General features: G+C 44.7%; 2 protein-coding genes across 3 annotated transcripts; both read left to right on the top strand.

Moving 5' to 3' along the window:
* Positions 1–3,054: 3,054 nt before the first annotated feature.
* Positions 3,055–4,020, top strand: LOC137143689 (olfactory receptor class A-like protein 4). The gene has a single exon (XM_067533606.1). It carries the CDS (start codon positions 3,055–3,057, stop codon positions 4,018–4,020), a length of 966 nt encoding a protein of 321 aa, XP_067389707.1.
* A 10,316-nt stretch (positions 4,021–14,336) lies between these two features.
* Positions 14,337–68,538, top strand: DDRGK1 (DDRGK domain containing 1). 2 transcript variants are annotated; one of them, XM_067533539.1, is made up of 9 exons: positions 14,341–14,569; positions 28,730–28,885; positions 46,754–46,860; positions 49,238–49,339; positions 56,092–56,214; positions 58,689–58,727; positions 64,845–64,901; positions 66,215–66,263; positions 68,286–68,538. In XM_067533539.1, the coding sequence occupies exons 1-9, from the start codon at positions 14,479–14,481 to the stop codon at positions 68,456–68,458; spliced, it is 897 nt and encodes a 298-aa protein (XP_067389640.1). In that variant the 5' UTR covers positions 14,341–14,478; the 3' UTR covers positions 68,459–68,538. The 2 variants fall into 2 exon arrangements, with proteins under 2 accessions (XP_067389641.1, XP_067389640.1); XM_067533540.1 differs by lacking the exon at positions 58,689–58,727 and having other exon boundaries at positions 14,337–14,569.
* Positions 68,539–71,497: the final 2,959 nt, after the last annotated feature.

Below are 71,497 nucleotides of genomic sequence, written 5' to 3'. Positions count from 1 at the left end.
TTCATCTGACTTCTTTTCGTCTTATTAAGTGAAGACTACAGGGTACAACTCAGTACAATCATCATGGTGTATATGGCGTACCTAGCACATAGTCGCTCTTATAATGTCAATTACATTATTTCAAAAATATATGATTAAGATGTAGTTATCTTTACTATCCTATGGGTGTCCCTGGGGATATTATTCTGTTGCACTGAAGAATTTTGACCTCCTTTATTAACTAAATAGTCATTTTCTCTAACTGGTGCTCAGTTTATCCAATGACTTCTGCCAAAAGCCATCAGATGTTGATCAAATTAGACCGAGATCTTTGTTAAACAGTGATTTAGTAAAGTAGAAGTTACTGGAATTTGTACATCCACTGCTTTGCATTCTGTACACAGCCAAGATGAAATCCTGGCTCTATGGAAGTCCGTGACAAATCTCCCATTAATGTCATTGGGACCAGAATTTCACCTAGGGATGTAAATATCAGTTACAAAAGGTAACCAATATAATTTAAATAGTTTAAATGGTAAACTGTTTAACCAATATAATTTGTGTCCCCACTCCATACCTCGCCCCCTCCCCTCAGCCCTTGGGCAACGCACTCAGCATGGCTCTGTGCGGGACCCCCATCTCAGACCCGTGGTCCCCGGTGTTCTGCAGTGGGGAACTCCGCAATGCCTGCATCAGGGCCCCTGTGCCGCTGTTGCACTGGGGGATTCTCTCCCAGGCCCTGGTGGCTCTTTTGTGGCATGTCCCCATCAGCTGAGCCCTATTGACCTATAGGGCTGGGAAAATTGTTCCCAGTATTTTGCATTTTATTTTTAGTTCTTTGCCACGTTGTTTCATACAAGGCTTTTTTTTTTTTTTTTTTTTGCACCCTTGAAAGAAAATTTTCACATAAAAATTCAAACTTTTCTGCAGCTCAGCTTGCAAAATTCACTTCCAGTTTGAAATGTTGGGCGTGGTCTCCTACATTCCTTGGCCTATGCCAAGAAGTCATGGAAGGATAAACCACCGCACATGTCTGTAGTGTGGGATCTAGCCAGACACACACAGCAAACGTTTTGTTTCAAAAATGTCCCCCAAAATGACCTTTTTTGTCCCAGTTGAAACAATTTAGCAAATTCAACACCAGTTATTGAACTGTCTCAGTCAACCCACATCTGTATATTTGATCAAAAAAGAGTTTTGCCAGAAAAATGTTGCCTGGCTGTAGGAAGGACATCAGCATTTTGTTCCACTGATGTCTGGTAGCTCTTTAAAAAAGGATTTATGAGCCACCTCAATACTCCCACTGTTGTTAGCTGAATGCCAGATACAGAAGTGAGAAACACCCCACAATGTTCTGACACCTTCTTTCTCCTAAATCCATCTGCTTTTGTTGACTGGGAAAAGATATTTCCTCCTTTCTCTGCTTCACTGCCACGGCAGCTGGTTATTGTGGGAAGGCTGGCGCCAAGAGCCGGAGTCCTGCGCTAGGTAGATTTGGAGTCAAGCTGATTTTTGTGGTCGAAATTCTTCAAATGGATGGTGGTTCTTCCTCAGTGCTAGCTGGAGTTCTGCCTCTCTCGCCATACTTACCCATCCACTTCCCTATGGTATCCATCACTGCATTATCTTGCTGCAAGAGAGGTGGGCAAATTCCTCAGCCATCAGAGTTCATGCTACTTTGATGCTTGATTTAACAGTAACAAGGATAGAACTGGCTACTAAGATCCACCCCAAAAACAAACCAGCAGGAGGTAGGGCTGTGGCACAAGCACTTCCTCAACAGATCACCCAGAAGCATCATTCCAGCTTGTATCTGGAAGCTGCAGGGGACCCCATGCTCCTCCCCCCAGTCTGACAGTGCAGCTGTTATTATTCATTTATTTATTGTATTACTGTAGCATCTAGCGGCTCTTGGTCCTGTTTTGAACAGGGGGTTGGACTAGGTGACCTCCTGAGATCCCTTCCAACCCTAATCTCCTATGATTCTCTGAACCAAGATCAAGGCCCCATTATGCTAGGTGCTGTACACAATGAGAGAGTCTCTTCCCCAAAGAGTTCATGCTCTAAATAGAGAAGGGAGGCAAAACGGGATAACGGAGCCACTAGAGAGGGGAAGCGACTTGTAAAAGATCACACGGCCAGCTAGTGGCTGAGCAGGGGCTAGAACCCAGATCTCCAGACGGCTAGTCCACTGCCTTAACCACTAGACATACTGCCTCCGTTCCACTGAAGCTGAATTGTCAGGACTTCCCAGGAGATGGGTGGCACCTGGAGTCCCTCTGTAAGTGGAGTTTTCAAGTGAAGAGGGGGCTCATACTAGCTCCTGAATGCCTGTTCTGCAGGGCTAAGAACGGGGATGAGCGAGTTTCCCCCATCTGCTCTGACACCTCTGTGTCTCCGGGGAATAGCCTTTTTGCCCTCTACACCCTTCATAAAGGCCAGGCAAACATAATATAGCCCTTAATTAACATTGGACCACGTCTGAAAGTCAAGCCCCCTCCACACACACATACACACCCGCATCCCCATGCAGCTTCCAGTATAATTCTCCTTAACCGTTCAGTAATGATGGCCTCCCCTCGGTAAGCAGTCACAGCTGGTCTCTTAGCTGGACACATAAAGCAGGTTTCATTCAAACACAATGCGAGCAATTTGGCTGTTCGTATCCGATCACACCCTGAAGTAGCCTTTTCATCTGCAAGCCTCTCTAATTATACATGCAGCACTTTCTATCACAGCACATTTTCTATTAGTCACTGCCTAATCTATATCACACACCTACCCTTTCTTAGCAGAGCGAGATAACGGCGGTGACACAAATAGGCGAGTAATCACGCCCCGGAGCGTTTTGTGAGAGGGACTATAAACCAGCTCGTCCATCGCCCGGGATGGGGGGAAAAATAGCCCTGCTGAAAAAATAGAGGGTCGGTAGAATTGCTGTATTGTGAACACGCTGTGGAGGGCAAGACACAGGTGATCTGTTAAAGCAGCCTAGACAAGAAGGGGAAAGGAAACAGGAAGAAATTAAGAAACAAGCTGGGAAACTCAAAGCGAACTCGTCCCTCCATTGGTATCATGATGTGTGCCCTTACGTATGTTGCTTCCATCCTCATTTATCTATCAGCCTTTATTGGTATGATCGGCAACCTCGTTGTTGTCTTTGCCTTCGTCAGTAATGCTGTCCGGCACAGAGCCCTTCTGCCCTTGGACAGAATCATCGTCAACATGGCCTTGGTGAACCTCTTACTCTGCTGCTACCAGGTAATCCCTGGGCTCATTTACCTTACCAGCGCCACGGTTTTCGGAAAGCTGGGCTGCAGGATCCTCCTCTATACTTCCCACATGCTGAGGCTGATCAGCATCTGGTCAGTGGAGAATTTAAGCTTCCTTCACCTGATCAAGATCCGAAGACCTAACCACCGCTGGTCAAAATTCATCTACAGGCACCAGGGGCAGTATGTAAATAGCATCCTTGTGGGCTGTTGGATCTTTAGCATAGTTTTCCAGATCCCTTACCTTCAATACGACAGAACGGTGGAGTCGACGACTAACAAGACCATAGCATATCTGGCCATTACCACCTGTTTAAGATACACAGGGACGTTCAATATGAAGTTCACCACCTACGCGTCAGTCAGTTTGGACCTCATCTTCATCATCCTCGTGATCATCTTAAATGGTTTCACTATCGACCTGCTCTGCAAGCACCGGAGGAAAGTGAGGGCCACGTCAACCATGGACAGCAGCTGGAACAAGCACACGGCCCAAGCCACAAAAATCTTGCTCTCATTGCTGTCCATCTACGTGGTTTGCTGGATCTCCAACGACATGGTCTGGATTGCCATTATTTCAGGGCTGATCGAAAGCGATTTTGAAAACAGTGTCCTCAACGTGCTCTATGGAATTCTGTCCTCCATTTATTATTCCGCCAGCTCCTACATTGTGGTGTTTGGCTACAGAAAAGTCAGAGAATTCCTGGCTGAAGCCTGCTGGTGCCTGAAATGTGAGAGGCCCACCGTCATTCAGAGCATGGAGCTGTAGCCTGGATGTTGTCTGAACCTGCTGCTGGGTCCTCCATCCTCCAGGACATAAACATAGTTCTGCAACCATGACTTTCTTTGGATGTTTACAGTATCCCTCCGACCAGCCTTTTGAAATCCTACCTTGGATATTGCTTGAAATTCAGAAGGTTCCCGTTTGCTTTCCCTGCACCCAGCCTTCATGGCAATATTCACACTGAAGCAGTGTCAAGCAGTGTGGGGGACTATTGAAATAGCAGGCCTATTAGACACCAAACAATAGATACCGCAAGGAGATCTGCTGCAGAAAGCACCCAGCAGAAAGTGTATTTCAAAAGGCCAGCGGCAGGTAAACATTTGCCTTCAGTCAGATGAAAGCAAATGGAAATACTCCAATCTTTACCAACCCGCAGGAGCACAGATTTTAAACAAAAGACTGAGCGCGCACATGACCCTGAGCATTCAGGGGTTTAATGTTCATTATCTTTTAAAGCTGCAAGGGTAGCAGGGGGAGAAATTATTGGTTTTTAATATTGTCACTGTCACCCAAGCAGGCTTTTCCGCAATAGATCTTTAAACCACAAATGCTGGCTGACGTTCCAGGCAGTCTCCATGTACATATTCAGCAAATGAAATTTCTCTTCTGTACAGGTTCTTATACTGCACTCAGCACTGGAGTATCTTGAGCACCTTCGAGTACTGTATTAAGCAACGTGACTAACATCTGTTATGTGTTTGTTCTCTCACTCTCTCCCCAAGTGGAGAAGCATGTTCAGTGGAGTGTCTTGTTTTGGTAGGGGTTTCTTTTTGGATGGCTGGAGAGTTTGGGTAGATTTTTAAGTGGGGAGGGGTCTTTTTACAAATGTACCTGTTGCAATGTATTTATGTTAGAGAAGGCAGGTCAAAGCAATGAGCCTGGCACTTGGCGGGGATGGTGCTGAGGTTTGTGATGGTCCTTAGTTTCTGGGGAAATTCATTCCACAATCTCAGAGCGACCCCCAGGAAAGTTGTGTCTCCTGTGCGGAGGAGCTTTACTTCTATTGTACAGAACTTCATTGTGTCAGAGTGGTGGAGTTGTCAACCATGGTCTTCATCCCAGAGTTTTAGGGTACCTCTACACTACAATTACACACCCATGGCTGGCCTGTGTTAGCTGATTCGGGCTTGTGCAGTCTAGACGTCCAGGTTCAGGCTACAGCCCAGGCTCTGGGAACCTCCCCCCTCGTGGGGTCCCAGAGCCCGGAGAGTCAGCGACATGGACCAGCGCAGATGTGTAATTGTAGTGTAGTCATACCCCGGGTGCAGGCCTTGGATAAGTGCAGGCCTTGAAGATAAGTGAACCTGGTATCAGGTGATGCTTTACACTTGAGAAAGCTAATGGCCAAACTAATCCCATTTTTTAGAGTAGAGAATGTGAAATGGCAGCAAGTGTATTTTGTGCTTTTCTTCATTTCATGATCACTACATATGGACCAGAACCTCACTCCCTTTCACCCTCCAGATCTAATCCTGGCCCTACAGTTTTATATCTGAGACGGATCCCAAATTAGACGGGGCCTGTTTTCTGAATGTGTTTGGTCATGGTTTAAAATGGCTAAAACCTCCTGAGAAGAGCTGAATTTGTGGAGTTTCCTGCATTCAAATCCTTTCTAAAGACTCACTTCTCCAATGGGGTACCCAAGTAGAGAGTCATTATACAACCCCAAAATAAAAATCCACATCTGAGCGATGGTCTTACCCCTGGGATTTGTGGAACATCCTGTCTGCCCAGTGTCTGTCTAGTTCATATGAGACAACCCATGTATTTTTGTGCGAACAGTTGTCGGCTCTTCATAAATAATCAAGGCATAATGATAATCCGCTGATCTCTCAAGATCTCTGCCCATTTGAGGCCAAAGTCAAGAACCGCTCACAAGCGCTCAGCACCATCAAATCCAAACCTGTCTTGTAACCCTGATTGGTTCTCAAACGCAGAACTCACCCTGCGTCTCGATCTGGATAAAGTCCTGACACCAAACGCTGCTGCCCCCACGACCTCTCTCCGATTCTACCCCCGTGAGGCAAAGTGCCCAAAATTACGCTCGTTGGTGGTTAAAAATCTGTTTGTGCCCATGTAAACGTACGCACACAGTGGTAATTAGCGGTGTGCTGTCACCGTCTAGCCTTTGAACAGAGAAGCTTCTCTCCAAACGCCAATGTGCTTATTTCTGTAGATCAACACTTCCCAACCTGGGGGGGTGGGACCCTCTTGGGGGAGGGGGGGGGCACCAAAGATTCCAGGTCATTCCCGATTGAGGTCATTTAGCCCTCCAAGCTCCGTGCCAGGTGCAGCAGCCCCGAGCTCCATTCCGGACAGAGCACAGGAGCAGCCTCCCCCCCATAGCCCTGCATCGGCTGGGCGCCCGGCCGGAGAGGAGCAGCCCTGGCCAACCCACCAGGCCCTGCCTCTAGTACCCTCAGTCCATGAGGCAGAGCCACACGGGGCGTGCAGTGGCGGCTGCGCCGGGGAAGGCTTAGCTTCTTACTCAGGTAAGAGTCATTTATTATTAATTATTGTTATTTATGTAATGTAGGGTTGTTATGATCTTTATAGGGATTATTCGTCTTTATGGCCAGTGAGGGGGCAGGGCGGAGGGGCGTGTGTTTTACCTAGTGTTAACTAGTGGGGCTTTCACTCAAAAAGGGTGGGAAGCACTGCTGTAGATGACAGTGGTTCGTCCTGGGTGAACGAGATGCAGAGTCTAAATTCATCCCTGTGCAGAAGGCGAGCATGGGCCCACTTAATTCCTCATGCTATTTAAGGAAGCTTTTACAAAAAGGTGGGGGAGGGAGGGTTGGAGGGTTAAACCGTCTTTAGGACTTTTTTCTCCAGTGGGAGCTTTGCCCTAACCCAGCCCAGGATCTGGCCCCAGATGTTCCTTTCCCTCAGACGGCTTGATTCTGGCCTGCGGGCTCAATACAGCATCAGCGTTCTGTCCTCCTGCCATGCGATTTCATCTCCGCTAATCTTCTCATCTAGGTCAGCCCCTCCTCTTTTTAAAGGAGCAGCATCTTGGAGTGGACTGCAGTTGTGAGTGCCTTGATCACTGCTAGAAGCTCTTTTGTGTCAGCTTTTGTAGGCAGGAGGATACTTTCCTTGCTTTGGAAAGGTGGGTTCCATGTTTTCTCCGGTAGGGAGCTGAGACAGAACTTCTTGAACTGTCCAACTGCCAGAATAGCTCTGGACTTGGGTTGTTTGGTCACTGGATTCCTCTGCGCTGATTTTTGAGGGTCACAAATTCTGCAGGTCCAGCCCCCCTCCGCCATGTCCCCCAGTTGGCCTTGTTCCTACTTTTTAATGAGCTGCTCCACCATTGAAATTGACAGTAAATATCACAATCATCTGGTTTCAATATTCCACATGCTGTTTTAATCTCTCCTAGAAGATGGCTTGAAAAGATTCCCTGTTGCATAGGAAAGAGACCAGATTGACAGCACTGGAAATGGAAGGAGAGCAGGAGGGCAGTTACACTGGGAAACAGTATATCCACATCTGCCTACTGTAGTGTTCTTAGACTGTCCTTGGAAGCATCAGGTGCTGACCTCTGTTAGACAGGATATAGGGCTAGATGGACCTTGGGTCTGAGCCAGTTAGGCAATTCCTACGCTCCTATGTGCCTTCAGTTATCCACAGATCAAGTAACGCACAGGCAGCTGCTGCGTAAAATTCTCCACAATGTCCGGTTCATATACCTCACTTTAGGAGTCAGAAGGCAATTCCGTCTCAATAGCCAATTCAATGGACTTTCTCAAAGGAACTGGTAAAGCATTGGCAAATGCCATATTTTAATTCCGAGTCCTTCTAGAGCTCAACCCAAGCAAACTTTTCATTATTGTTACCATCTTTTAACAAACCTCCCCCCGGCCACACACACACACACACACACAAGAGCAGGCTGCCCTCACTCCCCTCTTAAAACCAAGATAACCGCTTTGGGTTGCGTCCAGCCAAATGAAAGCAGCCTTCCTGCTCTCAAAGCTATTTGCAAACCCTGTGCAGTTCAAGTTGAAATGCAAACACGCCTAGTCGCTAATGCAGTTTGCTTAGCTGTGGGTAAGTTTAGCCTTCTCAGTGGCAACTGTGCACGCAATAGGCAATGAGGCGCTCGCTAGAAATGGATTGATTGTTTTCTAAAGCCAGTCTGATCTGTGGATTCAGCTCTGATTCCAGTTTGATCTATCCATAACATGCGCAGTGCTTCATGTTCCATCTTTGCTGACAGTAGGGCATAACCTGTAAGCAGGGGCTGAATGAGCTCCCCCCTGCCAAGCAAACCGGGGGGAGGCTTCAGGACCCAACTGTATTTACATGAGCACACCCCCTCTGCACAGGTATCCAAATGACAAAGCTGTGTTGTCAAAGTGATCGACTTTGGCTGGTGCTGGGTTACAAATCACTTTACAGATTCACTTCACTTGAATGCAGGGGTAATGAAATGTTGTCATCCCTACTGTGTGAGCGAAGGGCAGCGGAACTGTGCTCAGCCTGTCTTATTAGAGCGGGTCACCGTCAGCTGAACTGAACTCGATAAGCAAGGGGATCGGACACCAGACCATCCCCTGTGAAAGACAGAGGGGATAGGACAGGTGTCCCTGCTGAGAGCTGGGGTTCTGCTCCAGGCATGGTTTACCCCCACTGTTCAAAGACAGAGCTAATTAAGACTCCATTAGGAGTCTTTTGTTAAGTGATCCTTCGTGCTGAAATCACAGCTTGAAATCACACCTGGGACAGTGTTCCCGCCCAGCTTCAGCACTGAAGTTCACATGCTAAGAACTGACAATCCCGGAGAGCTGGGAAGAACCTCAAGACAACAATCAGCGGAGGTCACAGTAGAAAAGCAGGTGTCCGAGGAGCGGCTGGCAGGGCAGCTGGTGGAGCAGCTGGACAGTGGGAAGTGCCTTCTTTCCCTCTCCCCCAACCAGGGTGGGAGGTGAACTCTGCAGCTGCATTTCTGAACTCTGGATCTGCACTGACTCAGGACAACACGTGTGAGTGGGGTGCTGCCAAGGGAAGGGCACATCAGAGGAACTTCTGGTTGCTGGACTTAAGAACCTGAGGCAGAAGGACACTGCCCAATGTACTCTGGGGTGGGTGTTTTGCTCATGGGTTTATGCTTATGAATCCTTCTTGCTCTGGTTGCTGGCGGCGCTTATTTCTATTCTGCCTCCTCTCATTTATAGATTAAAAAGGACATTTTATGATCATCTAGGCTGACCTGCCCTATATCAGGCCATAAAACCTCACCCAGTAATTCCTGTATCAAGACCATAACTTAGGTTCTAGTTCAACCACATCTTAGTCTTAATAACTATATCTAATTCTTATAATCAGTAGTGCTCAAAGAGCTTTTCAAAGGAGGTCTGTCTCATTTTATAGATGGGGACACTAAGGCACAGTGCTGAAGAGATTTACACAAGGTTGCCAGCATGCACAGAGGCAGGAATAGAACCCAAGTCTCCAATCCAGTGCTGCATCCTTAGGCCATACTACCTCCTCAGGGCCACATTGTTTGATTTAAAAACTTCAAGCGATGGAGAACCTACCACTTCCCTTGTTAATCTGTTCAGAAGGTTAGTTGTCCTCACCTTTTGCACCTTATTTCCAGTCTGAACTTGTCTAGTTTTGGTTCCCAGCAACAGGGGCTTGTTCTGCCATTGTGAGAACTTCTTTCTCCCCAATTTGTGGGAGTAATGGAACTTCAAATAGTGTCATTTCAAAAGGATTCGTGGTTCGATACAAATATTTCAAACATCTCTTTTGAATTTTCTTAGCAGGGTAAGAATTTGTCCAGGACTAATGCCTCTATTCACATACATGTGGTGTGAGGTGTGCAGTGACAGGAAGTGGTTGGTTAGAACCTCTTTTATGTCTCCTACAAAAAGTAGCACTTCCAGGTGAACTGTTTCCCGTACCCCACTAGGGTATTGGGTCAGTGCTGACTGAGGCAAAAGAGTCATCTCTCGAATCACCAAAACCTCCTCCTGTAGCCCCTTGGATTTTTCTCAGACATATCACTTCCAAGTATTGATCCCCTACTGATCTTGCTTAACTGGAAGTAGCATAGAATGGGGGGAAATAAGGATGATCAAGGGCTTCAGGGGTTATGAGTGAGCAGAGGCTAGGAAGATTTGGCTTGTGTCTGTTAGAAGGCAGTGGGGGCTAAGAAATGAGGTAATTGCAGCGCGGTGACCATTCTGTGGAGTTTAAAGAAAGTAGATGCCAAAAACTTTCTGTGAAGGTACCAGGTGCAAAATCTAGAGAGTATGCATGAAAGCCAAGAAAACACTGGGGAGGTGAGGAAGTTTAGGAGAACTTGGTCTACAAAGAGAGTAATTTATGTAGGGAAAATAAGAGCACTCTGGGCCAGATTTTCAAAAGGATTTAGACACCTAAAGATGCAGATAGGTGCCTTGTGGGATTTTCTAAAGTGCCTAAACAGATTAGGCATCTAACTCCCATGGAGTTTGAAAATCCCACTAGGCTTCTATCACAATCCTTAGGCACTTGAATACCTTGGTGTAGATGTGGCCCTGTGTGCTTATCCAGCACCTTCTGCCTGTGGATTTCCTCCTGAGAGGACCAATCCTGAGCGATTCCTGGAAGATGCTGAAAGCCCCAACATCTATTGACTCTCATGGTGTTGAGAGCACTCAGCTCTTCTAGGATAGGGTCCATGTGCACCTCTGGACATCAACAGATGTTTTTAGCAAGACAAATACTTGGCAGGAAAGAACATGACCAGATGTGAGTGCTAGGGAGACAGATGGACAGCACCAGAGAGTCTGCATGTCCTCCTTTCACCCTGAAATATCACTTTGTTACATTCAGTGATGCTGATTGGACTCTAACTGGTGTGTGATCAGTAAGCTATGGTGATTGTTTTGCAGTTAGATGGAGGTGCGCTAAGTGGCAAACTGTCAGAGATGGAGTATTGTAAATTTACAATATTGATGGGTGGGGGTCGGAGAGTCATTCTCCAACAGAGCCACCGTGGGATTGCAGGTAATTCTATGACATTGAGGATTATCAGAGTGAATCCCCCACTTACCCAAAAATCCATCAACACCCTCCATCCCCCATTAAAGTCCTCCCAAAACTCCACCAGCAGCCACAAAACATGCTTGGTTCCTTACTGTGAGCTCAACCCCTGAATCCTTTGAAATGTTGTTGGTTATAAACCACAGCTAGTTTGGGGGGAAGGGTCCAAATTAGGAAAAGGTTGAGCACCACTGGAATACAGTCCAATGGGTCTTAAAATATCAGGAGACTTACATCATGTTTCCAGATAAGAAGAATTGTGATAACTAAACTGAACTGAGGCAGCCAATGCACCTTTATTATTTCATGTAAATCTCTTTTTCATTTGTGTTAATGTGGAACAAGAGCGACACCTAGCTGTAAGACTAGTCTTTCAGGAGTGTAACCTAGAGAGGGCCTGATCTAGGAAATGAATACACACTTGAGTAGTCCCTTCACAGACGGCTGCAGGGACCACTCAGATGAATGCGGATTGCTCACGTGGGTACGGCTTGCAGGATCATGCTGTAATGGGACTTCCAGGGTACAACCTGGAAATGTGGGACCGCTGTGTCCCCTTAACTCTCCAGCCTGGGCTGTCTGTCACAATGCTTTGCCGGTGACAAGCAGCAAACCCCTCCAGATGCTATCATCACTCAGCCACCAGCATCCAGATGCACACCCAGCTAAATTGTATGAAGGCTCCCCAAACCATTCATGAGCCATACACAGGGAAACACCAGCAAATCTCCCAAGCCCCCAGCCTTGCATCCCAGAAATACACCATCTTAAACTGCTCAAAACCTCCTCTTGAGCAGTGCAAGCTTATTAATTAGTTCGCCGCTTCATCAAAGGAAAGTGGACATGCATGGGCCTTTGCAACCTGAGCAAATTTCCCAAGCACATTAGACAAACTCAATGGTAAGAATAAAATATTAAAATAAGTTTATTAACTACAGAAAAATAGATGTGAAGTAAGATTATAAGTGATTGGCATAAAGATCAGGGATAGTTACCTTAAGAAAATAAAAAGTAAACACATTCTAAATCCTAAACTTTGCATGAGTTGAATCAAACAGCTTTTCTCACCCCATTGGATGTGGCAGCTAGGTTACAGTTCTTAATACACAAGCTGACTTTCCTTCTCAGCCTGGGACCAATCGCCTCAGTTCCAGTCTTTGTCTTCCCAGCATTCTTGTTGCTTTCAGTGTAGGTGGGGGAGGAGGCAGGTGGTCTCATAATGCCACTGTCCCTTGTTTTATACTCTTAGTGGTAGTCTACACTTAAAAATTACAGCGGCACAGCTGTGTCAGTACAGCTGTGCTGCTGTAAGAGCGCTTGTGTAGCCACATTATGTCGGTGGGAGAGACATCATAAAACCCCTAAAAAAGCAGTGGTAGCTATGTCGGTGGGACCAATGTAGTGCTGTTCACACAAATGCTTATGCTGGAAAATTTATTTCGGTCAGGGATGTGTTTTTTAACACCCTTCAACAACAGACATTTTGCCAGCATAAATGCTAGTGTAGACAATGCCTTAGTCTGCGTCTCTGGAAAGAAACAGGTCCAGGCATGTCCTGATGGGCCTTGCTGAGTCACCAAGTAGAGCAATCCTCATCACATGGCGCTTGCGCAAATGTCTCTTACTGAATTGTAAATCATTTAACAGCCACCTGGGTGTGGGCCACCTTCTGTGATGTCACTGGAGACCTTGCAGTGGGCAATTCTCAAACTCACAACATATCTCAATAAGAACCATATAGCAAAATCCCGTAACTTCATACATACTAACGATACACACATTCTGACAGAACAATGAGTTTCAGCAGATCATGGCTACGGCTAAGATTTAGTCAGAAGTATTTTTTAGTAAAAGCCATGGACAGGACATGGGCAATAAACAAAAATTCACGGCCCGTGACCTGTCCATGACTTTTACTATCAATACCCCTGACTAAATCATAGCTGTTCCCAGGCCGCTGCTAGCCAGGATGTTGTGGCAGCAGCAGCCAGTGCAGCTGGCCCTGAGGTCAGCTGTACCAGCCGCTGCAGCTGCATAAAGGCACGGAGGTTGCCGAAATCACTGAATCTGTGACTTTCGCATCCTCCGTGACAGATTCACAGCCTTAATCATGACCTTTCACATGGTATCTTACATGGCATGCCTGCTATGAAATATCACAACCATATAGCCATGATGAATATAGGGGTTACAGGGTGCTACTTTGAGATCCAGTGCGTCACACAGGCCCAGAACCTGGGCTATCCAAGGGTATTTGTCGTTTCCTGATGGTAAAAGCGAATTTGAGTTTGATTGTGGTGTCTGCTACTGTACTGTGCCTTCATTGCAAAGTACAATCTAAATGGCCACAGGAAAGTAAAAATGATAAATAATAGGCAAATACAGGATCATAAAAACAATAACAAGTTCTATAAATCTCCTGCCAAACTAAAATTTTTATTTTGATAAAATACTTAGGGAGGTAGATTTAAAAAAAAAAAATGTGGCGGTCCCCGAGTATTTCCCTCTCCTCTTTAACGTCTCGTATTTTATCTCCAGAGCAAACATAATTGCCTAGCAGCATCTGATGGGTGTAGGGCCTGGGAAAGAAAGCCAGGCATTCGCGAGGGGACTGCCAAGGGTTCCAAGAGGGCACTGCGGGAGGGATGGCTCCACGGAGCAGAAGGGGAAACTCTCCGACAGGAGGAGCGCTTCATGGTGGCGCGTTCTCCGGCGGGGTGGGGCGGGCGCGGTGCCGCATTCGACGCCTTCGCAGGAGGCCCGGGCAGCCGGTGGAACGAGGGGTTGCCAGGGAGCGCTGGGCGGGCCGCAGGTTCGCCGACGAAGGGGCGACGGGTCCATCGATGGCGACGAGCCGCTCAGCTCGGGTCATGGGCGGCCGGGGCGCAGGGCGGCGCCCCCGGCCCAACGCGGACAGGGCATCGCCCAGGGCCAAGGCGCAGGCAGGGCTTGGCCCGCCAGGCCCTACCCGGGCAGCTGGGGCTGGGCTCAGCCTGCCACTGCCCAGTCCCCTCCTGCTTGGGGCCCTGGTGCCCCTGCTAGAGCCATGGCTGCGGCCTAGGCCCCTCTCTGCCCAGAACAGCTGCCCCCTTGAGGCGGGAGGGCTCCATTGCAGGCAGCGCCTTAGCCACCTCTGCCCTGCGCCAGCCAGCCAGCCAGCCAGCCCGGCACGCTATTGGAACAGGCACCGCAAGGGCCACCCCTAAGTCGGGGGCCTCCGCCTCCCGGCCCCTGCTCGCTTCCGGGATTGGAGGAGGAACGTACCAAGAGACTCACGCACGCAAGCACGCACCCCTAGGCGCTCGGGTCGCTTTGGAAGCGGCCGCGGCGGCGTTCGGCAAAGCCTGAGGGGGCGTGGCCAGGCCGGTGGGGGCGGGGCGGTCAGGCAGTCACGTGGGGGCGATGATGGACCCGGTGCTGTACGTGTTGGCCGCGGCGCTGCTGGCCGCCCTCCTCGTCTTCGCCAGCCGGCTTCGGGGCCAGGCGCGGGCAGGTAACCGGGGGCGGCGGCGGCGGCGGTTCTCCTCTCGGTCCGCACCTTCCCTTCCCCCCCCCCTCCCCTCGCCTCTGTTCGGAGGGCCTGTCCTCACCTCGGTCCGACTCTCAGCCCGGGGGGGGGCGGGGCAAGCTTTTTGCCTGGTGAGGGAGGGGGTCTGAAAGGAGCCAGGAGCGGGCCCCCCCCGGCTGCACCCCCCCCGAGGGCCCCGCCCCTTGGCTGGGGGCAGCCGAGCCCCTGAGGGGCACAGGTGCCCGGGGGTGAGGAAGAGGACCGCCCCCCCCCCGTGGGCAGGCTGGCCCCTGGCTCCCTTGGGGTGGGGGGAGCTCGGGGCGCTGAGGGGCAGTGGGGGGTATCTGGGGGCAGCTCGGGGCGCTGAGGGCTAGTAGAGGGTGGGGGTGGGGGGACACCTGGGGGCAGTCAGGGCAGGCCAATGGTTGGTTCCCCAGGCAGAAGATGTAACGTGGCCTTTCCCCAGCCTGCTCCTCGGTGACACAGCCGTGGAGCTGCCCTGCCCGGCGCCCGCTTTATATCCATCGCCGTGATCAGTGAAACGGGACAACATCCGTGCCTCACTTTCCCCCTCTCTCTGTTTGATTAGCATCATTGGCATTGCACTAACGGCTGCAGGCCACGCTCGGGGATCAGGGCCCCGTTGTGCGGTTCGCACGCACCAAAAGAAGCCAGTTCCTGCCTTGGAGAAGTTACAGTCAGAGTAACTGCTGGCTGTTTTCCGCAGGAACGTGCAAAGGAGAAAATCCTGGCTGGGCTCCTGGTGTCAGGCTGGATGTATTGATTGAAGTTGTCTCTTCAAAGCCTTTATGCTGCTGCCCTCTCTTAGGAACACAACATTTCTCACACCAGACACAATTATTCATACTGAGTGCTCCAGGTCCTGAAGAAAGCAGAATCTGTTTCCCCAGTGAAGCACTTGGCTCCAGTGGTGAAATGCTCCTTGTGGGTTGTGTGTATTCCTTAAGCCCTGGACCATGAGATTTGTTTATGTACGGAGTAGGGCGATTCCTCACACTGCGTTAGAGAACACTTTCCACACCAGGTCCTGCCCTAGGAGATCCTGCGCACAATTTACAAAGCCTATGAAGTGGACAGAGTTCAAAGCCGTAGGCCTGGTCTATGCTACAAAATTGACCCAGGTGTATCAGTCAGGTGTGAAAAATCTGTCTCCGAGTACTGTTGTTAAGCCAACCCAACTGCAAGTGTAGACAGCATGAGATCAACAGAATTCTTCTGTTGACTTAGCTACTGCCTCTCAGGTAGGTGGATTACCTACTCCAATGGCAGAAACCCTCCTGTCAGCGTAGTTAGTGTCTATACTGAAGTGCTGTAGCATTTCAAGTGTAGATAAGCCCTTAGGGTTTAACTTCCCACAGACACAAGAGGCAGACTGGCCCCTGCCCCTGCTTCTGGCCTTGTCTCTAGCAGGAAGTTTTCACAAAAATTTCCCACTGTTCCTACCACGAGGTCAGATGGATTGGTGGTAACATTGGGGAAGATGAGATGTTGGTAGCTAGCAATGTTTTAAGCACCATATTGTGCTGCTCTGAGAAGGGTTAGGTGACAGTGCTTAAAATTGTGTTGGCTGCCTGTGGTTGCAATAGTGTAAAACTTCTGCTGCAATTTCCTTGAAGCCCAAATGACTTTAGTGGAAGCCTAATGTAGCCATAAACTTTCCAGATCAGTGTGTTTTAAAAGTGAAGAGAGAGGCTTCTTAGCTCTGAAGATCCGAGTTCAGGTCTATGCTAGAAACTTTTGCTGGTATAGTAATGTTGGTTAGGGTGTGTAAGTGACATTTTTCTACAAAAGCACTAGTATAGATGCAGTTATATATAAAAGTGCTTTACCCAGCATAGCTTATGTCACTTGCCAAATTAGCATAAGCTATACTGGCAAAAAAGTGCTTTTTTGCCTGTGTAAACTGTGTCTACAACAGACAGGGTTTGCTGGTATAGCCATACCTTTTCTAGTATAACATTTCTTCTAAAGCAGCTCAGGAACTACTGATATCTAAGGCACAGCGGGCAGCTGCCTCCATTGTTCCTGCCATAGATGTTGACATGTCGGTAACTGTTGCTGGAGAAATACCACTTCCTGAACTCAGGACTTGCAGGCCAGGATGAAGCAAGAACAGTGTTTTGTATTGTTTTGAGGGGTTTTTTAAAACAACTCTTTTCTGAAACCTAACTTACTTTGAAGCCTCTGCATCTATTATTACTGATCTGGGATCCCAAATAGGCTTCTCTCTTTTTTTTTTTTTTTTAAAGGTATTTTGGTTCATATTTGTTCATGTTCAGAATGTTTTAATTGTGTTGAAACTTAGGGCTGGTCTACACTTACTTCTGAGATTCGGTGGCAGTCAACCGGAGTTACGCAAGCTATGCAAAAAACTTGCGTAACTCCCGTCGACTTCTCTGCTTCTCTTCTGGTCACCATCTTCACTGCACTGCACCGACGGGAACTGTGTTCCCGTTGACACAACACTACGCCACTTGAGAAGGTGGTCTTAATATGTTGATTTCTGGATTGACTGAGCAGGTCTTCACTGAGCGCTCAGTCGATCCAGAGAAATCGATCTGACGACGGCAAATTTGCCGCCGTCAGTGAAGATGTAGCCTTATTTTCAGTGACATTTTGTGACACTCCTTGAATTACCTTTATCTTCAAACAGATGCGTTTTATTATTATTTAATGATTTATATTGACTTCTGTGGCCTCAAAGAACTTTAAAGAATTGCAAACATTAGGCTTGATCCTGTCCCCCTTACACACCAAATAGTTGTTTTCAAAACCATTGGGACTCCCATGCATTCAATGATGGTGGGATGTGATCTACCACAGGGGTCATTTCTCTTCTTGGGTGGAAGGCAACAGCTGTTGAATTATTAGCATAATCGTTACACCTCGCTGAGAAAGGTACTTTAGGCCAGGGACCTTCAGCCTGGGGGCTTGCAAATAGGATTAAGGAGTTGTGATAACCCTCACAAAGGGAGTTCTGTATGTCTGGATAGAGGTCCCAAAACTTCTATAATGTGATGAGAGGTCACAGTAAGGAAAAGGTTGAGAATGGTTGTTTTAGACAAGTGTGTAGTGACCACAAGTAGTCAGTGTCACAGTTTCAGGGTAACTGCACCTGTATTTCTTCTGTGGGCATCCACGAAGGAAACCTTTAAGTGGGTGTCTGCTCCCAGGCATCACCTCTCCTGCATAGAGACCTGTGTCTCACTTTCTTGTGACCAGGGGTTTTAAGGCTGCACAGCTTCCTGGTCTACACTGTAATATCCCCAGGAGCCACTCTGCCATCACTTGTGCTTTGCTTTCTCTCTGAGGGCTATAACCAGTGTATTGCCAGCAGTTGCAAGTTACCACGCAGCTCTTCCTAAGCAAGCACATATATTCATAAGGGAAAGGTATTATAGTGAATATATAGAAAACTATAAAAGAACATACATGTGTGAAAAAGGTTATCAGAGGTGTGTCTCACACCGCCCCCCTCTGCCCTGCTTCAACATAAAGGTCTGGCATGTGTCAATCCTTCAAATCCCACAAGTGGTTTTTCCCTATGGTTACAAATTCACATCAGTCTTCAGCTCAGGAACCAGACTGAACAACCTGAGTCAGTTTAAGATCAGGCTGTTTATCTAAAAGCTCTTTTTTTGTTGTTCTCTGAAGAATCCAGTTTAAAGCAGAATATGTGCACCAGGAGGTAGTACCTCTCTAGAGGTGTTATAACCTGAATGTTTTGACTTCTCATTCCCTACTGTTTTCACTTGCTGCAGGAGCTGTGGTAACCCTCCTCCTATGGCATGCATAGTCCCTAGCCTACAATGGTCCATGAAGCATTCAGACCTTTAATGCAATACGGTCTCCCAAAAATATTGCAGAAAGTTGCCCCTCTGTCACAGTCAGGACACGGGCTGTGTTTCCTTGGAAAGGCAGTGCCTCCAGCAGCACAGTTCTTTTAACATGCTGCTGGGGCACTAGTTCAGTCCTGCTGAGAGTGAAAAATGCTACCCATTTATTAAAACCAGAACTGTACCCTATATCACTTGCTAATGTTTGGAAAATTGAAGCTTGGGGGGCGGGGGGACATGACCAAGATTTCCCCCTGGGCTAAGTAATTCTATCTGTCAGAGATGGTGGACAGCAAGAAGTGCCTTGTGGGTTTGCAGGATTTTTTAAAAAGGCATGAAAATAATGGGATATGGATGGCATTATGGGATGAAGAAAGTTGCCTGATGGGATCTAGGCTCCTAGCACCCAGAGTTCTCTGGGGAAAGTCTCCCAAAAGACATTGTACTGGAGGGTGGCGCATGGCACACTGGGATACCTGCCTACCCATGGTGCACCATATGCACTCCTGGTGAGTATGCACAGCGCAAGAAGCCAAGTATGTGCATGAACAAGCAATATACCGACTGGCGGCTGTATGCCCCGGTATCCGGTGTTGAGTGATTTGTAATGCAGACGTGGCGTGGTTCTGCATGCCAGTACTGGTATGCAGTATCGTATACACACTGCTAAAACGGTGTGTGCAGCAAATGTACGGCTTTTTGTAATGGTATGCCTTCACCCCTGCTGCTTTGGGTGTCGCAAGTTGAGCTAGTTTGTGGATAGAAGAGAGAGGGTCCTGCAGGAAGTGGTGTGGTGATGGCTTATTTGAAACCTGTTTGTAAGGCAGTTGCTATAGTAGTGCTTATCGCTATGCAAATGTATAAATAAATGCAGTAGGTGGTGCTCTTTCTTCTGAGTCCGTACAAGCCTAGTAAGCCAGCATACCCTTAGAGCAGTGTTGTAAAACTATCATGAAAATCTGCCAGCCCAGGCACCGTGTTGACTTGCTGAGTTACCAGGATATTAAAGAGGATAATGTGGTATGAGGAGAGAACATGTTTTACTTGCCCATCAAAAACATAAAAATTCTTTGCTGTGGACAAGTAAAATTGTCTAAATCTGTGTTAGGGAACACTCTTGGGAGGAGACTTTATTTGAGCTGGGATGTAAAACTGCCGCCCCAAGAATTTTGGGCCATGAAGGAACCTGTGGCATTCTTATAACGGTATAACCTCAAAGCCCTGCTAAATTCCACTTTGGAAAACTATTCTGCTTTCCTAAATCCACCTGCACTTTCAGTGGGTGGTTTGGATTCTTCTGTCCTCTTTTAGCTTTGTATAGTGATGCTTTGCATGCTGTTTGCTGTAGTGCCAGGTGAAGTCATCAGTATATAAACACTTCCATTTGTTAACTGATTTAGGCCCCTTTAGGGTATCTGGTTTTGCCTACACTGGTGGTTTTCGAAAATCCAAAATTAAACTGATGTCGCAGCATGCACATAAGAAAATCCAGTTTCCTGCTGAACTGAGGTGTTTGCTGGGGGTAGAAACACTGAGTCATAACACTGGAGTTATGGAAAACTTTGATAAAACTAAACATGCAGTTCCAGGCAACTCAGTTTTCCTTTTCTGATTTTTTGTTGGTCTTGTCCTTTAATTGGGAGCTTTGTTATGCATTATTATACTTTGCGGAGGGTTTATAGAATGCTCTATTTTGTACAAACTTCTGGCAATCTAAATAGACCAGCAATACTGGTCAGTTACCATGTGCATTCAATGGCCATGAGAAGTAATCGTTTTTTGGTTTTGGTTTTTTAAATATACTAAATACTACTTTCTTTGCTGAATTAACCCTGATAGATTTGGGGAATAACCATGTCTTCTGGGGCGATTTGAGTCAAGGTGATGCGATCACTGGGTTCACACATTTGTCCTTGTGGGGGCTGAGCGCTCTGGTTTGAAATGAACACACACTTTATAAATAGATTTATTTCTCATGAAATGTATAACGGTCTCTGTTTCTCAGGAATTGTCTTCTGGGTAATTTTTTTTTACACCAAATAAACGAGTGCAAAAATTACCCAACTGATGCACTATCCAGGAATATCTTTAAAATTTGACAGGCATGTTGAATCCTTTTACAACGAAGGATACCAAGCCTTGAACTGTGGGATTTCTTTTAAGAGGCTGAGAAGTACTGTATATGTATTTTATAGAGTGCCTCCATACATCATGTATCCCAAAACACTTCTCAGAGTTTTTAATAATAGTTACAAAGCTCCACAATAAATTATATTTGTTGTATGCGGTATCTCAATGAATTATTTTATAGCTCTCAGAAGCTTGCTTAGTGCTTCACAGAAGATCTAAAAAGACACATTCTCTTCCCTGATGTGCTTACTCTCAAAATTTTAGATGTGATACAATGAGCGACGGTGCCAAACAGAAGGGGATGGATGGGGTGAGGAGGATGAAGGTTGCTGTCTGAGCATATGGCAGTGGCTTCCTCAAGGATAGCATAGTGAATGTTGTTCTTTTACGGTGGGCACCACAACAGAAGGGAGTTTTTAGAGGGGTTTCACCAAGGAGCAGTGTGGATTCAGGCCTCGATCCCGCAAGGCGCTGGACACTGGCCCCAAGCCAGCAAAGCATTTAAGCACAAGCTTAAGTTTAAGCATGTGAATAGTCCTGTCACATGCTTACAGTTCAGACTTTAATGAGACTGTGCACTAAAGTGAAACGTTCTTAAGTGTTTCACTGGGTCAGGTCCAGAGTGATCCATGCTTTTCAGGATCGAGCCTACCATGTGCAGGAAGCAGCATGCAAAAGACATGGACATGCTTCAGGGACGAGTAGATGAAGCAAGCATAAAGGGTGACATAGCTGGAGCAGCAGAGGGGAGGGGCTGAGAGACATGACTGGACAAGTAGGGAGGGGTTGAAGGACAAGTATAAATTTGATGCTCTGGATGCTCGACAAATCTCCCACAGGCCAATAGTCAGAGGGCAGAAAGGTTGTGGGGGTTGAGAGAGAGCTGCATTACTCTGTTACACACTGGCCATCCATGATGTGTAATCTTTACAAGTAGGTAGGTGGACTTGGTTGTATACATGCTTGAAACATGATATAGGTAGCTTGTGCCTCTTGCTAACTGTGTTATCCGCACATTAGGGCACCTCATCTTTACCCCCAATCTGTAGGGCTCAAGGCAGAACCCAGTTAATTTGGACACCGCACCCTTTCCCAATTCACACTTTAAGGCTCAGAGGCACCCCTCCACCCTTTTCCAATCCATAGGGCTCCAGACGGGGAAGACATCTACCCTTACTCAATTGACACTTTAGGGCTCAGGGTCACCCATTCCCAGTCCATAGGGCTCCGGGTGAAACTAACCTGGTTAATATAAGTACCCACACCCTTTCCCAGAATTGTGGGGCTCTGGGTGTATATTACTGTGTGTTTGCAGGATCTTTTACCAGTGAAGGAGCCTTACACAATAATTTCCTAATTCTCTATTTATTAACAATTACCAAAACAGAATACACATGCTAAGCATACAATGCTCACCACTCCCAGTAGGGCAGACAAACTTCTCCTGGTGGCCAGTCAGGGTTAGATCATCTGGGAACTCCAGCTTCTGCACAGTATAGTCGGCAGGGTGTTGAGGTCTGGCAACTCTGATTCTTCTTGGGCTGTGTTCTGGAGTTAGGTTCCAAAGCACTTCCTTTTGGACCTTAGTTTATATAGTTAAAACTTGGATCCTGCTTAGCTGTCCATTAACCAATCATTTAAACTAAGGTACTACAAAACACCAATCCTAGCCTATTATGAAACAGTTCTTTAACCAATCATATCCCACCACCTTAATTGATTTAAATAGTGCATACTTAGGGTATGTCTATACTGACGGCTGGATCGATTGAGTGGTCAGTGAAGACCCGCTCAATCGATCCAGAAGTCGATGCTGGTAAACCACCCCCTCAAGTGGCGCAGTGCAGTGAAGATGGCGCACAGAAGGGAAGCACAGCAGTTGATGGGAATTACGCAAGCTGCTCTGCGTAGCTTGTGTAACACCCGTCGACTGCCGCCGAATCAGCAGGTCAGTGTAGACCAGGGCTTAGTTATGCAAGAGACAGAAACAATCAAAGAACCAGACAGAAATCTTTCAGGTAAACAGTAGAGAACTGGGTACTGTAAAGGCAAAACAATAAGAAGTGTATATTTTACAACCACAACTGTTAAGTGATTTCTTTCCAGACAGAATGCTATCGAACAAAGTTTTCTTTAAGCATCTTAATATCTGTTTCTTTATCTGGTGGTGGTAGGTACTATTAAGACAGTAGCACCTTCTTAACAGCCTGATATTACATTGTTTTGAAGTAGTTTCAGAAATGTGAAGCTGTGGCTACATGCCACTTAGCTTATGGCTACTGCTTAGCCTAAAAACAAGACCTAAGACCTTACCTGTGCTCCACCAGCATCCACTTTTGTAGTTGTATATGTAACCCCCATCCGCTCTTTCCTCCCTCGGTTACTCAGGAGCAGGCAACATTGACCGTGGGCACAGGCACCTGATATTGTTGACCAAAAAGGAGACCCTGAGTATCCCAGTGGTGATGTTGGACAGGTGGGAATCCCGTGTTCACCCACCTGCTGCAATCTTTTCACTTGTAAAAGAAATTGACACTGGTGAAGCTTCCACCTGGCTGGGCCCTGTAAACACCCAGTGGTGTGCCTTGGGCTAAACCTAAACTAATCTGTGCAATGGGTCTAACTCAAAAATACCTATTATAACTACCATCTTAGTGTATATTGTTTAACACACTTTTACTTTAATAACATGATATAACAGACTGAGATTAAATGTCACCCCTAATATAAATCAGCAGGGCGCAGTTCAATAAATCAATTAACAAATATCGTTTACAGTAGTAAATGAAACTTCTCTAACTTGTATTTACACTGCCACATTTACCCCGCCCCGGAGTATACGCTCCTGGATTTCAGAGTTCTAAACGCCTGCTTGTGTGGGTGCGCTTGACGATCTTGAAGGTGGAGACGGCACTCTTGGTCCAGTGAATCGGTCCAGCCAAGCCAACAAGCTGCACACCCTTCTGAAGATTGGAGTTGTTTTAACCAAATGTCAGCAACCCTGGCTCCTGGTTCGATAAGAAGACCACACTACCTCTTTTCAGACTCCGACAACCCCTTAAAGTCTCTTTGCTGTGCCCCTCCCCTTGCAAGCACTTTCCCAAACTAGGGTGGTGGTTACTCACACCACCTTCACTGCAGGCCCACCTCTGCACTGGCCACAGTGAAGCCACCAACCACTTCTGAGGTTCCCTGCTTGATCAAAGCCCCAGCAGGCTCTCAGCAGCAGCTTCTGGCTTCCTAACAGCAGTTTAGCAGCAGCTCCTGGTCTGGACAGAACTTCACAAAAGCAATGTCCGCTCCTCTCCCAAAACAGAACCCGCCGCATGCATTGCACTCCCTAGCAGAGGAAGTCTCTCTTCCTCCAAGGCGTCATGGGAGCTGTGGTCTCCAAGGCTGGATTGCAGTGCTCAGAGACCCCTCTAGTAAAGGGTGCTGACATATATGTTGGGGATAACTGCTCTGAAGTCAGTATGGGGAAACGAGGTGACACTGCACATGCACAGGTAGTGATCTGTAGCCCTTATCTGTCAACAAAGTTTTGTTCCAAGTGCAGCAGTGTGCACGTTCGCAGGTTTGAACAGTCCAGATGACGTCAGGTCTGAACAGGCGTTGAAGTGCAAAAACACCAACAAATCTGAATCATCTGAAAGGAAGAAAAACACTTTTGGGTCCCACGTTCTGCGAACTCAGAAATGACTGAACCGATTCTCTTACCAGATGCGAGGAAAAAAGAACGTAAAAACCAAAATCACTTCTTGGGCTGAAAAAGGGAATTCAGCAAAAAAAGGGTTTTGTGTTTTTTGGTTTTTTTTTTTTTTTTTTCCTGGAAAGTTCCAAGAGCCATGGGACCATGTTAACATGACAGAGCCTCCTCATCTATGTTGTGATCATAAACTAGCACTTGAAGTGCCTGTCCATAGACTTTTTTTTATGCCACCTTCCACTCTTTTAACAATTGTGCCTAGAGACCACAATCGACACTGGAGGGCCATTGTGTTAGGCAGTCTTCCCCCCCCTCCTCCATGCCTCCAGGAGACTCTCCCTCCTCTGAAGAGATTGAGTCTAAGGCCTGGTCTACACTACAGACTTTTGTCGACCAAAGTCAGCTTTTTGTGCCGAAACAGTGGTGGTGTACACACTGCAATCTCTCCGCCGACCCAACTCCCTTGATTTTGTGACACAATAAAACCACCTCAACAAGAGGCAAACAGCTTTTTGTGCCAAACGTTTAGTGACAAAGCGGCAGAGTAGACACCGCGCTTGTTGTGGTAAATGGCCTCCAGTAAGTGTCCCACAATGGTCATCCTGACCGCTCTGGCCATCAGTTTGAACTTCACTGCCTTGCAGCAGCCATCCATCCCTCCCCTTTTAAAGACCTGGTCATTTTTGAAATTCCACTTCCTGCTTGGTCGCCGTGGAGCGCTCACATCCCATCTTTCCAGCTTACCATGGCGGCTCCATGCACCAAACGCTCTCCCGCTTGGAGCACACCAGAGCTTCTGGATCTGATCGGTATTTGGGGAGAGGAGGCTGTGCAGTCCCAGCTCCCCTCCAGCCAAAGAACTTTGATATATATAATCAAATTTCTCGTTTAATGACTGAGAAGGGCTATAAACTGGGCATGCTGCAGTGCTGTGTGAAAATCCAGGAGCCGCAGCAGGGGTACCAAAAGGCTGGGGAGTCAAACAGTCACTCTGGTGCAGAGCCAAAGACCTGCTGCTTCTATAAGGAGCTGGAAGGCATCCTTGGGGGCGACCCCACCTGCATCGCCGGGAGACCCATGGATACCTCTTTGGGCCCAGAGGCAACGGACTACAGACTCAACCTGACGAAGAAGTTGTGGACGAGGAGGTCGAGTTGGAGGACGATGCAGAGCAGGGGACTGTATCGTTTGGTGACGTGGGGAGCAAGGACCTCTTCTCAACCCCAGAGCATTCGAGCCAGTCCCAGCCCACCAGCTCTGGCATGCGGGATGCAGAAGAGGGGAGCTTAGGTAAGTGATTTTTTGATTTGATGCTGCTCTGTTACCTGAGGTCCGGCTGTCCTTTGCTTTGTTGCATTATACAGCTGGTTGAAAGGATAGAAATGCACGGCAGTAGCTGTGTTTGCTTCCCAGTCCCTGTTCAGCTAGGCAGTGCAGCAGAAAAGTGTGTTAATGCACAGAGATTTCATTGGAATCCTCCAGAGAGATCTCTAGGAAACTTTCCTGGAGGTACTCACCAATCCTCTGCTGGAGAGTCCTCAGCAGAGCTACTTGTTTCTTCCCCCATTTTAGGAAATTATCCCGTGCCAGTTTAGCAATCATTTGTGCAGGGGCCAAGGCAGCGCACAGATGAACAGCATGGTGACCCAGTTTGAAGCTGCTCGCCTGGAGATGCACCCTAGCATCCCTGCTTACTTTCAGGAGTGAGATATCAACTTCTATGGCCCCCGCCTGTGGAAAATGGTGGCATAATTTGAAATTTTGTCCCTATCTACCTGCATCAATACCCCAAAAAACTACCCAGAACCTTTTCCTTAGCTTGAGTGCCCCCTCCTCCTGGGTACAAATCGCCATGCCCTAGTTGATCGTCAAGCTGTGTGCATGCCAGGGGACAGTGAGAAAGGGATGTATTTTATAGTAATGCATGAATACTGTTGTTGCACTCAGTCATGCTGCTGTTGTTTATTGTGCTTCTACAGATGTGCCCTTGACGGGAAACCCCGCCACACCTGCTGAGTGTCTGTGGCTGATAGGTAAACGACCATGGAGAATCAAAGAGGAGATGTTCAAGAAACCTTCCAGTCTGCTGAGACGGAGAAAAGGGGCATGGAGACACACTTGTTCCAAAAAATCAGAAAATCGGTAGGCAGGAAAGGAGGGGAAACCCAGGAGCAAGTGATAGCAGGTCATAAGTGCATGATAAAAGCCACGGAGAAGCAAACGGAGCTACTAAAGTCACTAATAATGCTGCAGACTGAATTCATGAGTGCTCGCCGCCCCCTTGCAGCCAATACAGAACTGCTTTCCATGCCCTCCCCAAACTCAACCCACACATTCCTATCAAAACCCTGGCCCATCTCGGTACCCCGTTCACTCCACCTATTCAGACAGCTTCCAGAAGGATACCTGGACTTACACCCAGCTGTCATAGCTCACACTGCCCCTCACTGCTTTCTTCCATCCAGCCCAGCTTTTTGTGTGTGTTGTGAATAATTGTTATTTAATAAAGACATAGCCTGTGAGGAATAAGCAATCTTTATTCGTCGGTGGTTGCAGCTCACATTGATACACAGTGCACACTGGATAGCAATCACAGCATGGCACAGTGCTGTTTACAAATCATCATGGGTATTTCAACATCCCCCATTGGAATCTTTTGGTCTGGAAAGAAAGTCCCTGCTTGCAGCTTTCTGTACAGGCCAGTGTTCTTAAAGATGTGTACATCATTCACCTTCCCTGGCCAACCCACGTTGATGTCAGTTGTTCACGCCCAGTTGTTCAGTTCAGATCACGCCCACGGTGATCTGCATGCACATGCATAGAGAAGTATCCTCTTTCTTCGTCACAAGATGGTCCAGTGCCAAAATTGGGATATGCGTGCCATCTGTTGCCCCACCAGAGTTAGGGAATCCTATCACTGCGAAGTCACCGCTATTTCATGCACAGTTCCAAGACTCATAATTGTTCATAGCAGAATGCGATTAATGGCCTTGCACATTTGTGATAACACAGCGCCAATGGTGGACTTCCTGATGGCAAACTTATTAGCGAACAACCGGTAGCAGTCTGGAGTTGTCAGCTTCCACGTGGCGATCACCATGAGGTTCTCCACCGAGAGAGCAGCTCTCATTTCTGGTGTCGGTGCCGCAGGCAGGGCGAGCTCTGCACGCAGTGACATGAAGGTGGCTTTGTGCATTTGAAAGTTCTGCAGCCCTTGCTCGTCATCCCAGACCTGCATAACAATGCGATCCCACCACTCAGTGCTTGTTCATGTGCCCCAAACTGGCGGTGCATTGTGTGCAGGTGCTCCATGAATGCAAACAGTAATCGGGCATTGTTCGTTTGCATGGTACGCAGCAGCTCAGGCACCTCTGATTCCTGTTCCAGTTGGAAGCTCATGATATACTGCATGACCAGCCACCATGTGTTCAGAACACTGATAACAGTGGAGAGAAGTGTAGGATCCATCCTTTCAGATATAGATGGCTGGTGCACAGGAAACTGGAGCTGTTGAAAAATGCTGCGAAACGCAGTTGGAAACCCATGGAACGGAAATCACTGCATCATGGGACGTTGAGCCCATACTGCGAGTCTCTCTGCCTTCACACAGCTCGTAGTGGACAGATGCCCACAGTGCACTGCTCTGTCAGTGCTAGAACACCAACTGTGGACACGCGTCGGTGACACGAATGCTGGGTGGACAGGCACAAGCGTTGTAATTACAGCGCTTTTTTATCCTTGCTGTAACTTGCGTCGACATCACTTTCTAATGTAGACAAGGCCTAAATAAACAAGACGGATAAGAAGAATCATCCCTGTTTTATAGGTGGGGAACTGAAACCCAGAAGGCCAGGCTTTTAAAGGCACTTAAGGCACTGATCCTCAAAGGTATTCAGATTCCTAACTTCCATTGATTTCAGTAGTTTTCAGTGGAAATTAGGAGCCTAAATACTTAAAAGATGCAGAGAGGTGCCTAGTAGGGTCAATGGGAGTTAGGAGCCTTAAGTGCTTTTGAAAATCTCACTAGGCAGCCAGGTGTGTTTAAAAATCTAGCCCAGAGAGATTAAGGGTATGGTTTTCCAAAGAATCAGTGTTTGCCTAAATTAATCATGTTGATTCAGATATAATCTGCCTACTGTTGTTTCTGCTGCTTTACTTCTTACCTCTGCTTGATTGCCAGCTCCTTGGTCCGCCCTTCTTGAATGTCTGAGAAGAGCCTAGCCTGTAGTAGGTGCTATCATATAGAAACATCATCATCATCATGGGGGGAAGGCGGGTGGAATGACATTCTCTCTGCCTGAAAGATACCTGATCTAAACCTTGCAAAATCAAACTGTCCCAACTCGTAGTGTGTCTCTAATTGTTGGTCAGCTAGCTCCTTCCACTCTTGCAAAGGGGTGGCTGCAACAGATCAGTGCTGAACCTCTGATTTAAAATGTTCCTCTTTTCCAGCTGACGAGGAACACCAGCGACATGTGGCAGCTGTTGTGGCCAGGCCTCGGCCTCACACCGATGAGCGGGGAGAAGGGATGCCCAGACGCCGAAGGAACATGGGCAGCAGGATGTTGGCTCAGAGGAGAGCGCAGCAGGTGGAAGACGGGATGGAAGGTAACTTCTGATTCAGCTCAGCTTTTAAAAATGGATTGGGCTCGCAGATGAACTTGTTCTGGGTTAGGTACGAGGTAAGGCTCCCAGTGTGTCCTGTGCAGCTATGCTGACTGGAGACTGCATAGTCCAAATCTGATCTGACTTAGTGTCCTAATAATCTGAAGATAAATTTACACAACACTTCCTCCAGTGTGTTAGATCTCTTCTCGCTAGAGGTCATTCGCCCATCGCTGAAATGCAGCCACTTCTGTGCAGGGTGGATTTATTAGAATCAAGGCGATTTAAATAATTGGGGTAGATTTAGGTTGGATATTAGGGAAAAAAATTTCACTAGGAGGGTGGTGAAGCACTGGAATGGGTTACCTAGGGAGGTGGTGGAATCTCCATCTTGAGAGGTTTTTAAGCTGCGGCTTGACAAAGCCCTGGCTGGGATGGTTTAGCTGAGGTTAGTCCTACTTTGAGCAGGGGTTTGGACTAGATGACCTCCTGAGGTCCCTTCCAACTCTAATCTTCTATGATTCTATATGATTCAAATCATGATTTAAATCACCAAGAGAAAATCATTGATTTAAATCAAGTTTCCCACTGATACTTCTTCACATATTTCTTAAACAATGGTGCAAATCTGATCACTAAAACATGTTAATTTACAGCTCAATACAGCATTTAACAACATCTAGGAGGGTACACTTTGTGTAACTTTTTAGATAACTTGATTTTTATTAATTTAGGAAATAGCACATAATACTCATTACCTGTGTCAAGTGCAGATGCGGAAGCAGCACATTAGGAATGGTAAGAACTAAATCACACACACAAACACAATAGCACTTATATTTTATTAAACTAAATCTTAAATGTTACATAAATGTTTCACATTTGCACTTGCAGCAGTCTCCTGAGTTGCCGGCTGACGGCTGTCCTTAAACTCTTTTTTTTTTTAATTTTCAAATTTTATTAACTCTAACAGACAAGTCATCACACCAGTAAACATATGCTGTCCTTAAAACTTCTACAACTAGCTCTCATCTTTCCCCCTTCCATTGTCATTTTTATTCATAGACTGAAACAGCAATATGAGTTTTCCTGCTTTTTCGACTCCCAGTCGATTTCTTAGCTTTGAGTGAATAATACCAAACGATGAAAATATTCTCTCTGTGCCTGCAGAGGAAGCTACTGCTGTGGAAAGTTGGCTTAGCAACTGAAGGAACTTTGTTTCAAGGTTCCTGGCTAATGATTTCCACCAATTTAGGGGAGTGACTTTGTTCAAAACATCATCAGTGAACATGTACTGTTTAAATGGTTCTGCTCCAGCACTGAAATTTATTAGGACTGGTATAACTGAGGAGGGATTTTGAGATGCCCATGCCATGGCAGCATCATCTTATATCTGGGGTCGAGAATGTTCTCAAGAAAATGAGGAGATAGTGCTTGATCCATTTGCCTCTTTGTTGCCTGCAGTTTAACTTTCTGGTGAGGTATTTCTTTCTTCAATGTCTCTCTTGAAGTGCCTTCCAAATTTCGGCAGCATCAGCAATGCAGCAACAATGTCTCTGAAGTTTGTTTAAGGCTATGGATACAGGCTTCAGTATACTGAGCATATCCTCTACATTCCTCTTTAATCCAATGTTAGATACTTTGGATGAGATACTTCCATCTATTTTATCATGGTTTTCTTCACAAAGTTTTATGAGGATAGGCCAGTTCTTAATAACTTGTTCAAAACGATCAACCACAGAATTCCATTGAACATCTCAAGGGAGAATTAGTTTGGATCCTCCTGCTCTCTTCAGTGAGGCTGAAGCAAAATGGTTGTTACGGAAGTATTTTGCAACTTCAACAACATTTTCTTTTATTCTTGGAGAAGACATACTTAAGTCTTTGGCTAAAAGATGCATTAAATGGGCACTGCAGCCATGTTATTAAGGAGCATCCTTCCGTTTCTTCTTCTAAGTATCTTCTCGTCTTTGCCACGTTTGCAGCATTGTCTGTGACAAAACTGCACATGTGACAGTTGAATTTTTGTTCACAGTTGATTACAGCTTTCACTGCCACTTCTTATAAATATTCTGTTCTGTGCACATTTCCTGAAATATCTATTGTTTCTGAAAGATATGCAACCCCATCTTCTGTTGTCACACAGGCACATATTACTGGATCATTGTGTACACTGCTCCAGCCATCAAGGCTTAAACTGGCAAATTTCCCCTCAGTATTTCATGCACACTGTTCAAGTTCCTTCTCATACCCTGTATCTAGCAACCTTTCACCAATGTCTGCTCTATACCAGGTGGAGTGTAGCCTGGTCGTAAGGACTCAGCCATGTCAATGAAGTGTTTATGGTTAACAATGCGAAAAGGAGAATTTGTGGCATTAATGAACCGAGCAATCTTTTCATCTGTGGTGTCTTGTTGGTATTTGCTGGTCCTTACTACAAACCCATCCATGGTGGTGCTTTTACTGGATGACTGAAATCTTTTGCTTGCTACTGATACTTTGTTGTCTGAAATACCTTTGGTTGCAGCACTGCTGTTAAAAGTGCCAAGGGATGACTCTGAAGTTGTGGCAGATAGACAATCTCAGTCAGTCTCTTATGCTTAAATGGGATCCTGAAACAAAATTCAAAAATGATTTTGAATAGTTGTTCTTCTCACTCTATTATTCAGTTAATCATTTACATTTTTTTTTCAGCAAGGATGAAGATCCGATTCCAAATGACCAAAAAAGCTAAGACTGACAGCACTTAGAGTGCACTTAATTTCGGAGTAAGCCCCATAGAACTCACTGGCACTTCTGTTTTTTGAGAAAACAAGTATAGGATGGGGTCCCCTTGGGAAAGCTGAGTTATGCTGAAGTAAAATAGGGAATAGATTTATGTCCATGATGTTCCAAAATAAGGGGCATGTATTATGTAATATAAAATAAGAAAATGACACCCAGTGACAACTGGGTACTCTAGATTTCTCTTACTGCAGCTTTCTGTACCATATACTTGGGTGATAGATTCTAAACCTAGTTAACTAATTAAACAAGCCATAAGGATTAGCTAAGCTAAACATTTTTTTCTAGCAACATCCAACATAGCAAACAGCTTGGGAATTTACTTGTTAAATCACACTTATACTAAAAGGCACAGAGAGAGTCTTGAAGAATGATGCATTGCAAAGTGAATTATTTAAGTTACTAAGCAGCTGATCCGCATTGTTCTTCAGATATATCCACATCTTCATCCACATCATTTTCTCCCAATAAGCAGTTTTCATTTTGATGTTTCATTCTTGCAACTAGGCCCTGCATCTCCTGTTGCACTGCTTACACTTGACACGTTTTCCTTTTTTATCCAGGGAAGGAATTTCTTCAAAATATTCCCAGATAGGGTCTCTCTTACGCCCAGAAGCCGGGACAGTTTTTCTGTGGCAGAAGTGTGGGGGAATATAGGAAGCTGCGTGTGTACTGAATAATGTCTTCCCTTTTTCTTTCCAGTCCACTCCACTGTTCTTTTCTACGCTGCCTCCGTCCTTTGTCTGTCTGTCTTTAAGACAGTGTCTTAACTAACTCCTCTGCCTTGCTTGGCCCAGCTCCACCACCACATAAGCACAGAACAACAACAATCCTATCCAGCCTGTTCCTTTCTTTGCACATGTGACTTTAGTCTGCTGAGAAACTGAAACAGAAACTGAAAGCCCAGAACTTTCAAGAAGCCAGAGCTGGTAGTTAGGCTGGACAGACTAGAGCCATTAATTCATTTTTATGGGACTGTAGGTGTAGGTTTAGCGTGTTTGTGATGAGATTTCATTGTAACTGTTGTTTTTTAAACAAGAGAGAGATTTAGGATTTTATTGATTTTTTTTTTTTAAATCAAACTGATTTAAATTTTAAAAAATCCAATTTTTTTTTATTTAAAAAAAAAAAAAAAAAAAATTGATTTTTATCCATCCTGCTTCTGTGATGGATTGTGATAGCCGTTCTGTGCCAGCAACTTGACACTCTATTTCTAGGAGGAGAATGAAGAGTGCTATTTTTTCCCCCAGATTGAAACGACAAGGGGAAATTGGGAGAGGCAGAATGCAGATAAACAAGTTAGAATGTGGCCACTTCACCAGCGCTAACAGCTCTATGCAATGAAAAGTGCCCAGGGATCCTGGGCTACAAACAGAAGCGGGACATTGGCATTTATACCCGCTCTGAGCAATAGCTGCCCGAGCAGCACAAAGCGTTGGTTTTGTGCTGTCTTAGGGGAAATAACACAACATACTAAATCACCAACCCCACTTCCTGCAGCATCTGGGGTTTCTTTGGTGGGCTCCCACCCAAATACAAATCAGAGCAGATCCAGCTTGGGTTTGAGATTGAAGCACTGTGTGTAGGTCAGTATGAACAGAGTCCCATGTTTTTGTTTTGCATCTTGAGTTAGTAACGACATTATCTTAGCGTGGTTATGGTCAGGAAAGTGCTTGTAAGTAACACCTTTTTGACTCCCTGTAAGTGACTTTCCTGACCAAACTACCTCTTTGCCACTCATAGAATCATAGAATATTAGAGTTGGAAGGGACCTCAGGAGGTCATCTAGTCCAACCCCCTGCTCAAAGCAGGACTAACCTCTGCTATATCATCCCAACCAGGGCTTTGTCAAGCCGCAGCTTAAAAACCTCTAAGGATGGAGATTCCACCACCTCCCTAGGTAACCCATTCCAGTGCTTCACCACCCTCCTAGTAAAAAACTTTTTCCTAATGTCCAACCTAGACCTCCCTCCCTGCAACTTGAGACCGTTGCTCCTTGTTCTGTCATCTGCCACCACCGAGAACAGCCTAGCCCCATCCTCCCTAGAACCCCCTTTCAGGTAGTTAAAGGCCGCTATCAAATCCCCCCTCACTCTTCTCTTTTGCAGACTAAACAAGCCCAGTTCCCTCAGCCTCTCCTCATAAGTCCTGTGCTCCAGCCCCCTAATCATTTTTGTTGCCCTCCGCTGGACTCTCTCCAACTTGTCCACATCCTTTTTGTATTGGGGGGCCCAAAACTGGACACAATATTCTAAATGCGGCCTCACCAATGCCGAATAGAGGGGAATAATCACTTCCCGTGACCTGCTAGCAATGCCCCTCCTAATGCAGCCCAATATGCCATTGGCCTTCTTGCCAACCAGGGCACACTGCTGACTCATATCCAGCTTTTTATCCACCGTTACCCCCAGGTCCTTTTCTGCAGAGCTGCTGCCCAGCTCGTCGGTCCCCAGTCTATAGCTGTGCATGGGATTCTTTCTTCCTAAGTGGAGGACTCTGCACTTTTCTTTGTTGAACCTCATTAGATTTCTTTTGGCCCAATCCTCCAGTTTGTTTAGGTCACTCTGTATCCTATCCCTACCTTGCAGGGTATCTACCACTCCCCCCAGCTTAGTGTCGTCCGCAAACTTGCTGAGGGTGCAATCTACCCCATCCTCCAGATCATTAATAAAGATGTTGAACAAAACCGGCCCCAGGACCGACCCCTGGGGAACTCCGCTTGTGACCGGTTGCCAGCTAGACATGGAGCCATTGATCACTACTCGTTGAGCCCTATGCTCTAGCCAGTTCACTATCCATTTTATAGTCCTTTCATCCAACCCATACTTCTTTAACTTGCTGATAAGAATACTGTGAGAAACCGTATCAAAAGCTTTGCTAAAGTCAAGGTATATCACATCCACCGCCTTCCCTACATCCACAGAGCCAGTCACCTCATCATAGAAAGCAATCAGGTTGGTCAGGCATGACTTTCCCTTGGTGAATCCGTGTTGACTGTTCCTGATCACCTTCCTCTCTTCCAAGTGCCTTAAAATGGATTCCTTAAGGACCTGCTCCATGATCTTTCCAGGGATTGAGGTGAGGCTGACCGGTCTGTAGTTCCCCGGATCCTCTTTCCTCCCTTTTTTGAAGATGGGCACTATATTTGCTTTTTTCCAGTCCTCAGGGACCTCCCCCTGTTGCCATGAGCTTTCAAAGATAATAGCCAATGGCTCTGAAATCACCTCAGCCAACTCCCTCAGCACCCTCGGGTGCATTGCATCCGGCCCCATGGACTTGTGAATGTCCAATCCTTCTAAATAGTCTTGAACCTGTTCCTTCAGCACTGCGGGATGTTCGCCTCCTTCCCATTCTGTGCCACCCAGTACAGCAGTCTGGGAGCTGATCTTGTCTGTGAAGACAGAGGCAAAAAAGGCATTGAGTACCTCAGCTTTCTCCACATCCTCCGTCACTAGGTCGCCTCCCTCTTTCTTTAAGGGGCCTACACTTTCCCGAATCTTCCTCTTGTTGGCAACATGCCTGTAGAAACCCTTCTTGTTTCCCTTCACGTCCCTTGCTAGCTGCAACTCCAATTGTGCTTTGGCCTTCCTCATTTCATTCCTGCACGTTCGAGCAGTGTTTATATAATCCTCCCTAGTCATCTGACCAAGCTTCCACTTCTTGTAAGCTTCTTTTTTGCGTTTAAGTTCGCCAAAGACTTCTTTGTTAAGCCAAGCTGGACGCCTACCATATTTGCTATTCTTTCTGCACATCGGGATGGTTTGCTCTTGTGCCCTCAATAAGGTCTCCTTAAAATACAGCCAGCTCTCTTGGGTTCCTTTCCCCCTCATATTAGCCTCCCAGGGAATCCTGCCCATCAGTTCCCTGAGGGAATCAAAGTCCGCTTTTCTGAAGTCCATGGTCCGTATCCTGCTGTTCCCCTTTCTTCCTTTCATCAGGATCCTGAACTCGACCATCTCATGGTCACTGCTGCCTAGGTTGCCACCCACTTCTACTTCCCCTACCAAATCTTCCCTGTTTGTGAGCAGCAGGTCAAGAGAAGCTCGGCCCCTAGTTGGTTGCTCCAGCACTTGCACCAGGAAATTGTCAGCGACACTCTCCAAAAACTTCCTGGATTGTTTGTGCTCTGCTGTATTGCTCTTCCAGCAGATATCAGGGTGATTGAAGTCTCCCATGAGAATCAGGCCCTGTGAACTGGAAACTTTCCCCAGTTGAGTAAAGAAAGCCTCATCTACCTCATCCTCCTGGTCTGGTGGTCTGTAACAGACACCCACCACGACATCACGCTTATTGTTCTTGCTTCTAAGCTTAACCCAGAGACACTCAACTGACTTATCTCCAGTTTCATACTGGAGCTCAGAGCAGTCATAGTGCTCTCTTACATACAGTGCAACTCCTCCCCCTTTCGCCCCTGCCTGTCCTTCCTGAACAGTTTATACCCATCCATGACAGCGCTCCAATCGTGAGAGTTATTCCACCAAGTCTCAGTTATTCCAATCATGTCGTAGTTTCTTGACTGTGCCAGGACTTCCAGTTCCTCTTGCTTGTTTCCCAGGCTTCTTGCATTTGTGTACAGGCACTTGAGATAAGTAGCCGACTGGCCTACTTTCACAGTATGAATCGGGAGGCCTCCCCTGCTGCCCCCTCCTCCTTCTGCTTCCTTGCGGTGTCCCTCTTCCCCACTAACCTTCGGGCTTAGGTCCCCGTCCCCCGTCAAAACTAGTTTAAAGCCCTCCTCACTAAGTTAGCCAGCCTGTCTGCGAAGATACTCTTCCCTGTCTTCGTTAGATGAATCCCGTCTCTTCCTAGTAGTCCTTCTTCCTGAAACAACATCCCATGATCGAAGAATCCAAAGCCCTCCCTTCGACACCACCTGCGTAACCACGCATTTACTTCCACAATGCGACGGTCCCTACCTGGGCCTTTTCCCTGAACAGGGAGGATGGATGAGAACACCACTTGCGCTTCAAACTCCTTTATCTCTTTTCCCAGAGCCACATAGTCTGCAGTGATCCGCTCAAGATCATTCTTGGCAGTGTCATTGGTGCCCACGTGGAGAAGCAGGAAGGGGTAGCGGTCTGAGGACTTGATAAGTTTTGGCAGTCTCTCCGTCACATCCCGAATCCTAGCTCCAGGCAAGCAGCACACTTCTCTAGTTTCCCAGTCCGGACGGCAGATGGATGACTCCGTCCCCCTTAGGAGGGAGTCCCCGACCACCATCACCCTTCTCTTCCCCTTGGGAATGGTGGTCGTGGAACCCCCATCCCTAGGAGAAATCATCCCTTGCCTTCTGATCAAATGGGTCTCCTTCTGATCCATTCCCTCTACAGAGCCAATACAGCTATGGGTGAATGAGTTGGATACTCCTCTAGCTTGCAACATCAGCAGCATTGTTCACTGAGTTATGTACCAAAAGGACACTGCTGGAGTCGAGTGAGCTTGACTCAGATCCTAGGTTGAGTTTGTAGAGCTCCCATACAAGTGCTGGTCAGGTCAGACTCTGCTTTGCTTGAGATTGCATCAGAGACTGCAGCACTGGATGATTTCAGCGTCGTATTGGGAAGAAGGAGAATCTTGTCATTGATAAATAGATCATGTCTGATGTGCAGTCCGTGAGAAATAATAAACATGGAACAGCATGATGCTTTGTCTTGGAGAGAATCACACTTTACCGGCTTTTGTTTTCTTACTGTTTTTAGTAGATGTTTGCATTTGCTTTGGCAGGTATATATGCCACCCAAGCTAATTACGTTCAGCAGCGTCACACATGGTAGATTGATACGGTCTGAACTTTCTTTTGATGTGAAAGACAATGAAATCTAAGTCTTTGATGTCTGATGGCCACTCAGATTTTCTCCCAAGCAGCCAAATGTGAAGCTATCAAAGCATGCTGCTTATGTTAGTTTGTACTTTAGCAGTGGAAGAATACATGTCATCAGCCCTTATAAATTCTTTTGTGGCTCACTGCACATCAAAGACAAGTGACTTAGCCCTTGTGTGAAGTTGTCTTTAAATTGACATCTCTGTTTACTTGTTTCTACAGTTTGTAGCAAATTGTCTACTCCTTGTTTAGAATCATAGAGGATTAGGGTTGGAAGGGACCTCAGGAGGTCATCTAGTCCAACCCCCCCTGCTCAAAGCCGGACCAACCCCAACTAAATCATCCCAGCCAGGGCTTTGTCAAGCCACAGCTTAAAAACCTCTAAGGATGGAGGTTCCACCACCTCCCTAGGTAACCCATTCCAGTGCTTCACCACTCTCCTGGTGAAAAACTTTTTCCTAATATCCAACCTAGACCTCCCCCACTGCAACTTGAGACCATTGCTCCTTGTTCTGTCATCTGCCACCACTGAGAACAGCCTAGCTGGAACCCCCTTTCAGGTAGTTAAAGGCTGCTGTCAAATCCCCCCTCATTTTTCTCTTCTGCAGGCTAAACAAGCCTAGTTCCCTCAGCCTTTCCTCATAAGTTATGTGCTCCTAGCACCCTTAGCATTTTCATTGTCCTCCTCTGGACTTTCTCCAATTTGTCCACATCCTTCCTGTGGGGGGGGGAGGGGGAACCAAAACGAGACACAGTACTCCAAATATGGCCTCACCAGTGCCAAATAGAGGGGAATAATCACTTCCCTCTATCTGCTAATGCAGCCCAATATGCCGTTAGCCTTCTTGGCAATAAGACTGCTGACTCATATCCAGCCTCTTGTCCACTGTAACCCCCAGGTCCTTTTTTGCAGAACTGCTGCCTGACCCTGTACTTATGTTTTTAACTCGGTGTCCCTTCTCTCACCTCTGTCTTGTGCTCCTCTTCCTTCAGCTGCTTGTGTGCTCTTTCTGAAGACCTGAGCACCGATGCAGGGTGCTAAAGCCTCACAGAAGGAGCGTGGGCACCAAAACCAATATAACGGCTGGACTTGCAGCCACCTTTTGTGGACCTGTTGCTCTCTTCTGCAGGCTGGCTTTAGATGAGTTGCAGGGCTGTAATTCAGCCATCCGTGATTTCAGCAGATGTGTGCTTAAAATAAGCTGCTCCACTGTCTGTTTTGTGTTTTGGACTTATATTACGTGTCAGATGCTCTGGTCTGGCTGAGCTCTGCTTTGTGCTTTCTCGGTCCCTGATTCTGTGGCTGGTTCTGTACCAGCCTGGTTTCTGCCATGGATTAAAGCAGTTTTAAAACTAATCTACACCAGCTGCCAAAGTTCCTTTTTCCCCAAATGCTCCTTTATGCTAAGAGCTGAGAACACGGTGACTCAAGAGTCGCTGCGGTCACCAGAGGACCCCCCCCATGCAGGACGATCCTTCTCGGAGGTAATATTTTCTAACTGTAGGACAGCTTTGTCCTAGGAGACTGGCACGATGCAATCCTGAGATTTGAGCTGTGTGTAATTTTTGTTTAGATACTGGATGTAGGAGGTGTAGATATTTCCATCTGACAATTAAATTTCCTTTCTAGAATCAAACACTTTCAGGGGAAGAAGGGTGACCCTATACTTGCGTTGATTCCACTGAGTTGCTGTATCACTTTAAGACTGAAATCTTCTGTAGAATAAGGGGGAAGATTAACACAGAAGGGACGGGACCTCTGTGATCATCTGATCTGACTTCATGTGTAACGTAGGCCATGGAACTTCTCTGAAATAATTCTTGTTTGAACTAGATAATCGTTTTGTTTTTTTTTAATGCCATTGATGAAGAATCCACCACAACCCTTGGTAAATTGTTCCAATGATGAATTACCTTCACTGTTAAAAATATGTATCTTATTTCCAGTCTGAATTTGTCTGGCTTGGGCAGCCATTGGATCTTGTTATACCTTTCACTCCTAGGTGGAAGAGCCCATTTTCTAATATCTGTTCCCTCTGTAGGTATTGATTGACTGTGATCGTTACCCTTAACCTTGTCTTCTTTAAGATAAAGAGATGGAGTTCCCTGGAGTCTGTCATGGGAAGGCATGTTTTCTAATCCTTTAATTATTCCTGTGGTTCTTCTCTGAACCTTCTCCAATTTACCATACAGTGCTAGGAAAAAATTCTTGTTGATAGTTTCTGGTTGTCATTGCTTGGTTCTTGTGTCCAGCCTGTTAAATTTCTATTTTAATCTCTCCAGGTGCTTATGTTTCGCTATTGAAATAAGCTGGGTGAAGGCCTAATTTTATTTACTGGAACTGGTATCCAGATATTGAGTGTGTGGGAGGAGGATTAGATAATAGAAAGAGAAATGGAAAATGACTATTTGGGGAGACAAAAAATACCCACCCTTAGCAAGAGGAGCTAAATTGAGTTGGAATCTCCTTTTGCGGCTGCTGCTTCCTGTGATTGGGGTGAGGCGAGACACCTGAATTACTTGCAGATTAACAGAGAGAAAACAGGGTTGAAATGCCGAATGCCTGTGGTTTCTCACCAGAATCTCGACCCACACTGTGTAGGCAGGCTCCTTATTCAAGGGTTCCATGTGAGCTGTGGCAAATCATGAAGGCAGGCCTGTGAGCCAAGTGTCTCACACCAACTTCACCAGCTGAGTAAATTTTTCAGTGGTTAGTTGAGTACTTAAAGGAGGTTATCTCTTACAAGAATAACAATGACTATTGATGACCTACTCGGATCAGAATTGTTGAGTTAGTGATTCTCAAAATGGTGAACCCAGTGAGTTTTATGTTCTAACCCCCTGATTTCTAAATTGGCTTAAAGAAAATGATCTTGGACTGGCAGATGTCGCCCATCCAGACCACGGGGTGGTGCTGCTGTTGTTAGTACTACTAGTTGCATAGATCTGCATGGGGCTGGACAAACAGATGACGACGCTCATGCTCTGGGGAGCTTGCAATCAAAGTTAGGCATAACCCAGCAAGATGGGCACCTGTTGGGGGCCTTCCTGAGGCTGGCATTACAGCAGTGGACTTAATGAATAAATGTATTGTTAGGTACTGAATGCTCCATGTTTGTGTCTGAAATGGTAATAAGTGGTGGAGGGTGGAGTAGAGAGGAAGGATGGCCTAGTGGTTAGGGCAATAGCTTAGGTTGGGAGACTTGGTTCGGTTCCTATGCTCTGTCACAAACTTCCCGTGTGAACTTGGGCCAGTCATTGGTGTAGAAAGGACGGGGAAGGGATTTCAAGTAAGTGTGTGGGTTTGCATTTGAGCAGGAGTTGGCACGGCTCAGGAACGGTATTAGCTGAAACCAGGTTTGAAATCTTTGCAGTTGATTCAGGTGGAGGCGGCCTGTGCTGGCTCTGACTTTCACTGATTCACCAAAGCACTGAGCTCAGATCGCTGGTGGACTCTGGTTGGTTTTAGCGTTTAGTGGTTTTGCTGAAAGCTTTTATTCAGACATCAGCTTGAGGGGTGGCTCTGTACTCAAGGCAATCCCAGAGTAGTGGGTTGTTGCTGCTAAAATGCTCAGGAGTGAAGTAGCTAATCTTCTGGATGCTTTAATTTTCCTTTGATAAATTAGAACATAAGAAGGGCCATACTGGGTCAGACCAATGGTCCATCTAGCCCAGTATCCTGTCTTCTGACAGTAGCCAATGCCAGGTACTTTCCCTTCAGAGGGAATGAACAGAGCAGATAATCATCACGTGATCCCTCCCGTCACCCCTGCAGAAGTTCACAAAAGAATCTGCCCTCCTGGGAATTTACTCAGACCTTCTGAGGCCTTGATTCCTAGTAAAATGATCAACCCTCTTCCCCCCCACCACACACACACACACACACACACACACACACACCAAGAATGCACAAAGAACCGTGCAGCGCTTTGCACGATGGGGCTGGGCCCTTTGAGTGTTAAGCAATAAGATCTTTCTTATTGTATATGCCACAAGACCCTCTGCTTGTCTGGAGAATAATTGCTGCTGTTAGTTTGTTGTAGGACAGTCACCTCAAAGGAGATCAGGGCCCCATTGTGCTAGATGCTGTACAAACACGTAGTGGGAGAAGCTCCCTTCCCCAAAGAGACGATATCTAAACAGACAAGCCAGACAAAGGGTGGGAAGGAAAACAAGCACAGCGAGGTGAAGTGACTTTTTCAAGGGTCACAGCAGGTCAGTGGGAGAGTCTCTTGACTCTCACTCAAATGTCTTAGCCCCAAAACCATGGAAAACCACATCAGCATATTGGGAGCTATGGGTTCTCCGCTCTCAGTGCTGCTGTTTCTTTGTCTGTCTGCAGATTCAGGAAGACAAAACTCAGTTTCTATTGGGTCCTATCTGAAAGGTTAACCTTGTTCCCCTCTGTGCCTGTAATCAACTCTGCAGAAAGCAGTAGAGCAGGGGTGTCAAACTCATTTGCTATGGCGGGCCAGATTTGAATTAAATGTACTTCAAGTAGGCCATGCATACCATCAATCAAAATACTAGGCACTTTTGGAGCTCTGTGTCTCATGCACACAGCGCTCCACGCGCTGCCACCAGAGTACACAGATCTCATGGCAGCTCGCAACGCCGCCAGATCTCACGGCGGCGTACTCCAGAGAGTACGACACCGCGAGATCTCGCGGCAGCGTGTGCTGCCACCAGGGGCTGGACCAAAAAAGGTTGGTGGGCCGTATGCGGCCCGCGGGCCGGATGTTTGACACCCCTGCAGGAGAGCCTCCACAGAAGTGCTGGCACAGGTGCCACTGAGCACCAGTACAATCTAGCTTTTAAAATCTGGTAAGGAAATAAAAATCCTCAATTTAAACATAGCAGATGACAGCTTAATAGTTGAAATGCAGTTCCTTTACTTACCTGCTGGAACCTGGAACTCAGCATGATACGCTTCCCTAGAAGGCATCAAATGCCTAAAGCTTGCGGGACCGTTGAGCCGCTTAGTTGCCAACGGTTGCAGGAAGAACACACAAACTGCAACTTGGGCCCTTACGGGTTTTCTTTTTTCAATCAATTTGCCTTTTAAAATACACAGCACTGATTGGTGTGGCATTTCAATCTGCACCTGTGCATCATTTTCACATCTGAAACCACGGCTATGTAAAATTCACCTTGAATAATGCTATGTTTCGAGTTTATTTAAATCCTATTATTGTTTTGTAATCTTATTCTAAGGTGGTAAATTAGGAAATTATGCACTGTTGTACTTGAAAGATCAACCTGCAGTGAATCGCTGACCATTTTTAAATCAAGATTGGACGTTTTTCTACAAGTTCTAGGAGTTATTTTGGGGAAGTACTCTGGTATGTGTCATACAGGTCCAACTAGATGACCACAATGTCTCTTCTGTCCTTGGAATCTATGAATCTGCCTGTTTAGTAATAAATGCTTCACGCTTATTTGCAACGGTGCCATGCATCCAAGGATACCTACATTATAAACATGAATGGTGCCTTACCAACTCCTGTGAGGCAGGTACGATTAGAGCTATCTTAATAGATGTAGTCATTGGACTAAGCTGCTGGTTTAAGCAAAATACTGTAAAACCTCTTCTGTGCACAATTAAACTTTAGGTTCTGTTTTCCGTGACTACCACATTCTTGATTAGAGAAGCACCTGTAAATAGTATACGGTTTGACCTAGATTTGTATCCTCTCAATGTATAATAGCTGATATTAGTGTTATCAATGCATCTGCTGTATTTTTATAGCAACCTAGATTTCCTGTACATCAATAAACCGTGTGCTAAACCATGTCACTGGCCATCTTTGACCTTCAGACATTTCAAGCCCAGACATGAGTGAAAGAAGTAAGTGTGTGTGGTTTCTCAGTTATGCCACATGGGCCTTTGTTCAGAAAAGGAATTTCAAGTGGTTCGACTGCTTCTCAAAGGAGCATATGCCTTTTACGTACTGCACTGGGCTGTCGTCAGTGTAGGCTGGTTTTGTGGCTGCAGATTAATAGGCCAGCGTCTTGTTTAAGTCTAGAATGGATCACTGATCAATCTTTTTACTTTAATTACAAAAAAAAAAAAAGCTGTTTGCATGACTGTCATGTTACTCATCTTACATGTCATCTTATTGCCCACGCTTTTCCATATGGTGGATTGGTTTGTCCCCATCAGTGGCCAAAAGTTATAATTCGTGTCGGATGGATTTCTGAAGCCAATATCTTAGTTGCTTTATGTATTCATTACTGTTTGTATTGCAGTAGTTTCTGGGAACCTCAGTCCTGGATCAGGGTCCCATTGTGCTAGGTGCTGTACATATACATAACAAAAAGATGGCCCCGGTCTGAAGATCTGACAGTGTAAATAGTCAGCTGTGAAGCTGTGGTGCTGGATTCTGCTCCAGGTTTCACCGGTGTAAAACAGTTTACTTCAGCGGACAGAATTTAGTCCTTGATCTACAAATCCAGAGCCCAACAGCAAAAAACTGTTGTTAGAGGAATACAAAGAAGTGCTGATGACTTGATTACTAGACGGTTATTTGTAGAACGGACATATCTGCAGTGTGTGTAACTTAAATGCAAAAAAAGAACAATCAAGAAACATTTTTAAAATTTTGCCTGTACAACTGGGGAAGCTCAAAAATGTATGACTCCTTCATCAGCAATAACCTCTCTCCCCCTTGCATGCACACACACACACCTTTATTGTATGTTGCTGTGCATGCCTGAGTATGTATGTGCAGTGTGAATAAGCTGTCATGTTGTGGTGGTGGTAACTGCGTGTGAAATCTCTCTCATTTAACATTTGTTCTACGTTTGATTTAATTATTCTTCCGCTTTAATAATGAAGGCTGTAGCTCAGCAAAGCACGTCAGTGTGCACTTTGTTAACTTTAGCGCTTTGCTGAATCATGGGCCTAACAAAAATGTCTAAAGAGAGATGTGGTGCATTTCTAGCAACTGCACATTCAAGGAAATGTGATACTGTCTTCAGTTGAGGAAGTGGGTCTTGTGGGATCCCATCAGACACTTCATATTGGAGGAAAGAAAATGTTAATGGTCAGATCAAGGACTTGCTTTTGTCCGTCCCTGACAAGTGTTTAAACAGCATTGCTAGACTGAGAGCCACACACTGGTACAAATATCCCATATGCAGACAAGCCTCGAGGAACCTGTAAGAAATTGAGATCTGATAACACTGTGTAAACCTTTTAGGGCAGGGATTGTGTTTTCTTATTTGCTTCTGGAAAGCATCAGCCATGCTTGTGGTGATGCCTAGAGAATAAAAAAGCAGCTAATGGTGAATTAGCAGAGTGTAATTCCATCCATTGCTGCCTTTGATCTTGCCACAGGACCCAGCGTGGAATTATTTTCACACTTAGCAGCAGTTTCTGAAATTTTATTATGTAAAATGTGAGCGGCCTTGTGCTTTCTGTGCATGTGTGGGGGCGGGAGGGGGAAGCCTTCTGAACAGCTGGGTAGTAGGATTTCACTATTCTACTGAAACATGGGCTGAGAAGTCTGCCTCACCTTTAGTTCCTTCCAAAGCAAGTGAATAGGGGGAATAGTTTGAGAACAATTTACGAAAAACAAATACATCTAGTTGAGAAGGCAGCTACTTTCAGCAGTTTATCTACATTTGTGTGTTTCAGTTTGTGAAACAGGCCCTGTCTAACATGCCTCGACATGCATTCAAAACGTAGTCCTGTCAGAGGAGAAGGTAGCCAATCCCTCAGCCACCCAAACACCCTCTCTGGCACATGTCTTGCCCCATGTGCCAGAAGTCAGCAGACTTGGGCTCTGTCAGACCAGGAAGTAAATGCCATGGGGAAGGGCCCCTCATTGAAAACACACTGCAACCCAACTCATCACATTTCAGTGGAGTGGCTGTCACATTATTGCTAATTCCAAGCATACAAAAATCATGGTTGGGCCTCCAAAAATTATGGGATAAAATATAAAAACTCATAGGTTTTTTCGGTTGGTTGGTTGCTTTTTTGAGATGTAGTGTTCTGGTTTCTGAGCCATTAGGAAGCACTTGGGCACATGGGGATTTTTCTCCCACAGCCATGTGGGCTGGAAACTTTAAATGAAAACTGAGATTACGCTGGGAGCTTGGGCTTTGTTTAAAAAAAAAAAAAAAAGGGGGGGGGGGGGACATTAAAGCAAATATTGCAAAACTGGAAGCAAAATCACAAGAATTGACAACACTGTTTTGAGCAGCCCAGCTGATCTCCGAGTTTGGTAGATCCAAGTCAATACCTGGCATAATCGCACCATGATGTGCATAACTCTTCACATATACATAGGGTCATGAGGTCGCTCTCACAAGGATCTTGCAGTCCAGGACTCCAGTGCTGCAGCTGGATTTGAGCATGTGGCCCTTTACGCCATACAGAGAACCAATGACTCTCTTCTTGAGTACAAGGGTCAGTCTACTCTGCTTGTGTTACAGGATTGGGGCCCAACTTAGACAGGTGAATAAGCAATAAGACCAAACACATGGCGTGTGAAGAAACAAGGGGACAGAATATATTCTGGGCAGGACGCATTCTCTTTCAAAGATGGCAGCTCATTGATCGCATGATCAGCAAAGGTTTAGGTGTGCGAAACGCACTCACATTTGCATATGTAACTTGCACATTAAATTATCACCTTCCACAGTTGCAGAAATTGGACTTGCAAATGACCAGTTTCGTTTGCTTGTGCCGTTGCTGCGGCTGTGCGTGCAGGCTATTAAATATCAAGCCCATGATTTGCATTATGTTCCTTGAAGGGTTTTATATTTTTTCTTTAAAGGTCAGACATGGGGGCTGATAGGCAGCTTCCCGGTGTAGATTACTGATAGATAGCAAACCTTCTCTAAATGCCATCTTTAAAATGAACATCATTGTTGCACTAGACTTGAAGGTAACAGGAAAACAAAATCCCTGCAGCTGGATGTTAAATTGTAAAAGTGTGTGTGTGTAATACTTGACTTTGTGCATATGTAATAAAAATTACCTTTAAATGTGGAAAGCAGGAAATGATGATGATAAACAGTCTGTCTTCAAAGGATCCAGTAAAGTTTACCTCTGACTTCACCATACACACCTGCCTTATAAATCTATTTTGTGGATTTGGCAGCCTCTTGTGAATGTCTTTTTTTTTTTTTTTTTCCTTTTTACTTGTCAGATATTTGTCTGTCTTCTCATCTGCAGCTCCTCTCTCTTCGGAAGCAGGGAATCCAACTTTCCGAGAGCTCTAAATGTTCTTTGTCTCTTTAATGCAATGTTGCAGAGGAAGACGATGGAGATGAAGCTGCAGAATTTCAGTCATCTGGAAAAATCGGAGCAAAGAAACAGAGGAAACTAGAAGAGAAACAAGCCAGAAAAGCCCAGAGAGAGGTGAGAGTTTCCTGCCATGTCTAAAGCACAAAGCAAAGGGCAGGTGATCGCTGACCCAGAAGGGGCAGGAGTTGTAGTTTTGGTCAGAACAGCTGGGAGTTTTTTATTTAAAACAAAAAAACAACCCTGCTTTGTCTCAGAAGTGCCACCCCCCCAATCATTCTGAGGTTCTATAAAAGTGGCTGACAGTTGTGATTGCACATTTTGTATTGGCATGTTGATAACAATATCCATTTTCGGTCATCTGAGTCACACATCCCTTTGAATATGCACCCACGGCCCAAATTATATTAGTTTCGTGATGCAGAAGTTTCTATGCCCCAAGCATACTGCAAAGTGTATTGAAATGTATGAAGACCTTCTCCATGGTGCCCATCCCTGCAGCATCACACAAGGAACCTTGCGGGCTGGCAGGCTGTTTCCGAAACCCACTAAAGGGAGCATAGGGCTTGCCTTTACTACAGCCTCAAGTCTTGTAGTAGCAGCCATGGGATGTCTGTGCAGTGTTCCATGGCTGTCTATATGGGGAGTGTTTCACTCCCTCCACCACCCTCTGTGCTGGTTCTCCACGCACAGCCTTGTCTATCATTCCTTGGAGATTGGATGGAAATTTAGTGACAATGGCAAGCTCTGTCCTTGCAAAGCCCATTGAAGTATATGGGAGCTGAGCATTCACTCCTTAGGCCAGAATTCAGCAGAGAGCAAACAAAAACCTAGAAACCAGACATATCTTTGCTCTAAATATTCGTCCATTTCCCAAATGCTAGTTCTGCCTATTAAATTACCAGTTTAAACACTCTAGCTTTTTCAGTTACACTTGTTTAAATCCAGGGGTAACTAATCAGCAACAACAAACCCTCCTAAAGCACATTAGTGGATGATTCAAGTTTTTATACATTTTATACATTAATTTCTTTTTCCTGTTCTACTTTATTGGCCTGCAGTCTCTGTAACTTTGCAAAAGGTTGATGAAACTGCAACAAAGCTTTGTGTAACGGAGAAGATGCTAGCCACAGTACAGAGTGAACAAAATAATAGTAAGAGAGTTAAACAAGTCAGTTGGGCTGAAATTGACCTTTGCATGGGATCAACACAAAGCCACTCAAGTCCCACATGAGACCATAAAGTGGTGCCTAGGTCTTACGCGTAGGGATTAAATTTACCTTGGCTTGCAGTGGTGATGAGCACTATATATAGCATATATGGTAGCAAATACTACATGATTATATATAGACTTCCATTACAATCTTGTCTTCACTTGCTCATAACTTTAACCATGTTGATTTTTTACTTTCCATGCTTGATCTTTTATGGAAAGTTTGAGCAAAATCAGTTTACTTTTGAGTTAGAGAAGTGGTTTTTCAAACTGTGGGCCGCAGGCCTCGGGGTCCACAGACTAAGATTTCCAAAGCGGTCTGCACCTCCATTTGAAGTTGTTTTTTTTAGGGGTCTGCAAATGAAAAAAGGTTGAAAACCACTGAGTTAAATAAAGGGTGGGAGTGGACAGAGAAGAGGTCCTTTGTTCCATTTTAAAACAAGCTGATTTTTTTTCACACAGAACTCAAAACACCTGACCATTAAAGCTGAAACATTCCAGGTGGTATATTCTCACTGAGGATGTCTCCTGGCTACTTAATTTAAAAAACAAAAATTAGATAAAGTATTTTCTGGAATGGAGAGAGAGGGGAAATAATAAAAAAAAAAAAAAAAACAATATAAAGATTTTTTTAAGAAATCTAAATCATCCATTATGAATTATTTTTTTCTCTTTGGAACAATTTGTATGTATTGGGTATAACGACTGGTTATTTTGGGGGGAGGGGATGGGTGTTCTTGTATTTTAAGTTAAGTTTAATATTCCTAATAGTAAGATTTCCATTCTTTATCTAAGAGAGCAATATTTCCATTTTAACTAAAATAATATAAATGTAATTTAATTGTATGAATCTGCCATTCAGATTAATAAAAACAACGTTCAAGGTACATTTTAAAACGTAAAATTTTCACGTTTGCAAAGTTTGTTTTTTAGATTTAAAGTGAAGGGAAAAGTAATGACTGCATCACAGTATTCAAAAGCAAAGCTACACAAACAAGATAATACATGCATGTAATGGAGGTGGAAACTTTGACAAGAAAACTGATATTTTTAATCTCTGTAGGGATAATTTATAAACTGAGTAGAAGTACAAAAATTCTAAACAAACAAATGGAAAACCCTGATGATGACAAACTAGAATAGCTTCTCATTTTAAAAATATCTGTTGTGTATTTCTGGACACAAGAGTCCAGGAAACTGGTGAGAGATAACTGACTCTTTTAAAGTATGAGCCCAAAGATTGAGAGAGAATAATTTATGGCCTTTTTTTTTTTTTTTTAGGCTGAAGAAGCAGAGCGTGAGGAACGGAAAAAACTCGAGTCAAAGAGAGAGGAGGAAAGGCGGAAAGAAGAGGAGAGAATACGCCTTGAAGAAGAAAGACAGGTGGGACTTGACTTAGTTTTCAGATGGAATTTCTAAAGCAAATTTTGCCCTTCGTTACATCTTTAGTACAATGAGGGCTATATGCAGCCTTGAACTGAGATGTCTGCTGGCTTTAGGCACTATCAAATAAGCCTGTGACTTATGTTGCGTTACTACTTATATTACGATAGTGCCAGCACTCCTAACCAAGATCAGAGCCCTGTTGTGTGAAGTGCTTGATGGACATGGACCAGAGCCAGGGCCCGGGGCGCCAGGGCCAGGGTGTCCCTTCCTGCAGTCCCATCTCAAGGGAGCCATTTGCTGGCCTTTATAATTGCCAACTCCCTTCACAGCTGGGTCTGATAATTGATCAGAGCCTGCTGGTCCTTAAAGGGCAGACCCACTCTTTTACAGGGAGAATAAAATGGGGGTTAAAAATGGGGTAACTGTATACGCAAGTGCACATGTGCTGATAGAGAGGTGTTCCATGCACCACACTAGTTTTCAGGTCCTTCTACAAACTTTACATCAGAGGTCAAAGTATTTACCTATTTGACCCCTTCATCCTTCACAAGGGCCAAGGAGAGATGATGCTATTTGCAGACTGCCTAAGCTAGAATGTGCCGTTCGTAGAATTCCTTTTATTTATTTTTTTTAAATTAAGAACTTTAAGTTTCTGGTAAGCAATAATTTATGTCTAAAACCAGTTCTCGTGGGCAGCACACACAGTGTTCCTAGCCACTTACGTCAATTGAAAGATGGAAATGCAAAATTACTAAAGGTTTATGCAACCAGAGGTGGATTAGTCATGAATTAAAAAAGGGAGAGAGAGCATTTACTGAGTTCTCCAGCTCTGCGTTCTGGTGAGTGTTCTTGGTATTGACGCTTCTGTAGCAGAATTATAATCCCATAAAGCACAGTGAATTCAAAAATCAGTATTGAGAGGTTAGCTAAGAAATTGTAGTGAATCTTCCTAATATCCAGATCCTTGCCTCATCTCCATCCAGTTACTCCTGCAATTCAAGGTAGCAGAACCATCTGCACCTAGGGTTTTTGTGTTCTCATCAATTTTAAGGAAGATGTTTAGGAGCAGTGATGAAGGCAAATAGCAGAGTCATGGATGTGAAAGGGGTGTATTTTGCACATAGTTTTAATAACTGTTCATGTAATGTACATTCTAAGATGTGAGCCCACTATTTTTTTCACATGGACACTGTCCATGCCATAGGGACAACCATGACGTATACATGCAAGAGAAGTTATTTGAAGACTACTGTTCTCCAAAGGAATTAACAAACAGTAAAACTCAGTGAGCTAGCTGAGTTACCATTAGAATTTCTTCCTTTTTCATGTCTCTTGTGGAGAGCTTCCAAAAGAGATTTCCTTTCCATAAGTGTTGAGATTGACTTCCAGTAGGGGATGCTGTTCTTTCGGCCTGCCTAAAGAAGTTAGTTACACCTAAAACTAACAGCTATATTCTATCTAGTGATCCAGACAGTTTGATGGTCCAGGGAAGTTTGTTAAAAGGTAGGGTGATTCCTGATTAGGTTACCATAAAATCAATAACTGGATTTACTTGGTTATAGAGGCCCTTCAAAGTATTCACTTATAATCTCTTCTTGTCTGTTAACCCATTACTCAGACTAGTTTGAGACAGGCAGTTTAATGAAAATTGAGAATCTTAAAAACAAGTGAAACCCCAGAATCTCTGTTTTACCTTTTACAGGCAGATGGATAAATGCTGTCCATTCCTGCTGGGTAACTTTTGATAGCATTTCATAAGGCTTAGCTGCGAATGGGAACTGCTCTTTAATGGGAGTCGTGGTCACTAAAATCTCAAACTTCATGAGAAAATGAACTCACTGGTTCTGTTTTAAATGTAATTATATGTAGATAGATAGATAGATATAAATAAAATGTGGTTGCCCCTTGGCTGCAGTGTTGCAAACTGGAGAACGTATTTTTAAATTTTATAAGTTTCCTTTCCAGTGCTCTAGTGACCTGATTGGCCATGTCTGTGAAGAAGCTCCTTTATGATTGGTAGTTGCTTCAGCATTGCCTTATCCTGGGGATTTCCCTTTTGCTCTTGGAGTTTTTTGGTGGTGAAATGGTTTACCAACCGACACCTTATCAATGAGAACGGACTTCCTCAGATGTTGCAAAACAGCGACCTTCATGAGCAATCTGCAAAGCTTTTGTGTAAAGAGCTTGCGTTTCTGTGCACAGGGATTTTCTATATTTCACTCTTTACAGCACCGGCAAATCGAGTTTGAAAAATGTCATATAATGTGTGTGACTGAGGCAGACGTAACTTCATATCTCACAGTAGGACAATGCTTGTCCTTTAACAAAATATTATATTGGAACAGGGTGTGTTGCCCAAAAGTAAATTGTCTTTGAAATGTGGCTTGTTGTAGTATAAATAGGACCAAGGTTTGCTCCTCTTCCATTGAGCTAGTTGTAATTGAACCATTGCACGATTGGGGTGTTAGCATCAGCGTTACAAATAATAAACCAACGCCGTATTGCACAGACAAGGCTGTGGCCAAAATTTCTGGGTGCCTAAAGTTAGGCTTCTAATGTCATATTTCAGCACATAAATAAAAATGGCCTGATTTTTTTTCCCAAGTTGCAGCAGCTCCCACTGACTCATTGGGGGTTTTGGGTGCTCATTGCTTCTGAAAAGTGGGCCATTTAGACTGTCTCCCCTAATTTGATATTTAAGCCCCTAATTTTAACCACCCAGCTTTGAAAAATTTGGCTTGTATTTTTATCATGGGTAGTGCTAGTGACATCTGGAAACCACTTAAACTTTGCACTTATGCTTTATTTTGTCAGCATAAACTTTAATTTTAAAAAATGCAGCTTTACTGTACAATTGCGGTGGGAGGCTGTATTAAAGACGTGTGTGCCTACGGAGTTCACTTGGACACTCACTAGCTAAGGTTGCAGTGTGGTTTCAGTTTGTCTATTTTCAAGCATTCATACATTTCTGAAGATTTCTCGTGGCAGGAAGGTAAATTTAACTGGAAAGTTTGAACAAAATTCCTTTAGTCCCTTATAGAGTTAGAGAGTTTTTAAAAATGGGTGCTGTGCATAAGCAGTGAAAATGTGAAATACAGAGGAACTCGGTTTGGGTTTCAAAAATATTTCTGTGGGCTTTGCCTGACTCCAAATCTGGTAATCCCTTCTGAGCCCCTTCCATCTCCCTGCAAATCCTGTACCATCAGGATGATAGACTAGATGATGATGATAAATAATACCTAATTCTTATATAGTGCTTTCCATCCATAGATCTCAGTGGTGTACAAAGGAGGTCAATATCATTATTCCTGCTTTACAGTTGGGGAAACTGAGGCACAGAGAGAGAAGTGACTTGTCTGAGGGTCTCTTAGGAGGCCAGTGGCAGAGTTGGGAACTAAACCCAGGTCTTCCAAGTGCCAGTCCAGTGCTCTGACCACTCGGCCAAGTTGCCTTCAGGCTTCATTTCAACTTAAATAGTTTGCTGAGGCTATCGAGGTGCTGTACAAAAATCTCTGAAGCCATTAGCCCACTGCCTAGCAAAGTGTTTAATGTGTCCTCGCAGATGCACAGCAAGTGACTGCGTGTGGGACTGGTACAACATGAGGGGTTACATTCTTTGAGGGAGTGTGAATTTATACTAGGATTTGAGAGACTTAACTTTGAGGGGGAGGAAGGTTTAAATACTTCACAGGAAGGATTGGAATTGATCAGAAGAAATTATTTACATTTGTAAAGAGCCCGGACATTGGGCAATGCTGAGGCGTAAGATACAACGGCTTCACAGCACAGATACACACAAAAAAAGTCACCACCACCAAGGTAAGCAGCAACAGCAGTTACCAAATTTCCTTAGTGCTGGGATTTCCCCACTCCCCACCCATCCTTTAAGGGAGACGGCCAGACTGCTCTCTCTCTCCTGTATGCTCCCTGCAGCTTCACTTGAGAGCAATAGAATCCGAGATCAGGCCGAAATAAATAACGTAACCGTATTTTGCCTTTTCCAGAGGTTTCATTCCACTTCCCTCCCACAGGCTTCCGGGAACACTTTCGCTGATTGCCTTGCGTTTCTTAAATCCTTAGGAGTGAGTCCTCATTCCACACTTTCCACACAGGTGCTGCAGTGCTTGTTGATGTGAAAGAAGAATACAAAGACAATAATAAGAGAGCCAGGTGAAAATAAATCTGTTAATGTAATAGACAAGACTGCCTCACTAATTTTTTCCCCCATCTCCCGTCTCTGCTGTTTGTTGCCTATCTTAGAGCATTTATTTGTACACAAGCTCCTCTCTTATCTCTGGGCCACTTTACAGTTCAGTTTTGTCCTCAGTTTTGATTGTGGTTAAATTTACACCAAAGAAATGCATGAAGCAGCTGTGCAGGGAGTGGCTGGGTTTTTTTAAAAAATGTTCAATTTAGTTGGTCAAAAAAGCCTCTGGAAATCCAGTGTCCTGCACTAGGCTAAAAGTAACAAGTATTGAGGCTTGAAGACTAGCAGAAACTTCACTGTTGTTACTGAAGGTGCTTCTCAGACCCCCTGGAAATACTCTGCTGACCACAATATGAAAATTGTAGGTCTGAGAAATAAGTATAGGGCAGCTTGTAATGAGTGGCCAAGAAAAAAATGACTAGGGACCAAGAATGGTGCACTTTATCAGTCTCCTCGCACCAAGGTGTTTCCTGCAGTGTTTCGGACGTAGAGGTACTGACACTAACATTGTGGGAGACTTCAGTCCTACTGAAATCAGAGGCACAGCTCTTTAGGTGTGTGAGAGAGTAAGAGAGACTGGGTTGGTTGGTTTAGTTGTCAACCTCTTTTTAAAACAGGAAAATGATGTCTGATAGTTGTAAATAGGCCAGTTGTCTTTTGATTTTTGCAGAACAACAACCTGGAAATTTTCCACCAAAGGACTCTTCTACTCTTATCACTTCCCTTCAAAAATGTTGTCACATTTTTTTTCTGCTTCAAAATTCTATGTAGAGTTTGAGTTACAAGGGTGTAATAGACTCACAGAGAGGGACAGAGTTGTGAAGGACTCTGATTTTGTGTCTCAGTGATTTTTTTAGATCAAATTGGCTCAGTTTACAAGTGAAGAACAACTCTGAGAGCCAGTCTGTGTTCTTTCAGGCTCATTGATTGCTAATAATAAAGATTCTGCAACTGGACCTTAATTAATAACCTTCTTAGTGATGCAGGACCCAGAAAATAACCCCATTCACTCTGGAAAGCTGTGTTAAATCGGCAGGAATAAAAAGCAGCATTTTTTCCCATTTGACTCTGAATGCACAAAAGGATCAGATCTGTTAAGAAATGAGGTACTTTTTTTTTTTTTCCCAGTCACTTTTTTACCATAACTATACTTCAGGGCCGCAGTCCCACAAGTGACTGTGCCTGGTAATCTGATCAGGCAGTGCTGAGGCCTAAAATTATTTTTGGGCTGTCTGTTACTACACTGCAGACATATCCATGCTGTGTTCAAAGGGCCCGATCCTGTCTCTTGTAGGGTCTGGTCCCAAACAGGGTCCCTTAATACATGTTTGTGGATTAGGTTTCATGGTATGACCTCTCTTTATACACCAAAAAAAAAAAAAAAAAGTTTATTGATGTAATTGTTCAATTTCCCTCCCATTTAAGGAAGCAAGTGCTATATAATACTAGTGTCAGATAAATGCTGCATCATTATTTCAGTGTGGAATGAAGAGAACAGCTGGTCATTAGGAACAGGCATTGCAGAATTTTGCTTCAAAAATAGCTTAATGTAATGATGGTATTATTTCCTCCTGATAATATTAAGGAAAAATTCATGGAAAGCAGCAAAGTGGTGTGCTCTGAGCATGAAACCCCTGTAATCTCATCCTGGCTGTACCCCTGATTTTGTTGACTGGCCTAGGGCCAGTCACTTAACATGTGTGCCTCAGTTTTCCCATCTGTTAAATGGTTGTGATGCCTCCAGCACAGGGCTATTAGGAGATTTAATTACTGTTTGTACTCAGCTTTGAATATTTAAAATGCTTTATGAGGCACAAGTATTCTCAGTGACTACAAATGACTTAAAGGCAGCAGAATGCATAGCTTTTAGCTAACTAGAATGAACTGTTCACAGAAGAACTTCATTTTTCTCTCTATATGGCCACCTCTTATGTTCTGTTCCTAAAACAGGCAGCTAGTACAGCTCCTTGTATCCTTCACATATAACCAGTTCAGTGGCCTGCCATCAAAAAAATGTTTTTTTAATAGGCCTGATTCTTCTTCTCACACCTGTTTGACACCAGTGTAACTCCACTGACTTAATTAGTTACTCCTGTTTTACACTGATGTAAGTGAGAGCAGGATCAGAGTCAGTAACTGAAAATGGATAAGTTGCATCGATGTATGGTTTAGGGGCAGGGACTTCCTGTAGCTTGCACTGCAGAAGAAATACGTTCATGCAAATTGAGGAAGCAGTTTGCTATATAAAAGTGTCTTTCGCCCCTTTATCAGATCTTTTTCTGAGCCAGCACAAGAATGGCTCAACTAACTGAGACAACATGCATTAGACAATTATTGTATTAAAAGAATGGCAGAGGCAGAGCAGCTTGTGAAATTAATGATGCGATCAAGGGAGAGTTTAAAAGCTTCAGTTTTCAGAAAGTCTTTTTTCTGGCATGTCCCAGCGAATCCGATTGGCACATAGATGATAAAGGAAGGAGGTCCTCCATTAAACTAAACCTGGTTTGGGGAGGAATGAATTAATCACTTCATTTTTCTGCAGGAAGAGGAACAAAAGAAAGCAAAAGAAGAAAAGGAGCAGAGAGAGCATGAAGAGTACCTCAAGCTGAAGGAGAGTTTTGTAGTTGAAGAGGAGGGTGTTGAAGAAGCAATGACCGAGGAAGAGGTACGTTGTACTGTCACTGCAGCTAGAATTCCTAGCTTTCCACCCAGCTTCCTGAGTCTGAATAGATTCAGCTGTTTAAATTGTCCTGATTTCATTTTCTCATTATTTTTTTTTTTAAATGATAACTTAAAAAAAACCATCCAAACCATTCTGAATTTAGTCCTGGATGAGTTACTTCTAAAAATGACATTTGGATGGTGTGTGCTGAGAGCACAGAAGGATTTTTTTTGTCTTTAAATGACAGATCTTGTATATCGTAAATGTGAACTTAGAGCATTTACTGGAGAACATTATACTTCTTTATACCAACCTTTAGATTTAGAGATGAATGCAAAGGGGCAAATTCAGCTCACACCTCTGGAACTCCAAACCCCCTGTGAGGTTCCACTTGCGTAGAGCATGGCTGAATTAGCCTAGGAGTTCTGCAATCCAAATGTCTTCCTATGGTTAAAATCCTGCAATACAAGTGCAGAAAGTGCTGCTAGAAGGGCAGAATACAGTGAAAAAGAGCAATTCCGAAGACAGGGTTTGCTTCCAAAATAGCTGCTGCTGCTAACTATGTTATAAATCCAACTTCAGTGTCTGAGGGATTTAATTATCACTAAATCAGGGGAATGAAACTGAACTAAAGATGATTTTAAAAGTAATTTATTAAATGAAATATTAAAATACCCATATCTCTGATGTGGGGTGTTACTAGAACTGTACATTCTGCGTTGCAAGTGGCTGCTAATTCCTTATCACATGCATAGGACTGTAGCACTCTGTTATGGCTGCATATAAACATATATTTTTTGGGTATTTCACATAATGGTACATGACAATTTTTTTTAATACTGCCCCTGTGGAAGGCAAGATTCTCATTCTCAGCCCATCAGAGACTAAATCTTTTGTTTCTTTTAATTTTAATTGCTATAAAATAATGAATGGAATGGAGATCTCAAGCTCCAAATGTTTGCAGCTGAATGCTTTTGATTTTATCATAACATTTTTTTTTTTAAGTGTCAAAAGTTCAGTGAGGTGGCATCAGTGTAAATCAGAGCAGTAGTGGTGATATTCCCCCCCCCCCTCGGTCCAGCCACCCACTCTAAACTCCAGGAGCATTCTTCATCGTGTCTCTAAATTTGGACCAACATAAATCATGCCAGGTTAGTGATGGAGGGGAGTGGGGAAGAGAGAGTGGATTTTCAAAAGCATAAAGGGCATTTAGATGCCAAATTAGTTTGACTAGGGTGCCTATCTCCTATCAGTTCCTTTGAAAATCTCCCCTTACTGTGTCACTGGCATTTCTTAATTTGAGTCGTAGTGTCTTACAGCCGCAAATAGTGGTTAAAACTGACTGTTTCCATCTGTAAGTTACATGCGTGTTAAGCAGCTGCGCCCACTACACCACAGATGCTCTTGGAAGATCAGTTTACAGCTAAGACAAAATTGTCCCATTATCAGCTCCCTTTAAACAGGAATATAGAGATCTTGGTCACATTCATTTGTTCTTGGGAGGAAGAGAGGCAAAGGAATCTGCGGTGTACAAGCTTCTAGACCGGGAAAGTTTGTTGTATGTAAATGGGATCAGAAAGGGACTTTGCCCGATTAAGATAGCGGCGGGGGCCTTGTTCTCAACTTAAAATGTGCATATTTCAAATGCCTATTAAACAAAGACATTCCAAGATACACAGTGAAACAGGGCTGCTGTCACTGCTAACATGGAAGGCTATAAGCATTCTGCCTTGTGCTTTACGAGACATCCAGTATCCCGTTGGTAGTCGCATGCTCTGTCACTGATGATTGGTTACTAATAAATTCTAAGGCCAGCATCCTCCCGCTTGAGTGCCTAGAGTTAAGCACCTAAATCTGTAGTTAGGCAAATAATATTAATGACTTAATAATTTCCAGGGGTTCTGAGTACCAGCATCTTGCAAATTTTGGGTGTGCAGTGTCTTTGATGATCAGGTCACTTTTATGTAGACACCTGACTATGGGTTTAGGTGCCTAATTTTAGGATTCCAAGTTTTAAAAAATTTGGCTGCAGTCTCCTTGTGTGATAAATAGCACAGGCTAAATTCTGCCCTTCCATATATATGAGCAGCCTCTGATTGATATTACTCCATGCCCGGCCCTTCAGATCCAGAGGTCAAAATTGGTCCTCTGTGTTTGTAACTTCTTAGAAGGTGCAGACAACAACTTGGACTAAATGTTAATGTGGCGCACTGCCTGTGGTGTAGACAAAAAGAAGATAGCAATTGGATATTTTCACTGTAGTTGGACAGATATAAATCAATGTAAATCCATAGATGATATCAACTCCAGATTTACACTGGTGCAACAAATGAGAATCTGTCCCTTCGTGGTTGCATACAATGCCTTGAAAGCTTAAGAGTCTATTTTATAATCCTTGTTTTCCCATCAATTTGCAGACACATTTGATTTGATTTCTATTCATTTGAATTAGTAACTATTTTCCTTGCTGTATCCAGTCCCATAGCTTTCTAACGGAATTTCTCAACTACATTAAGGTAAGCTGCCATTCCTCTTTCTTTATTACCAGTGTGTTTTCCTTTTATTTATTATTTTATTTATTATAGAAACATTTCTTAGCAGATAACTGTGTGTGTAAAAAAGGAAACCCTTTCATTAATAACGAGGTGGATATTTAATTTAAAAAAAAAAAGTATCCAAGCGATCCATGGACTAGAACTACAGTGTCTTTGCTCTAGCAGCTCACAAATGTGGGAGTAGTTCGTCCTTCTCCCCTTATCTCGTGGCTATCTTTTGGCACTTGTACGCATGTTTATGGCTATTGTTGACTTCAGTGAGGGGTACACGTACACCCAGGAATTGAGTTGGTACGTTGGATATTGACATTAAAACTGTGGAAATATTTATGTCAAATTTTACTCCACTGGTTGCTTTGGGTTAATGTTCTAGATGTTCCAGTTTAAGGGGAACACTTGAGGAACATGTCATTTCTTTTTAGAAATGATCAATAATTGAACATTTTATTCCACCTTTAAAAGACCTTCATAAAAGTGTAGTCTGGAATGGGCATCACTTAAGTCTGTCTTCGGGTGTGTCTGCCCTGCAGCTGGAGGTGTAACTGGAGCACAGTTGCATACACCAAAGTTAGCTTTAATCTAGCTAGCTCAGATACCATCAGCATGGGCTAGCTGCCCGAGTGAATACCCAGGGCAGGCTTTTACAGCCAATGCTGCTGTGGCTTCACTGCTACTTGTACTTGTGCAAGCTAAATCATAGAAGATGAGGGTTGGCAGGGACATCAGGAGGTCATCTAGTCCAACCCCCTGCTCAAAGCAGGACCCACCGCAACTAAACCATCCCAGCCAGGGCTTTGTCAAGCCGGGCCTTAAAAACCTCTAAGGATGGAGATTCCACCACCTCCCTAGGTAACCCATTCCAGTGCTTCACCACCCTCCTAGTGAAAGAGTTTTTCCTAATATCCAACCTAGATACCCCCTCTCCCCCACTGCAACTTGAGACCATTGCTCCTTGTTCTGTCATCTGCCACCACTGAGAACAGCCTAGCTCCATCCTCCCTGGAACCCCCTTTCAGGTAGCTAAAGGCTGCTATCAAATCCCCCCCACTCTTCTCTTCCACAGACTAAATAAGCCTAGCTCCCTCAGCCTCTCCTCATAAGCCTTGTGCTCCAACGCCTTAATAATTTTTGTTGCCTTCTGCTTGACTCTCTCCAATTTGTCCACATTCTTTCTGTAGTGGGGGGCCCAAAACTGGACACACTACTCCAAATGTGGCCTCGCCAGTGCCGAAGAGAGGGAAATAATCACTTCTCTCAATCTGCTGGCAATGCAAATGCAGCCTGCTCGGGTGCTGAATTTCACCTCTGACTGCAGTGCAGACCTGCCCGTAGTCCTTACAGTTTACTTCTACTGTCTCAAATGGAAAAATTACTATATTAAAAAGAAAAAGTTTTGTACCTAGCAAGCTTCTTGGTGCCCATTCTGTAATGTGGTGATTGCCCTCAATTCACATAGAGGTTAGTGGTAGTTGAGGACACTGTGCAAGATTTGGCCCTGAGTTTGCAAATGTTTAGTGTACAGTATTGATTTTTTTTTTTTTAATTTCAATTCACTAGTTCCATTGCTGTTTAGTTCCCCTCCCCCCACCACCGAGTGAGAATGAGGATTACTGAATTTGTGTGGTATCTGTTGTACCACGTGCAGTTTTTTTTTTTGATCCTCTTGAAACACACAGTAAAGGTCACATAAACCTCTAACTTGATTTCGTTTCTTAACTGCTTGACTCTTGAGAAGTGTGGCAGTGTCTTAACCTTTAGAGGGGCGTTGTAGAAAGGTCATTCTGCCAGGTGTCACAAGCTTCCTTTTAAAGTATTGGTTAGCTGCATTTTTAAAGTTTGGGGTATTTGTGTTGATTCTCACTCTCCAATTAAAAATAGATGCCTTGACCGTTACATTTTGACTGCAGTGTACATGTTCTGTCTGAAACTGCAGAGACAATAACAGTGTGTGACTCTGAGACCTGAAAGTTAAGACAGCTTGGTTCATGTGAAACCATAAGCTGTCTTTCTCAGTGTAGTTCTCTAGTAGGTTTACTTATTTGTCTTGTGCATAATCAGCTGAAGGCAAATGCATTTATTAGTCCTATTTAGTCCAAACCCAACTTGATTTTAGGAACCACAGTCTCAGAATAACAATTGTCTAATGTACATGTGCGAAGTTTCATTACCATGCAAATCTCTCACATACCCAGGCACCTGGGAATCAGTATGGTTTATTCTAAATCTGACTTTATGGACTAGATTCAGATGTAGCTGACACCTCCCTAAATCCAGAGTTGTTAGTCGTTTTCCCACTCAGGGTGTGTCTTCCCTGCCGTATTAACTTAGGTGATTGACACCTGGGTCTGAGCATTTGCACTTGTTACTGGGTCCTCACTGGTGTTGCGCATACCTTGTAGTATGTCGCTAGAGGTTCTGGGGGTATGTCCCACAATGCTGCAGTAAGCTGAGCTGTGCTGATTCTTTGCCAGTGAATTGTGGGAAACAGTCTGTCCTCCTGGCCACTGTTGGAGAACTGTTGGCACTTGAGTGGTTTAGGCTGTGTCCTCACAGCAAAGATACCAGCCCAAGTGGAAGTAGGACCCGGACAGGCAGCTAGCTAGGGTTGAAAGCACCATTAAACGCAGATCAAAGCATTTTATGTGTGACGGGTATAGGACAACACCTGAGTAAGAACCTAAGTTTGCTCTCCAGTGAAGACAGATCCTCAAAGGGCAAAATTCTCTTTAGATTCTTACAGCAGGGTTGATATTCTGCTCCCCATTGAGGTCAATGGGAGGTCTGTGAAGGCAGGGAAAGCAGAATATTGGATTGCTTTGCATAGCTGAGAGGAGTATTTTGAAGGGGCCATATTGTGCCCTTGATTCACATGCCTTCTCTCATAGTCCACATGGACTTATGGGCATAATATGATCGTAAAGATGGATTCTGACCAAGTATTTTTAAGATCCTACCAAACTCCTTCGTGGGCCAAGAAAAGTCCAGGTTTTTTCTTAAACTACCATCAAATTACATTTAAAAAGACACACCTGGATAGCAACAGGCGGAAAAATCATGCCGTTTGCTCGCATTGAGGGTTTGCTGTTGGTGAAATCGGGAGGGGCACTTGGAGATCATATTACAGGATCTGATTCTGCAGCCATCCCAGAAAGCAAGAAATTTTGCCATGTGCTCTGGCCGGTTTGACTGTGTTGAAATAATTAGCAGTTGCCAAGGTCTCACTTCAGCATTTAAGCACATGCTTGGCTTTATTAGACATTTTATTTGAAGTCAGTGGGACTTAAGCTTAGTACTAAGCATGTGTGAAAGGCCCTGAATCAGAAAAACATCCCAATTCAGGAAGGGACTTAAGCATATGTATTGCTGAATAGGGATGGACAGCAGAATCGGGAGCATTATTTTCTTTAAAATTTTTAACTCTCCCTGTAACTTGAAAATATACTTGGTTTAGAGAAAAGACAAGGGCAACATATGATTCATCCTAGCTGGATATGTTGTTGCTTTTTGAGAAGCAATGATGTCTCTGCTGAAACGGTGCTAATCTGTCAGCATCAGTCTGAAAACCATTGTCACATGTTCTTAAAGAGCAGCCGATCCTCCAAAAAAAAAAATGTAATTTAACCTTTCTGTTGAGGGAGCTGTTCTGCCAGTGTCAGTTTTTGAGTGGAGACAGCTTACTTCATATTTTATTCTTAGGGATGTTTCACATGAAATGTAGACTCTCTTCTGTTCGTGTTTCTTTTTGGCGGGAGGAGTATTGGGTTTTTGTTTTTTCAGATTGGATTTATGAAGGACCCAAAAGGAGTTAGGCACCCAGATCCCCTTGAAATTAGATGGAGATTGAGCACCTACTTCCCTGAGGGCTCCTTTGAAAATCCCTTGGTTATTAAATTCACCTGCTGCTCCTTTGCCTCCTAAAGTCTCAGGCCTCTGTGACCTCGTGTGAAATCGGTGCCAAAAGTGTTTCCTTTTCCAAGCCAGCCAATTGTGATGTTACAAACTGGGGGTTCCGGCTTTTGTAAGAAAAGCAATAGAGCCGCTGCCTCTTCACAAGAAAAGCTGCTGCTTTTGGACCAGCTGGGCACTTCCCAAGAAGAATGACTCTGTGGGCCCAATCAGTACTTTACTGAGCAGTTGTTTGAAAGCTGAAGGGACGCTTGGGCCATGGGAAGTAGTCCCACCGGAGAAGGATGAGTGGGCAGACCGCTGCTGAAGTGGCCCAAAATGCAAAGAGAAGATGTGCACTTCCACCTCAGGCTGCGCCTCTGCCCCGTTAAACCATTCTCACTTGGACTCCCAGTTTCCAAACCTCCGAGCAACTTCGGATGGCTGCCAGTTTGTTTTTTAAAAATAACCTCTTGCAGAAATAACAAAGGCGGTTGGGGGATAAATCCTGAGTGCACATAGGCGCTCTCTCTCTCGGAAGCAAGGTCAAAATCCTGCTCCCATATTGACACGAACCCTGCTTGATTACAGTGGAATTCATTGTATAAATAATAGAACAGAATTGCCCCAGGTCAGCAAAGTGCTTAAGCACATGCCAACCTGTTGAAATTAATGGAACTTCAGCGTGTGGGGTTTTTTTTTAAGTTCATCACATGCTTAAGTGCTGCGCTGTGAATCAGGGCCTCGAGCTTCAATCATTGTATTTCTGCAAAAGATAGTCCTGATTTCCTAGAATACCACCCATGATAACCATTAACCTGAAAAGCTTCCAGTAGTCAGGGGATGACTGGTTTTGAGTGAATATTTAGCAAAGGGGCGGGCAGGGTTCTTTGGTTTTGTTTTTTCCCCTATCCTTTAAAATGAAGATGTGATGATCCATAGCAGTTCCCAGCTCTGAGAACTGAATTCCATGGACTGGTTTCAGTTCTGTATCTTCAGTCCATGGTAGTCAGTTCTCTAGCTTGGCTGTCTCTAACTTCACAACTAGTAAGTCTGGGGGGGTGTTTTTTTGGTTTTTTCCTTAATGAGAGTGAGCATGACTGTGTACAATCTGTCTGTTTCTCAGATGTCCATTCAAGTTAAAGTTGCTGTGACCTTAAATAAGTCAAAATATAAATGCTACCATTTCGGAAGTGTTCTGTCTAATTTAAAAGCTCTCTATGACTGCCTCCCCGTGATACTGCAAGGAATAATGGCGTAGAACCAAGAAAGAATAATACTGAGCACTTATATACCCCTTTATGTTTAAAGTTCCTTACAGGCATTAATGCTGCATTCAGATAGATGGGATATTAACTCATTTTACTGATGGGGAACCGAGGCATGGAGTGGTTGAGTTCCCATTTCACCACTGCATTGTACAACTCCAGTCTTCTTCTGTGTAATTCTCTGGGGTTACACCAGTGTAAGACTAGTATAAAGCAGTGGTGAATCAGATACTAAATTCCTTGACTAAAGGTAGAAAGGGAGTCAGTACCAAAGCCAGTCAGAAAATTCAAGAGTTCCTGGCTCCCGGTTCTGTCCTCTGTCCATATCGCACTGCCCCTCTGACAGAGCACTGGGAGTGCATCTATAATGCTGAGAAACTAGCTAAGAGATTAACTTACTCAGGAAGGTCACTAAGACAAGAACACTAGTGTTGGTAAAAAGCAGACAAACTACTGAAGAGCTTAGTACACTAGGAGGTCTGGCCCAACTCTCCATTTTTTTAAACAGGTAATTTCCAACATCCCAAATCGAAGTGAAAAGGAATAGCATTGTGCAAACTGGAAGCTTAAGTTAATAGTGGTGGGGAGAATTACACGTTGCAGGAAAAACATTCAGAGGCCTTTTATGAAGAGCTGCACATCAGTTGTCAAAACCGTGTTTCTCCTTATCTTGCCTCTTTAAAATAAGAGAGAGGCCGTAACAGATCCCCAGAAACACATTCAGTGCTTCATCTGCAGGTGGAGAAGAGCCTCTAATTTCTCTTTAAACCAAACTGATTGAAATAAATCATACAACTAGGAATTGTGAACTTGACATTCTAGTTTCTCTCCCACTAGATGCATTCTGAGTATTTCTGTGGCCAAACAGAGAAAAACCTAGTCCACGTACTCATCAGCTGCTTGTAACTCTTGTTTGTTTCCATAGAACGCAAAGGTGGTTCTGCTGGAGGACCTGGCTTCCCATTTGGGTTTAAGAACCCAGGTAAGCGTTACAAGCCACAACTAACACACAAAATGGCATGTTTGCATTAGGGGGTGGGGAGTGTTGGCAAATTGGGTAATTTCCATGCGAGTCTTGGTGGTGCTACTGAAAATACTTGGGTTTTGGCTGAAGATCAACAGAAGGGCCACCAAAAGGAATGAGCATTCATTGGAAGAGCCGTCCAGCCAATAACTTCATCAGCCATTGAGTCCTTGCCATGAAAGAGCATGCTCAGAATGTCTTGTACCCCAGCACTTATTGTTGGCAGCTGACGCTGTAATCCTAGCCTCCCTTTGTATCCACCACACTTGCATGCTCTCTCCTGATTTACCAGTTTGGAGTACTTTGGGTTAAAGTAAAAGATAGCTACAAGCTTGTTCATTATTGAATAGGGTGGAAGGAGCCCAGATGCATGGGAAAACGGCAACATAGGCCATACTGTTTTATGTACAGGAAAATAATAAATGTTAAGTATTTTGTCCCCAGACTCATTCCTTGCATTGTCCTCCCTCCCTGCCCCGCCTCCCCAGTTTCTACCATTCTAAATTATTTTTAAAAATGTTTTAAAATTGTTAAATGTTTTTAGTATATGTTTCTTATTTAAAAACAAGCAACCTCACCTCTGCAAAAACTGTAGAGAACCTTCCAAGGCAAATCATGACCCTATGCTTGTTCCTATTAGCCTCTGTTTCTCTTTCTCCCCGTCTGTTTGTCTCTTTTCTGTTCTGCCTTGGCTCTGTCTGCAGTCTGGGGAGAGGCCAAGTATTTGATTTGACTCTGACGTGCCTACCACACTTCAGCTGCTGTATAAATAATAAAAACCTATCTGGTCACATTGACTGTCCTAATGTAACCCTGGAGTTAGCCTTATATTAACAAATATATTTTCATTAATGTATTTGGGCCAGTTCCTCAGCTGGTGTAAATTGGGAAAGTTGCATGGTTTAGTCTTTTGTTTCTGCATACACACAACTTTCTTTTTTGATGCTCAAAAGACCTCTGTGCAATCCCATTCCATGAAATGTTTTAATCATACATCTCACATACTGATAACTTTGCAAGAAAAGCTTCTTGTGGGGAGGGAGCTATTTGCATACACTGGGTTACACAGGCTGACCGCATCCTGGCTAAGACAAAACCTTGTCCCGATAACAGGCTTTACACTCGCATTTTGTAGAAATGCTGATATGCATGTTTCACCTAAATATTCTGCACTCGAGAATAAGACGTGAAGCATATAATCTCTCTGATATGCCTCGAAATGTGAGATCTCTCTCCTTTTAACTGATTCTTTTTCCCGCCTCCCCCAACAGGATGCAATTAATAGAGTACAAGACCTGATGGCAGATGGAACTCTAACAGGTGACAGTGGAAACATTACGGGTTTCTGTCAGTTTGTTTAGTGAATTAATAGATGATGCAGAAAACGCACAGGACTCCTAAGCTAATTAGTAAGAATATGCTTTCTGTTTAATTTGTACTGTAATCACAGAGGACTCCTACTTGACAATCAATAGATACCCTAATTTCAGCTTTGAAACTTGATGGTTTAAAATGGACTGCCACCCTGAAGAGGCTCTCTAGCATTTTTGTACCTGGTTGTTGTGGTGGTATAGAATTAAAATAATGCACTCGAGATTAAATTCTCCCCCAGGCAGAGAGTCCACATCAAGGCCCGTGTATCCGTTTGAGTTCTGCTAAAGCACTCGAGCAGCAGACAGGCATTGCTGGGCTGCACAGGTGTGAGAGCTAAATTATTTTTGCAGTGAGAAAAAACTCCGCTGAGTCGTGTGGGTGGTTTACAGGTAGTTTGCACATCTGTTTTTATAAAACATCATCCCTAGAGCCTGGCAAAGGGACTGTAACAGGGCACTAGACCTTGGAATGCATACCCTTGTTTAGCGCTCTGGGGGCCTTTAAAAATGGGAGTGGGAGTTGTGGGTCACATACCTGCCCTTAGTCACGTGCCCTACAGGAAACTGCATCTATGGCTTCCTGCCTTTTGGACAGGAGAAGCAGACAGGAGAGGCCAGGGAAGGATGTGAGTGGGGGCTCTGCACACCTGTCAGTAGGAGACCTAAGAAGAAAACAGCTGAGAGAGCAGAGGCTGGCTTGGGGAAAGCCTCTTCATGGGCGCTATGATGCTCCAGAGACCAGGGCTAGACAAGACCCTGAGACTGTTAGGATTGCTTTGAATCTTTTGTTTCTAAGTTAATAAAGAAAAGCCGTAAGCAAAAACACAAAAAACCCATATCTGGAACTGCGCAGCTGTTTAGATGATGATTTCCCCTTCCTCAGCTGATGGAGTAGCCTACAAATTCTATTGACACATTGCCAGCCTCAAATCGAATCAGTTTTTTAAAAATGAAGTTAAAGTAGTTTCTAGTTCTACAAGTGTCCATTAGGAACTCAGCCCACGTTTGTCCTCATGTCCCTGTTTTTAAATTGGTGGATAGATATAGTCATGGAACTTGCAGGTATCATTCATTCCAGTCGTCATTTGACAGGTAGGGAAAGGTATTACCTACGTTCAAGGGAAAACTTCTGAGCTAAATTATCTGAAGGACAGAAGACGGTTTTCTCCAAGAGGGCTAGATAACACAGTGCTTCAAGCACTCGCCTTTTATTGCTGGCAACTTGGGCTACAGTTGTTCATGTGTTACTATCTTATTACAGTAAATACTAGCAGTACACTGCCTTGATCTTATTTATTATAGGTGTTATTCTATTGCCTCTCAGACTATTATTTATATTTGCATAGCTCCTCTGAGTCCCAGTCATGGATCAGGACCCCTTGTGCTAGGTGCTGTACAAACAGAGAACAAAATGATGGTCCCTGCCTTAGAGTTTACAATCAAAGTATAAAACAAGAGTTCCAACAGGTGGATACAGGGAGATAAGGGGTGCAAGGAAAAAATGAGACGGTATTGATCAGTATGACAGGCTGTGGTCTCGGCACTCCAGCAGCCTAATTGTTAAGTTTTTTGTAGGCATTTCAGCAAAGGCGTTTTAAGAAACGATTTGAAAGAGGATAATGAGGAGTCCCATTGCACTAGGCACTATACAAATACCAAGTAAGAAACACTCCCTGCACCCAAACCCCAGCACTGTAAATAGACAAGACAGACCACGTATGAGAGGGAGTGTTCCCAATGTCACACAGCAGGCTAATGGCAGAGTTGGGAATAGAACTCAGGTCTCCTTACTCCTGGTTCAGTGCCCCTGTCTGCTGGACCACACTGCCTCACTAATTCTGCAATTTAACCTGTGTACTGTAAATGAATGAATGTCCCCTGAATGAACTAAAGGTGTAGGGTCGTTAATATCTATTGGGTAACGTGGTTAGCTTGGAAGTATTGACTCCAGGTCACGTTTGTCTTCTAGGTGTGATCGATGACCGAGGAAAGTTGATCTACATCACTCCAGAGGAGATGGCGGCGGTGGCTCAGTTTATCAAACAGAAAGGACGAGTCTCCATTGCAGAACTGGCCCAAGCAAGCAATTCCCTGATCAATCTCCAACCTGAGAGCAGAGCAGTCACTCAGAGCGTGGCGTGATGATAATGCATTTCACGGTGTGGGAAGAACAGCAGTAGAGTAAATTCATTATCTGTAGGTCATTAAAAAAAATCCCTGTTGATTCACAACCATGAAAAAAGAGATGTGGTGATTACTTTTCAACATGAACTGCAAGACGTTAGCTGATGTTTTGCTTCTCAGTTGATGAGAGTAAATAAGAATAAAATGGAGCCAGGTCGTCTTCCCCTCTCTCCCTCGGAGGACACTAGAAAATAATCCAGGGCTAAACTACACTCTGGTGCATCTGTGGCTCCGTGATTTCAGTGACTTCTCTGGGGATGCATCAAAGGGAGGAATTTAGCCCCAAGTGCACAAAACTGAAAAGTTTGGGTGTGCTTTTTACTCTGAAAGCTCAAAAACCTGCATTGCTGTGAGCTGGAAGAGCTTGCTGGGTAATTGTATGCACCCTACCAATTATCCCATTTTGCTTCTAAATTCCCATGTCCATGTAGCATACAGTTGCTTTTGAAACTGCAGTTGGCATTACCCAGGCTAGCGACACAGCTGTACCAGGTTATACTCCCAGCTTTAAAATCTACTTGTGGGAGTGCTGGATACAGGCTGAAACAATAGATCTGTGTAGATAACGTTTGCAGATTTTACTGCGTTACCCAGAATTGATGTAGAAGATAAAAAGAAAACTATTAGAATTTTCTTCCTGTTCTGGTTTTACTGATACCGTTATACAAGGTGTAATCAGACCTCATCTGGACTACTGTGTGCAGTTCTGGTCTCCCATGTTTAAGAAAGATGAATTGAAACTGGAGCAGGTGCAGAGAAGGGCTACTAGGATGATCCGAGGAATGGAAAACCTGCCTTATGAGAGGAGGCTTAAAGAGCTTGGCTTGTTTAGCCTAACCAAAAGAAGGCTGAAGGGAGATATGATTGCTCTCTATAAATACCTCAGAGGGATAAATACCAGGAAGGGAGAGGAATTATTTAAGTTAATCACCAATGTGGACACAAGGACAAATTAATATAAACTGGCCATCAGGAAGTTTAGACTTTGAAATTAGATGAAGGTCTCTAACCATCAGGGGAGTGATGTGGGGGCAAGAAACCTAGGCAGCTTCAAGACTGAACTTGATAAATTTATGGAGGGGATGATATGATGGGAAATGTACAGGCAGCTACTCTGGGTGTAACAGATCAAAATCAGGGCCGTTCAGTGCATGCTTCCTTCTGCAGCTCTGCCTGTGTAACTTTGTCTAACGGAAAAAGGCCTGTCATTCTTGCATTGAATGTCTTTGGAGCAGTGTTTGCCAATTACGTCGTGGTTTTGTGAGGTGCGCCATCTTCAAAGTCCTTCACAAATATTACAGAATTTATCACTGAAGTCACTCACATGGTTGGTACTGTAGTATCCTTGCACCTTTATCCAGTGGGAAATGCTCTGATGGAGTGTCCTTTTGGAGATGAGAAAGCCATGTCAGTGTAGCAGTTCTAGCACACCACGGTCAGCAGGGCCGTCCCTAGGGGGGTGTGGGGCCCGGGGCAAAGCACAATGTGTGGGCCCCCTCCCCAGCTCCAGTGGCATACCCTGGGTCTCCAGTGCCCTGGGGCCAAGCCTGCATCCCCCAGGCTTCGCGCTTCTCCTCCTTCTCCCCCCCCCCCCCCCCGAGCAGGGCAGGAGGGTTCCCGGCTCCCACAAGACTGCACTGCCCCCCAGCCAGTCTGGAGTGGGGCCCCCCAAAGTGCGGGGCCCGGGGCAGTCGCCCTGATCTACCCTACCCTAGGGGTGGCCCTGACGGTCAGCATGAGCAAACAGCTAAGGACATCTCTATTCAAATGCTAAAACCCCTTCTGAGCAGAGCAGATCTAAGAGCTGAGAGGTTTATTCGCTTGGGATGAAATGCATCCTACCAGAGAGAGTCCAGGCCAGGTTCTCTGTATCAGTTAACTTCTGGTTTAACCGTAACCTCTCTTTATCCTCTTAACGTGGGACTTAGAGTGCCGGGGATTGCTGCATGCCCTTCGCTCTTCACTGTTGTGTCCTAACACACTGAACAAGCATGTGGTTGGTCTGAGTACTGTGTACTTCAGCTGTGATACATGTTAGAGGGCCAGGTGCGTCAACCACCTCTGAAGAGCCATTGTTGTAGAGCCACTGAACTAACTCATTGCTGTGATTTTGTTCCACAGATCGTTTTCACTACTTCCTGCCAGTATTATGGCACTTACCTGGCCAGTGGACATCATTATACATCCTTGTCTGCCTTAGATAGCACAGAGCAGAAACAAATTGGCCCTGAAGGAATGTAAAGATCTATCTGTTTATAAATTATACATATTTGATCAAACACCCTCCCCCCTTTATATCCTAGTCTGGGCAAGGCTGTAGACTGCTGATATCCTCTTTAAAAGCGGGTTAGTTTTTTATTGCTGCAGTAGCAGCTTTGTCAGCTGCAAGGGTTCTATTGATGACCTACTGACCTAATTTGCTGCGCTGCCAACCTTAGCCAAAACCTGAGGGTGAGTCTGTGGTCTGCCCAACTCCCTTCCCGCACCCTGGTTGTAGGACTATAGGCACTTCTTTAGTGCCATTTGTCTGAGGACATGAAAGCACGATACGGGCTTTCACTTCCTTGCTGGGGGAAGGGTGACATTTCCATATTGCGGGGGGAGAATTGAAGGCCCAGAGACTTGTCAGAGAAAGTCATTAGCAGAGCCAGGACCAAATGTCTGGCTCTCCTGACTCTGGTCTCTGCTCTAACCCGACTTCTTCCTCCTACCCCTGCAGTCTCCTGAAGCCAGCTCTGCCTATATCCAGTTTCTTTCTGGGATTGCTCGTGTCTCCACATGGTAATTCCACAATTTTCTTTCCCTCCAGCTCAGGTTGCAGAACATTCAAGAAACCCAGATGTGATGGTTGGGGAAAGTGAGGCATAGGGAATGCACATGCCTCGGCATTGCTAGGGTGAAGAAACGTAGGCCTGAGCAGTATCAGCCAGCACGAGATGATGTGGGGCCAGCTTGCTGTGCAGATAGCTGGTCTGTTCTCCTCCACTTCCCTGCAGC

This window comes from Emydura macquarii, unplaced genomic scaffold (genome assembly GCF_026122565.2).
Source record: "Emydura macquarii macquarii isolate MOO-44397 ecotype Brisbane River unplaced genomic scaffold, CSIRO-AGI_Emac_v2 contig_3345, whole genome shotgun sequence".
In the NCBI taxonomy this organism is placed as follows: Eukaryota; Metazoa; Chordata; order Testudines; family Chelidae; genus Emydura; species Emydura macquarii.
Note: the sequence above shows the minus strand (reverse complement) of the source record. Positions and strands in the feature narration are given on the sequence as shown.

What these genes read in the sequence shown, in the direction of transcription:
- LOC137143689 (XM_067533606.1), top strand. Translation starts at nt 3,055, where the DNA reads ATGATGTGTGCCCTTACGTATGTTGCTTCCATCCTCATTTATCTATCA.
- DDRGK1 (XM_067533539.1), top strand. Translation starts at nt 14,479, where the DNA reads ATGATGGACCCGGTGCTGTACGTGTTGGCCGCGGCGCTGCTGGCCGCC. An exon ending in TCGGGGCCAGGCGCGGGCAG is followed by an intron (nt 14,570 to 28,729) that starts GTAACCGGGGGC and finishes CCTCTTTTCCAG; the next exon opens with CTGACGAGGAACACCAGCGA. An exon ending in GGCAGATGGAACTCTAACAG is followed by an intron (nt 66,264 to 68,285) that starts GTGACAGTGGAA and finishes TTTGTCTTCTAG; the next exon opens with GTGTGATCGATGACCGAGGA.